General features: G+C 48.7%; 1 protein-coding gene, 7 non-coding genes and 6 pseudogenes across 8 annotated transcripts; all 14 read left to right on the top strand.

Moving 5' to 3' along the window:
* The first annotated feature begins 22,542 nt into the window (after positions 1 to 22,542).
* LOC115161563 (uncharacterized) lies at positions 22,543 to 22,717 on the top strand (annotated as a pseudogene).
* A 658-nt stretch (positions 22,718 to 23,375) lies between these two features.
* LOC115161647 (U5 spliceosomal RNA) lies at positions 23,376 to 23,492 on the top strand. Its single transcript, XR_003869344.1, has one exon. It is a non-coding gene; the product is annotated as a U5 spliceosomal RNA (small nuclear RNA).
* A 3,246-nt stretch (positions 23,493 to 26,738) lies between these two features.
* Positions 26,739 to 29,803, top strand: LOC115161469 (uncharacterized). Its single transcript, XM_029712457.1, has 3 exons — positions 26,739 to 27,883; positions 28,235 to 28,510; positions 29,165 to 29,803. The coding sequence occupies exons 1-3, from the start codon at positions 26,747 to 26,749 to the stop codon at positions 29,753 to 29,755; spliced, it is 2,004 nt and encodes a 667-aa protein (XP_029568317.1). The 5' UTR covers positions 26,739 to 26,746; the 3' UTR covers positions 29,756 to 29,803.
* Positions 29,804 to 30,136: 333 nt separating this feature from the next.
* Positions 30,137 to 30,312, top strand: LOC115161572 (uncharacterized; annotated as a pseudogene).
* A 554-nt stretch (positions 30,313 to 30,866) lies between these two features.
* Positions 30,867 to 30,983, top strand: LOC115161682 (U5 spliceosomal RNA). Its single transcript, XR_003869375.1, has one exon. It is a non-coding gene; the product is annotated as a U5 spliceosomal RNA (small nuclear RNA).
* Positions 30,984 to 33,500: 2,517 nt separating this feature from the next.
* Positions 33,501 to 33,679, top strand: LOC115161589 (uncharacterized; annotated as a pseudogene).
* Positions 33,680 to 34,328: 649 nt separating this feature from the next.
* Positions 34,329 to 34,445, top strand: LOC115161646 (U5 spliceosomal RNA). The gene has a single exon (XR_003869343.1). It is a non-coding gene; the product is annotated as a U5 spliceosomal RNA (small nuclear RNA).
* Positions 34,446 to 41,539: 7,094 nt separating this feature from the next.
* Positions 41,540 to 41,731, top strand: LOC115161605 (U2 spliceosomal RNA). The gene has a single exon (XR_003869309.1). It is a non-coding gene; the product is annotated as a U2 spliceosomal RNA (small nuclear RNA).
* Positions 41,732 to 47,008: 5,277 nt separating this feature from the next.
* On the top strand, positions 47,009 to 47,189 carry LOC115161734 (uncharacterized; annotated as a pseudogene).
* A 488-nt stretch (positions 47,190 to 47,677) lies between these two features.
* On the top strand, positions 47,678 to 47,794 carry LOC115161678 (U5 spliceosomal RNA). Its single transcript, XR_003869372.1, has one exon. It is a non-coding gene; the product is annotated as a U5 spliceosomal RNA (small nuclear RNA).
* Positions 47,795 to 54,812: 7,018 nt separating this feature from the next.
* LOC115161591 (uncharacterized) lies at positions 54,813 to 54,988 on the top strand (annotated as a pseudogene).
* A 450-nt stretch (positions 54,989 to 55,438) lies between these two features.
* LOC115161686 (U5 spliceosomal RNA) lies at positions 55,439 to 55,555 on the top strand. Its single transcript, XR_003869379.1, has one exon. It is a non-coding gene; the product is annotated as a U5 spliceosomal RNA (small nuclear RNA).
* Positions 55,556 to 61,326: 5,771 nt separating this feature from the next.
* On the top strand, positions 61,327 to 61,462 carry LOC115161612 (uncharacterized; annotated as a pseudogene).
* Positions 61,463 to 61,972: 510 nt separating this feature from the next.
* On the top strand, positions 61,973 to 62,089 carry LOC115161645 (U5 spliceosomal RNA). The gene has a single exon (XR_003869342.1). It is a non-coding gene; the product is annotated as a U5 spliceosomal RNA (small nuclear RNA).
* The last annotated feature ends 7,630 nt before the right edge of the window (positions 62,090 to 69,719 follow it).

The raw sequence follows: 69,719 nt of genomic DNA, 5'->3' as shown, positions 1-69,719 counted from the left end.
TATCGATAGTCTAAAAGTTTAGCCACGTGGTATAGTTAACTTTCAATAGAGGAATTGGATGGTCAAACCTTGGTTCTCTCTTCTGAGGTAAGCTGGTCTGATGTAAGAAAATCAGGGTCGGGGTTTTATACGTGAACATAGAACAGACTTGTCACATGACGCCTGGTCCTGTCTGTGTCCCTGGGGGGCGTGCCAATGACTGATTTAAGCTTTAAACAGATACATTCTCTCACATTAACATCAGTACATAGCATCTCAACGTATTCCAAATAGCTTTATCCTTATTAATACATTTTATACAACCATTTAGATGCAAGTCCCATAGCTGAGGCTATTATATAAACAGTATTATGGTAATATGGCTATATTGTTTCTTCTGAGTATCACAAAATTGTACCAAGTGGACCAGTTCGTAGCTGGATTCTTCACCAATCTTTTATACCTTCTCCAGAAAATAAATGTCATTCGGTTCCCCAATTCAGTGAGTTGGAAGAATGTCCTTTGTCTCTCTGAAACCCCTATCTGTCTCAACTGGGCCTGTTAGGCAGGACATTTCCTTTGGAATTTACGACCGCCTTGACAGGGCCTTGGGTCAACTATGCTCCCTGTTCCCAGAGAGAGGGCAACGTCATGACACAGCCCTCTTCTTCAACAGATCAGTCAGAGGTGCTACAACCGTGGAGAAGTTGAAGCAAAACCCCAATAATACCCAACTATACCTAGAAAGCGTTGCAGCTCCTCCGTGGTGGTGGGCGGTGGAAACAGATCGATAGCGACCACTTTAGCCCGCACCTGCGAGAACACGACCCTGCCCGACTACTCTGCCGAGGTAGGTCACTGTTGCCTGGGAAAACTCACATTTGCCTAAGTTCACAGGGAGACAGGTCTCAGTCAAACATTCAAACAGAGTCTGTATCTGCACCAGATAGCGCACCCAAGTGACACTATAAAAACAGCACAGCCTTCAAGGCCAGAGATCACCCTATTCATAAGATGCTGAATCGTAGCAGGAGCGTTGCGTAGGCATAAACTCCTGACCGTATAGGAGAAAAGACCTGAAGGAATAATAAAAGCCAGTAACCCTTCAGCAAATTAAACTTGCTGAAAAACCGGGCAGCCAACCTGGTAAACACAATCTTCCATCCGTGGGAGTGGATAATGAATAATCTAAGAGAACCATCTGGCTTGCTCACCAAGAGACACGGGGAGGCCCAACTGGAGAATGATGGTACACCGGTATCATTAACCAGCATGTACTTAACTTCTTAAGGCTAGACAACTTCCGCTGAAACTGAAGGGCTCACAATTCAAATAAATAATCTTAAATTATGGATATTAAACATTTAGGTACATACAAGTGTCTTATATTGGTTGAAAGCTTACATTTTTGTTAATCTAACTGCACTGTCCTATTTACAGTAGGCTTTATAGCGAAAGCATGCCATGCGATGCGATTGTTTGAGGACGGCGCCCCACATCAACATATTTTTCCACCGCCACAGGTTTCACATAATCACAAATAGCAATTAAATATTCACTTTTTGAAAATCTTCCTCTGATTTGTCATCCAACGGGTCCCAGCTATAACATGTAGTGTCGTTTTGTTAGATAAAATCCTTCTTCATATCCCAACAATTTGATTTAGTTGGCGCCATCGATTTGAGCAATCCACTCGTTCAACATGCAGAGAAAGGATTCCTAAAATCTGCGGCTAAACACGTTTGAATTTAGTCCTCAGGTACCCTAACATGTAACTAAACTCTAATATTTCATACAGAAAGAAGTATGTTCGCTTCCTCTTCAAAGCACGTGTAAACAAGGATTTCCAAACTAGTGTAGTTGTACTAAAACTCATATTTATTACTCGTTATTCAAGTTACAAGCCTGAAGCCTTGAACAAAGACTTGACACCTAGCGGAAGTCATGCTGGAAATGCCCCTATGCTTTCCATTGTCAGAGCATGGGCTCTCAAAAAAATTATATTCAGGTTGGTTTTCCTTTGGATTTTCTCCTACCATATCTATGTGTCAGCAAAACAATACTGAAAATCAGTGATCAAATCAGTTAACTCTGCTTGACAATGATACAGGTGACCCAACAAACTCTCCAAGTTTGCAAGGGACTCTGAATTCAACCTACACTGCAAAATACCACCATCAGGGCCCGGCACCCCCTGTTCATCACACTGCATGTGAAGGTGATTTGACTGACCTCAGATCAACGGATTCCACGAAAAGAACAGGACTAACCACGTCATTTTTAGCACATAGTTCTGCTTTAGTCAACTCAGAAGACAAACGAGCATAATAGGGCTTTAACAAATTGACATAGCAGAGCTGATTCGCCTTTCTGCAATCAGATAGTTCAGATCGGACAATTGGCGAACCACAGTGTATGGGCCGCTGAATTTGGCCTGAAAAGGAGAACCAACAAATGGGCAGCAGAGCCAGAAGCTGGTCCCCTGGACTAAATTGTCGCGGCTCAGCTCAAAACCTTTTCATCCTGACCTGAGTGGAAGCTAGTTTTTCTTTAGCCATTTCACAAGCTACATACAACAGAAACACTAACATATGACAACAAATTTGGGGGAGCCTCAACCACCTTCCAATCCTTCTTTAATACAGCAAGAGGGCCATGCACAGTATGACCAAAAACAAGGTCATTAGGACTGGAACTAGTGCTCTCGTGATACTAATTTAACAGCGAGTAGCAACCAGCGTAACCCCTCTTCCCAGTCACGTTTTAATTCAGTGCAGTACACACGTAACAGTGACTTCAAAGTCTGATAAACACTGAAGGGCCCCTTGACTCTGCACATGATAAGCACTGGCCTGATTATGTTTTAAACACAATTGTCACAAGACTTGTAAAAATATGTGCGAAGTGAAGTTGGAACCCTGATGGCTCTGAATCAACTGAGGTATTCCAAAAATGTAGATGAACGGTGACAAAGCCTTCACAACCGATTTAGTGGTAATGTTGCGAAGTGGATAGGCTGCAGGATCTCATAGCCTGACACCACAGTAAACATGTGGGGGTCCAACAGAATCAATAAGCAAATGCTAAAATGGCTGGCCTGTAACAGTAAAAGGTTGTAGCGGGACGGGTCTTAACATCTGATTAGGCTTCCCAGTCAGCTGACCAACATGACATGTTTTGATGTAAGCGGAAATGTCTTTAAACGAGGCCAATAAAAATGACGTACAATTGGATCACAGGTTTTACTAACCCCTAACTGATCAGAAACATCATGAGTTGTTTTCAAAACTAGATCAAAGCTTAAAAGGAAGAACGATCTGAACAATAGCATCACCCACAAGTTTTGCTGTGAGGTGTCCATTTCCTCATCAACAACTGATCTTGAACGTTGTAACCCTGGGCAACACTCCTTACCTAAACCGGAAGTACTTGATCAAATAAACCTTAAGGTAGGATCAGCGGACTGCTCCATCACAAGATCACTACAGGACATGGATAATCCATTGCCTAACTGTTCGGTTACGTGTTTTGTAAATTCCGTTTTGACCGTAGTGTCAGCAACGCATGCAGAGAATACCTCCAGGATTCGCTGTACGTTTTCATCGATAATCCCTACATGGGATGGGGTATGAGATACCACCAGAGGAGGTACATCACTACAGGCAAAGTTGTTACCAAAATCACATTAACACCATTAATGGGCAGAAAGGGACACACCCCAAGAGAAACTTCACCTTGCACTAGGTCAGATATAAGTTTGACTTTGTGCAAGGGTACAGACAATGTATTCAAACCTATCCCTTGAATCAGGACACTGGTTCCTGTATCTGTTTACAAAGAAAAAGGAAGAACAGACTCCAAAACAAACAATTCAGAGGCACCAGTGTCTCACAGAATCTTTACTGGCACATCACTTCCCAATAGTGAAACATAACCCTCTGTGACAAATGGCGAATAATTAGTACTAAAAATGTTTGGACAATTCTTGAGCTTGCACAACAGGATTAACATGAGGAACAGGCTCAGCTAACGCAACAGGTTTTACATTTGTGATGGCCAATCTGCTGACCTTTTACCAAGAACAGGACATTCATTCTTCCAGTGGCCTTTACCTTGACAATAATTCCAGATTTTACTTACATCATTCTGTCCACATGAACCATGTTCGGATCTAGATGGAAATGCGTCATTACCAGAACCAAAGGAATTTGCTCACCGAAATCCACTTGAACTGTCCTCTGCCCCCAATCTCGCATACGGGATCCTCCAAAACTGCCTTTGTGGGTCAGTACGTACAGTTGAAGTCGGAAGTTTACATACACTTAGGTTGGAGTCATTAACTCGTTTTTCAACCACTCCACAAATGTCTTGTTAACAAACTATCGTTTAGGACATCTACTTTGTGCATGACACAATATATCCAACAATTGTTTACAGACAGATTATTTCACTGTATCACATATCCAGTGGGTCAGAAGTTTACATACACTACGTTGACTGTAGCTTGAAGCGGCTTGGAAAATTCCAGAAAATTATGCCATGGCTTTAGAAGATTCTGATAAGCTAATTGACATCATTTGAGTCAATTGGTGGTGTACCTGTGGATGTATTTCAAGGCCCGCCTTCAATCTCAGTGCCTCTTTGCTTGACATCATGGGAAAATCAAAAGAAATCAGCCAAGAACTCAGAAACAAAATTGTAGACCTCCACAAGTCTGGTTCATCCTTGGGAGCAATTTCCAAATGCCTGAAGGTACCACGTTCATCTGTATAAACACCATGGGACCACGCAACCGAGATGAACGTACTTTGGTGCGAAAAGTGCAAATCAATCCCAGAACAACAGCAAATTACCTTGTGAAGATGCTGTAGGAAACAGGTACAAAATCATATACACTGCTCAAAAAAAGAAAGGGAACACTTAAACAACACATCCTAGATCTGAATGAAATAAATAATCTTATTAAATACTTTTTTCTTTACATAGTTGAATGTGCTGACAACAAAATCACACAAAAATAATCAATGGAAATCCAATTTATCAACCCATGGAGGTCTGGATTTGGAGTCACACTCAAAATTAAAGTGGAAAACCACACTACAGGCTGATCCAACTTTGATGTAATGTCCTTAAAACAAGTCAAAATGAGGCTCAGTAGTGTGTGTGGCCTCCACGTGCCTGTATGACCTCCCTACAACGCCTGGGCATGCTCCTGATGAGGTGGCGGATGGTCTCCTGAGGGATCTCCTGCCAGACCTGGACTAAAGCATCCGCCAACTCCTGGACAGTCTGTGGTGCAACGTGGCGTTGGTGGATGGAGCGAGACATGATGTCCCAGATGTGCTCAATTGGATTCAGATCTGGGGAACGGGCGGGCCAGTCCATAGCATCAATGCCTTCCTCTTGCAGGAACTGCTGACACACTCCAGCCACATGAGGTCTAGCATTGTCTTGCATTAGGAGGAACCCAGGGCCAACCGCACCAGCATATGGTCTCACAAGGGGTCTGAGGATCTCATCTCGGTACCTAATGGCAATCAGGCTACCTCTGGCGAGCACGTGGAGGGCTGTGCGGCCCCCCAAAGAAATGCCACGCCAAACCGGTCATGCTGGAGGATGTTGCAGGCAGCAGAATGTTCTCCAGACTCTGTCACGTCTGTCACGTGTGCTCAGTGTGAACCTGCTTTCATCTGAAGCGCACACGGCGCCAGTGGCAAATTTGCCAATCTTGGTGTTCTCTGGCAAATGCCAAACGTCCTGCACGGTGTTGGGCTGTAAGCACAATCCCCACCTGTGGACCTCGGGCCCTCATACCACCCTCATGGAGTCTGTTTCTGACTGTTTGAGCAGACACATGCTTATTTGTGGCCTGCTGAAGGTCATTTTGCAGGGCTCTGGCAGTGCTCCTCCTGCTCCTCCTTGCACAAAAGCGGAGGTAGCGGTCCTGCTGCTGGGTTGTTGCCCTCCTACGGCCTCCTCCACGTCTCCTGATGTACTGGCCTGTCTCCTGGTAGCGCCTCCATGCTCTGGACACTACGCTGACAGACACAGCAAACCTTCTTGCCACAGCTCGCATTGATGTGCCATCCTGGATGAGCTGCACTACCTGAGCCACTTGTGTGGGTTGTAGACTCCGTCTCATGCTACCACTAGAGTGAAAGCACCGCCAGCATTCAAAAGTGACCAAAACATCAGCCAGGAAGCATAGGAACTGAGAAGTGGTCACCACCTGCAGAACCACTCCTTTATTGGGGGCGTCTTGCTAATTGCCTATAATTTCCACCTGTTGTCTATTCCATTTGCACAACAGCATGTGAAATTTATTGTCAATCAGTGTTGCTTCCTAAGTGGACAGTTTGATTTCACAGAAGTGTGATTGACTTGGAGTTACATTGTTGTTTAAGTGTTCCCTTTATTTTTTTGAGCAGTGTATTTAGGGATGGAGATTTCAGGGTTTTTGGTGGTTTTCCTAAGCCAGGATTCAGACACAGCTAGGACATCCAGGTTGGCAGAGTGTGCTAAAGCAGTGAATAAAACAAACTTAGGGAGTAGGCTTCTAATGTTAACATGCATGAAACCAAGGCTTTTACGGTTACAGAAGTCAACAAATGAGAGCACCTGGGGAGTGGGAGTGGAGCTAGGCACTGCAGGACCTGGATTAACCTCCACATCACTAGAGGAACAGAGGAGAAGTAGGATAAGGGTATGGCTAAAGGCTATACGAACTGGCCGTCTAGCACGTTCGGAACAGAGAGTAAAAGGAGCAGGTTTCTAGGAACAATAGCATAGATTCAAGGCATAGTGTACAGACAAAGGTAAGGTAGGATGTGAGTGCATTGGAGGTAAACCTAGGCATTGAGTAATGATGAGAGAGATATAGTCTCTAGAGACTTTTAAACCAGATGATGTCATTGCATATGTAGGAGGTGGAACAACATGGTTGGTTAAGGCATATTGATCAGGACTAGGGGCTCTACAGTGAAATAAGACAGTTATCACTAACCAGGACAGTAATGGACGAGGCATATTGATAATAGAGAGAGGCATGCATAGCCAAGTGAACATATGGGTCCAGTGAGTGGTTGGGCTGGCTGGGGACACGGAGATTCAGACAGTCAGCAGGCCGGTGCTAACAAGCTAGCAGTTAGTTGACCAGGGCTAGCAAGTTAGCAGAAGGGCCTTTGGGGGATGTCGCGATGGAGGTAAGACTGTTTTTGCCTCTTCGTGCGGATTAGTAGGGTTCCAAGTAGCTGCTGGTCTTCAGCGGACATTGCGCCTGAGGGGCCTGTTGGAATCCTCGGGCAGATTATGCCGGTATTCCAGTCGTAGTGGATCGGCGGGGTTCCGTGCCCAGTACCGGCAGTAGAAGAGGTCTGGATATTGTAGCTTCAGTGGTAGCCCAGGAGCCCAAGCCGGGCTAGCTTCAGGCTAATTGGTGCTTGCTCCGGGATGGAAACGCTAGCCAGGAGTATTCCCCCGGGATTGCAGTTAGCTAGTTGCGAAGGTCCAGATGAAAATGTTGAGAGTTTGCGGTAGGAATCCGTGGATATAGAGAGAAAAAAAATAGGTCCGTTATGCTCTGGTTTGAGTTACGTTGTACGAACTGGCGAGAGCTTTCCGAGCTAAAGTTTATCTGATGACCGCTAGCAGTGGTTTGCTGACTAATAGCAGGTAGGTGGATAAATTAGCTGGCTAGCTTCAGTTGAGGGATTCCAGATCCGAAGTAAATAGAAATACTTTAGAAAAAAACAGATCCACGCAACATTGGGTGAGGAGGGTTGCAGGAGAGTATTTAGAAGTTGAGGTTTAAGAAAATATTTTAAAAAGATATATACAAGGCACACAAAAAGACAAAGACGTCTGCCTGCTACGCCATCTTGGAATTAATCTGGTCTTCCTGCTGTCAGAGTGCTTTTGAAAATGTGAAACTGCTTCTTAGCTCTGACCCTGTGTTGGCAGCCCCATGATTGGAACTGCCTTCAGCCTTTATGTGGATGCCAGTAACTTAGGGGCAGGTGTAGTGTTGCTTCAAGCAGATGGGGGTGTTGAACATCCTGTTAGCTGTTAAACTTTCGGGAGAAATAACAAACAGTTTAATTATTCAGTGGGGGAGAAGGAGGCCCTTGCTTTAATCTGGGCGTTGCAGCATATGTGTGGTCACTATTGTGCTTTACACTGACCACAACCCACTTACTTTCCTGCACACCATGCTTTGCCCAAATCGCAGGATTATGCGCTGGTGTTTGTTCCTGCAGGCGTTCCATTTGGATGTACGACATGTAAAAAGTGTGGATAATGTGGTGGCTGATGCGCTTTCCCGTGCACCGATTTAGTCGATCTTCGGACGCCTTCGATATTTGTTTTCATTTTTGGTTGGTGGTCTGTACAGGGTTTATTTTGTCCTTCCTGTTGCTCTGGCTTCTACTCTCCTGTCACTTGGTCTCCATTTCTTTCTCTTAAATTGCTTCCAGGTACCGTGGTTTCTGAGGTTGGATGGGGTCAGGTGATTTGGTTGGGTTGGTACCATGGGCATCCGGTGGGCCTCTTACCTTTATGGTTTTTATAGTATTTTGTATCTGAACCTTTATTATTATGGTTTTTGACCAGGTGTATTGGTGTGGTTGTGGGTTTTGTTTTCAGGTCTTTGTTAGTTCCTGATTTTCATTGGATGGGGTGTTACACCCCCTCGGTTTCCCTGCCTCCTCCTCTGTTTGTGTTTATATTTGCACATTGGGGACAGGAGGAGCTGATTGGGTCGTTATTAAGGTGACAAGTTGCACCTGGGTTTGGGATCAACTAGGTGATAAAAGGTCCTGATTCCCAGTCCTGCATCTCTCTCTCCACAAGCACCATTTTATTTTATGATCTGGTTGTTTTTGATTAGGTGCACCTTTAACACTTACACACATTTTACCTTCATCCATGTATTTACATTACATGCCTACTTTCACAAGTTAGTTTTCTTGTTCAAATCTAGGCTAAGCACTATGCTTCCCTCAGTCATATGTTGAACAACATCCCTTATTGTACAAGTAATATCCCTCCCAGGAACACTGTACGTCTGAATCAGATATGATACTCCCATCACTTTATTAACACAGTTAGCGAAAACCCTTGCCAAAATCTTATCAGTATTCCGTAAACTTAAAGGCCTAAAATTTTCCAGCTTCTCCCTACTCCATTTGTTTTATAATATTTAACAATCTTGTGGACAATGATTCTGGAACTACCTGTGCCCGTCCCATGTACACATACACGTCCAAGAATACAGGTGCTAAAATATCCACAAATCGATGATAAAACTCTCTTTTCAGCCCATCTGATCCCGGACTTTTATTCCTATTACTGGCCAAGACAGCCTCCCGTATCTCCATCAACGTCATATCTATGTCAACATTTTTCGTTCAGCATCAGAGAATTTAGCATCAATAAAACCTAAAACCTCACTACAGCCATGATCGCCATCATTGCCCCCATACATACACTCTTTTCAAAGTTATGTACAGCAGCCTGAGGTTCCATAAAGCCTGCCACATCATAACCCTCCACCGTGTCAACTTTTTCCAGCTCAATGTCAAGCCGTTAATTCAAAGCTATACGCTCCCTCTTTTAGAGATACCAAATCTTGTGAACATATTGCACCACATTTACAGCCGCTAAACAATAATCAATGCGGCTATGCCTGAGACCGTTTTAAAACAACCTGCCTCCTTGAGAAAGCTCTCACCTGGATGTATACCCTGACATACATCACTCAATGATCCTTCATTACCCCCAGCAAGACTAGCCTAGACAGATCAGAGCACAACAATGTACTCCTTGACGTGTCCAGTTTAGTCAAACGAACGTTAAAATCCCCCAACCAATATACAGTTACCCACACAATGTTGCTCAAGTGACTGAAAAATCACGGCTCGGTCAATCTCAGGTGCATAAACATTCAAAAGCCTACCCTCACCCGTGTGCACTTCCCTAATATGCTGCACACTATCCCGCTTAATTAAAATAGCAACCCAACACGTCCTCTCCCTACCATTATTAAAATAAAGCAAATCCATCCACCGCTTTCTTACTCCATCCATCATACTGTCAGTCGAGTGTCTCTTGAAGGTATAAAATAACAGCCTAAAGTAGGCTTACTGTCTGGTCTAACTTTTCCATATGTCTTAGTCTCATTAATATTGACATAACGCTCACCATGAGTAGGAGTATGATGTTTGTTTCCATCATACGGACTGCATCTGAAGCTGCTGTTTTGGCAAATGAGTACAGTTGAAGTTGGAAGTTTACATACAACTTAGGCAAATATATGTAAACCCAGTTTTTCACTTTCTGACATTTAATCCTAATCCTAGCCTGTCTTTGGTCAGTTAGGATCACCACTTTATTTTAAGAATGTGAAATGTCAGAAAAAATAGATTCATTTCAGCTTTTATTTCTTTCATCACATTCCCAGTGGGTCAGAAGTGTACATACACTCAATTAGTATTTGGTAGCATTGCCTTTAAATTGTTTAACTTGGGTAGCCTTTCACAAGCTGCCCACAAAGTTGGGTACATTTTGGCCCATTTCTCCTGACAGAGCTGGTGCAACTGAGTCAGGTTTGTAGGCCTCCTTGCTCGCACATGCTTTTTCAGTTCTGCCCACAAATTTTATATAGGATTATGGGGAGGGCTTTGTGATGGCCACTCCAATACCTTGACTTTGTTGTCCTTAAGCCATTTTGCCACAACTTTGGAACTATACTTGGGGTCATTGTCCATTTGGAAGACCCATTTCTGACCAAGCTTTAACTTCCTGACTGATGTCTTCAGCTGTTGCTTCAATATATCCAAGTAATTTTCCTCTTCATGACGCCATCTATTTTGTGAAGTGCACCAATTCCTAAAGCAGCAAAGCACCCCCACAACATGATGCTGCCACCCCCGTGCTTCACAGTTGGGATGGTGTTCTTTGGGCTTGCAAGCCTCCCCCTTTTTTCCTCCAAAGATAACGATCGTCATTATGGCCAAACTGTTCTATTTTTGTTTCTTCAGACCAGAGGACAATTCTCAAAAAATTACAATCTTTGTCCCCATGTGCAGTTGCAAACCATAGTCTAGCTTTTTTATGGCTGTTTTGGAGTGGTGGCTTCTTCCTTGCTGAGCGGCCTTTCAGGTTAGGTTGATATAGGACTCGTTTTACTGTGGATATAGATGATTTTGTACCTGTTTCCTACAGAATCTGGGATTGATTTGCACTTTTCGCACCAAAGCACGTTCATCTCGGCTGCGTGGTCCCATGGTGTTTTTACAGATGAACGTGGTACCTTCAGGCATTTGGAAATTGCTCGCAAGGATGAACCAGACTTGTGGAGGTCTACAATTTTGTTTCTGAGTTCTTGGCTGATTTCTTTTAATTTTCCCATGATGTCAAGCAAATATTGTAAGTAGGCCTTGAAATACATCCACAGGTACACCACCAATTGACTCAAACGATGTCAATTAGCATATCAGAATCTTCTAAAGTCATAATTTTCTGGAATTTTCCAAGCCGCTTAAAGCTACAGTCAACGTAGTGTATGTAAACTTCTGACCCACTGGAATTGTGGTACAGTGAATTATAAGTGAAATAATCTGTCTGTAAACCGGTTAGTCGAGGTAATTGAGGTAATAACTTGCAGACTTGTTTACGCTGCTGTGCGTTTTTGTTGCCGTTTTTACTTTGCTACCTGACGGTTTTTACTTTTTCCCTCACTCAACTTTTTTTTCATTCAACTTTCCTACCCCGGAGGTTTTATCTGGACATGGTTCGTCAGGACTTCAAACAGACGAAGCTAAGTAACATGATGCCTTCTAATTGCAGTCGTTGTACTCATAATATACAGGAGAACGATCGCCTTACGGCAAGGATAGCTGTGCTGCAAGTCCAGCTTCAGACGCAATCGTTAGGCAAGGGTCATTTCAGTGTAGGAAAGGATGAAACAGCGTCTGTGCCACCAGCAAGTACAGATAGTAACGTTAGTATAAACCCCCTCGCACGGTCCCCGCAGCCGGACATCTTTCTCATGGCGTCTGGAGGGAAACGCTGTAGGAATGCTCAACCGGTGTCGCTTATTCAGCCGACAGAAACTTTCAACCGGTTCTCCCCGTTAAGCGAGTCGGAGTCGGAGGCCGAGACTTCTCTGGTCTCTGCTCCTCCCGTTGTGGGGTCTGAGACGCCGAAGCCTCTCACCATTAGCTCTGACAAATTGAAAACCCTAGTCATTGGCGACTCCATTACCCGCAGTATTAGACTTAAAACTAATCATCCAGCGATCATACACTGTTTACCAGGGGGCAGGGCTACCGACGTTAAGGCTAATCTAAAGACGGTGCTGGCTAAAGCTAAAACTGGCGAGTGTAGAGAGTATAGAGATATTGTTATCCACGTCGGCACCAACGATGTTAGGATGAAACAGTCAGAGGTCACCAAGCGCAACATAGCTTCAGCATGTAAATCAGCTAGAAAGATGTGTCGGCATCGATTAATTGTCTCTGGCCCCCTCCCAGTTAGGGGGAGTGATGAGCTCTACAGCAGAGTCTCACAACTCAATCGCTGGATGAAAACTGTTTTCTGCCCCTCCCAAAAGATAGAATTTGTAGATAACTGGCCCTCTTTCTGGGATTCACCCACAAACAGGACCAAGCCTGGCCTGCTGAGGAGTGACGGACTCCATCCTAGCTGGAGGGGTGCTCTCATCTTATCTACGAACATAGACAGGGCTCTAACTCCTCTAGCTCCACAATGAAATAGGTTGCAGGCCAGGCAACAGGCTGTTAGCCAGCCTGCCAGCTTAGTGGAGTCTGCCACTAGCACAGTTAGCGTAGTCAGCTCAGCTTTCCCCATTGAGACCGTGTCTGTGCCTCGATCTAGGTTGGGCAAAATTAAAAATGGCGGTGTTCGCTTCAGTAATCTTACTAGTATAAAGACCTCCTCCATTCCTGCCATTATTGAAAGAGATTGTGATACTTCACATCTCAAAATTGGGTTACTTAATGTTAGATCCCTCACTTCCAAGGCAGTTATAGTCAATGAACTAATCACTGATCATAATCTTGATGTGATTGGCCTGACTGAAACATGGCTTAAGCCTGATGAATTTACTGTGTTAAATGAGGCCTCACCCCCTGGTTACACTAGTGACCATACCCCGTGCATCCGGCAAAGGCGGAGGTGTTGCTAACATTTACGATAGCAAATTTCAATTTACAAAAAAAAAAACAATGACGTTTTCTTCTTTTGAGCTTCTAGTCATGAAATCTATGCAGCCTACTCAATCACTTTTTATAGCTACTGTTTACAGGCCTCTTGGGCCATATGCAGTGTTCCTTACCGAGTTCCCTGAATTCCTATCGGATCTTGTAGTCATAGCAGATAATATTCTAATTTTTGGTGACTTTAACATTCACATGGAAAAGTCCACAGACCCACTCCAAAAGGCTTTCGGAGCCATCATCGACTCAGTGGGTTTTGTCCAACATGTCTCTGGACCTACTCACTGCCACAGTCATACTCTGGACCTAGTTTTGTCCCATGGAATAAATGTTGTGGATCTTAATGTTTTTCCTCATAATCCTGGATTATCGGACCACCATTTTATTGCGTTTACAATTGCAATAAATAATCTGCTCAGACCCCAACCAAGGAAGATTAAAAGTCGTGCTATAAATTCTCAGACAACCCAAAGATTCCTTGATGCCCTTCCAGACTCCCTCTGCCTACCCAAGGACGTCAGAGGACAAGAATCAGTTAACCTGTTTGGGCTAGGGGGCAGTATTGAGAATTTTGGAAAAAATATGTTCCCATTTTTAACTGCCTCCTACACCAACTCAGAAGCTAGAATATGCATATTATTGTTCAGGTTTGGATAGAAAACACTCTGAATTTTCTAAAACTGTTTGAATGGTGTCTGTGAGTATAACAGAACTCCTATGGCAGGCAAAACCCTGACAAGGTTTCAAGCAGGAAGTACCCTGTCTGACAAGGAGTCGTGCGTCTTACATCTTTTTATTGAAAAGTAAGGATCTTAGCTGTAACGTGACAATTCCCAGGGCTCCGATAGGCTCTCAGAGCCCGGGAAATAACTGAAGGTTTACGAGGGAGTCTCAGGCTGAAACACATTATCACCTTTTGTAAGTGTCGACTCAGAGGACCTTTGAATGAGGCGCGTGCACGAGTCGCTCCTGAGGAGAAATTTTATTCGGCTGTTTAGGCTCAATGCATACTCCCGGTCGGAATATTATCACTTATCTACGAGATAAATGGCATAAAAATTGGTTTTAAACAGCGGTTGACATGCTTCGAAGTACGGTAATGGAATATTTAGACATTTTTGACACGCCAATGCGCCATGCGCGGGACCGTGAAGAAGCATTCTGATAGTGTCTAGAACTCACGAACAAAATGTCGCTGTTTGGATATAACGATGGATTATTTGGGACCAAACCAACATTTGTTATTGAAGTAGAAGTCCTGGCAGTGTATTCTGATGAAGAACAAGCAAGGTAAGAACATTTTTCTTATAGGAAATGTGATTTTGGTGGATGCTGACCTGGGTGGGTATCTAAATAGCTAGCCCTGTAATGCCGGGCTATGTACTTAGATTATTGCAAAATGTGCTTCATCCGAAAAGCTATTTTAAAATCGGACATATCGAGTGCATAGAGGAGCAATGTATCTATAACTCTTAAAATAATTGTTATGCTTTTTGTGAACGTTTATCTTGAGTGATTTAGCAAACTGTTAGTAAATTCCCCGGAAGTTTGCGGGGGTTATGCTTTTTCTGAACGTCACATGCTAATGTAAAAAGCTGGTTTTTGATATAAATATGAACTTTATTGAACAGACATGCATGTATTGTATAACACAATGTCCTAGGTGTGTCATCTGATGAAGATCATCAAAGGTTAGTGCTGCATTTAGCTGTGGTTTGGGTTTATGTGACATGATATGCTAGCTTGAAAAATGGGTGTCTGATTTTTTCTGGCTGGGCACTCTGCTGACATAATCTAATGTTTTGCTTTCGTTGTAAAGCCTTTTTGAAATCGGACAGTGGGGTTAGATTAACGAGATTCTTGTCTTTAAATAGCTGTAAAATAGTCATATGTTTGAGAAATTGAAGTAATAGTATTTCTAACGATTCAAAAATCGCGCCACTGGATTTCAGTGGCTGTTACGTAGGTGGGACGATTTCGTCCCACATACCCTAGAGAGGTTAACCACCTAACCGAGGAACTCAATTTAACCTTGCGCAATACCCTAGATGCAGTTGCACCCCTAAAAATTTAAAACATCTGTCATAAGAAACTAGCTCCCTGGTATACAGAAAATACACGAGCTCTGAAGCAAGCTTCCAGAAAATTGGAACGGAAATGGCGCCACACTAAACTGGAAGTCTTCCGACTAGCTTGGAAAGACAGTACCGTGCAGTATCGAAGAGCCCTCACTGCTGCACGATCATCCTATTTTTCCAACTTAATTGAGGAAAATAAGAACAATCCGAAATTTCTTTTTGACACTGTCGCAAAGCTAACTAAAAAGCAGCATTCGCAAATGGAGGATGGCTTTCACTTCAGCAGTAATAAATTTATGAACTTCTTTGAGGAAAAGATCATGATCATTAGAAAGCAAATTACGGACTCCTCTTTAAATCTGGGTATTCCTCCAGGGCTCCATTGTCCTGAGTCTGCACAACTCTGCCAGGACCTAGGATCAAGGGAGATAAAGTGTTTTAGTACTATATCTCTCGACATAATGATGAAAATAATCATGGCCTCCAAACCCTCAAGCTGCATACTGGACCCTATTCCAACTAAACTACTGAAAGAGCTGCTTCCTGTGCTTGGCCCTCCTATGTTGAACATAATAAACGGCTCTCTATCCACCGGATGTGTACCAAGCTCACTAAAAGTGGCAGTAATAAAGCCTCTCTTGAAAAAGCCGAATCTTGACCCAGAAATTATAAAAAACTATCGGCCTATATCGAATCTTCCATTCCTCTCAAAAATTTTAGAAAAAGTTGTTGCGCAGCAACTCACTGCCTTCCTGAAGACAAACAATGTATACGAAACGCTTCAGTCTGGTTTTAGACCCCATCATAGCACTGAGACTGCACTTGTGAAGGTGGTAAATGACCTTTTAATGACGTCAGACCGAGGCTCTGCATCTGTCCTCATGCTCCTAGATCTTAGTGCCGCTTTTGATACCATCGATCACCACATTCTTTTGGAGAGATTGGAAACCCAAATTGGTCTACATGGACAAGTTCTGGCCTGGTTTAGATCTTATCTGTCGGAAAGATATCAGTTTGTCTCTGTGAATGGTTCGTCCTCTGACAAATCAATTGTAAATTTCGGTGTTCCTCAAGGTTCCGTTCTAGGACCACTATTGTTTTCACTATATAATTTACCTCTTGGGGATGTCATTCGAAAACATAATGTTAAATTTCACTGCTATGCGGACGACACACAGCTGTACATTTCAATGAAACATGGTGAAGCCCCAAAATTGCCCTCGCTAGAAGCCTGTGTTTCAGACATAAGGAAGTGGATGGCTGCAAATTTTCTACTTTTAAACTCGGACAAAACAGAGATGCTTGTCCTAGGTCCCAAGAAACAAAGAGATCTTCTGTTGAATCTGACAATTAATCTGGATGGTTGTACAGTCGTCTCAAATAAAACTGTGAAGGACCTCGGCGTTACTCTGGACCCTGATCTCTCTTTTGAAGAACATATCAAGACTGCTTCAAGGACAGCTTTTTTCCATCTACGTAACATTGCAAAAATCAGAAACTTTCTGTCCAAAAATGACGCAGAAAAATTAATCCATGCTTTTGTTACTTCTAGGCTCGACTACTGCAATGCTCTACTTTCCGGCTACCCGGATAAAGCACTAAACAAACTTCAGTTAGTGCTAAATACGGCTGCTAGAATCCTGACTAGAACCAAAAAATGTGATCATATTACTCCAGTGCTAGCCTCCCTACACTGGCTTCCTGTTAAGGCAAGGGCTGATTTAAAGGTTTTACTGCTAACCTACAAAGCATTACATGGGCTTGCTCCTACCTATCTTTCCGATTTGGTCCTGCCGTACATACCTACACGTACGCTACGGTCACAAGACGCAGGCCTCCTAATTGTCCCTAGAATTTCTAAGCAAACGGCTGGAGGTAGGGCTTTCTCCTATAGAGCTCCATTTTTATGGAATGGTCTGCCTACCCATGTGAGAGACGCAGACTCAGTCTCAACCTTTAAGTCTTTACTGAAGACTTATCTCTTCAGTAGGTCCTATGATTAAGTATAGTCTGGCCCAGGAGTGTGAAGGTGAACGGAAAGGCTGGAGCAACGAACCGCCCTTGCTGTCTCTGCCTTGTCGGTTCCCCTCTTCCCACTGGGATTCTCTGCCTCTAACCCTTTTACAGGGGCTGAGTCACTGACTTACTGGTGTTCTTCCATGCCGTCCATGGGAGGGGTGCGTCACTTGAGTAGGTTGAGCCACTGACGTGGTCTTCCTGTCTGGGTTGGCGCCCCCCCCTTGGGTTGTGCCGTGGCGGAGATCTTTGTGGGCTATACTCGGCCTTGTCTTCGGACGGTAAGTTGGTGGTTGTAGATATCCCTCTAGTGGTGTGGGGGCTGTGCTTTGGCAAAGTGGGTGGGGTTATATCCTGCCTGTTTGGCCCTGTCCGGGGGTATCATCGGATGGGGCCACAGTGTCTTCTGATCCCTCCTGTCTCAGCCTCCAGTATTTATGCTGCAGTAGTTTGTGCCGGGGGGCTAGGGTCAGTCTGTTACATCTGGAGTATTCTCTTGTCTTATCCGGTGTCCTGTGTGAATGTAAATATGCTCTCTCTAATTCTCTCTTTCTCTCTTTCTCTCGGAGGACCTGAGCCCTAGGACCATGCCTCAGGACTACCTGGCATGATGACTCCTTGCTGTCCCCAGTCCACCTGGCCATGCTGCTGCTCCAGTTTCAACTGTTCTGTCTGTGGCTACGGAACCCTGACCTGTTCACCGGACGTGCTTGTTGCACCCTCGACAATTACTATGATTATTATTATTTGACCATGCTGGTCATTTACGAACATTTTAACATCTTGACCATGTTCCGTTATAATATCCACCCCTCATAGCCTGGTTCCTCTCTAGGTTTCTTCCTAGGTTTTTGGCCTTTCTCAGGAGTTTTTCCTAGGGAGTTTTTCCCAGCCACCGTGCTTCTTTCACATGCATTGCTTGCTGTTTGGGGTTTTAGGCTGGGTTTCTGTACAGCACTTTGAGATTTCAGCTGATGTATGAAGGGCTATATAAATAAATTTGATTTGATTTGATTTAAACTATTGTTGGAAAAATTACTTGTGTCATGCAGAAAGTAGATGTCCTAACCGACTTGCCAAAACTGTAGTTTGTTAACAAGACATTTGTGGAGTGGTTGAAAAATGAGGCTTAATGACTCTGACCTAAGTGTATGTAAACTTCCGAATTCAACTGTACGTACGGACCCACAAAGGCAGTTTTGGAGGATCCCGTATGCGAGATTGGGGGCAGAGGAACAAGTAAGGGAATACCCCCTTGATTTGGACAAAATAACATGGCAACATATTGGCATAGCACGAATCATACACACGATTGCAAAAACCACCCAAAGCGGCCCATCTCCGGGCCAATCATATGGCAATTTTCCGATGGCAATTGCCAATTGTAACACCCCAAATTTCCTTTAGATGGCGAGCGTGCTCCACCTTGGATTTTCATACAGCAAATGATACCCAATTCTTACCCAAGTCTCAGATTTTGATAAAACGATTTAAAAAAAAAAACTTAGCACCTTGTAAAAAAGTGGTTTCTGGACCGTTTTTCGTATTTTTTTCGATTGTTATGTCAATTACACATGTATAAGAGCTGTATGAACATGCTTCTGACGTTTTTTATTGACGTCGTTTTTTGGGTTCTTTTTGCTTGTGCATAAGGCATATGTTTTGTGCATTTGGAATATGATTTCATAGGAAGTCAAAAGTGACATATTTTTTTCTTTTTTTGCCAAATGCCATTAGAAATGTGCAAATGAAATGTCCAATTCTTTTTTTGTCAATTATACATGTATGAAAGTATTGAATGTGCCAAATCAGGATGTTTGTCCGTTTGCCATGTACGATCATAGGAAGTCGGTTTCCAAACCCAAAAGTCAGTGAACCATGGTCCAAATGGCATTTATACTGCCCAAATGATATATAGCCCTATGTTAAGCCATGGATCAACGCAGATGGTCTACTTGTCATGTATGATGAGGGAGAAGTGGGACTCTGTTGCTTTTAACATTTTTAACGAATTTGACATGCTCAGAATGCATAATTGACTGGCCCGATGATCTCGGGATGGCCGTGCAGTGACTGTGGTTCCTCTCCATCACTCGTTGTGTTGATTTCATCATGTCAACTTTGGTGATATTTTTTGCTGTTGAATCATATTGCAAATGCGCGTTACATTTGCAATATTGCGCGTTACGTTTGCAATATGATTCAATGGGCATTTAGCATCACGAATTTAGGCATGCTCAAAAATACTGCAGAAATGCATTATTGACTGGCTCGATGAACTCGGGATGGCCGGGCAGTGACTGTGGTTCCTCTCCATTGCTCGTCACCCAGCAGTCAGCGTCCATCAGTCAATTAGATGTCATTTTGACACCAAACTGATAGCATCTGACACCAAATCCACTTTTTCCAACTCGTATAGAAGCCAACTATCACATATGTCAGAGAAGGCCCATAATTCACAGTGCTTTCAATTTTAACCATAAAAAAACATAAAATACATAGTTACGTTATAGCTGCGGGTCCAGCTCTGACATTATGTGTAGGCCTATGTGAGGCGACCCCGAATCCCAAGTTTTGGCTCAATAGGTCATTCGGTGCCCGAGCAATGGCCTTAATTGGTGCTGAAAATCCACTTTTTCAGGGCGTTACTACGGGGTCCCTGAATGAGCTATCGGACAGAGACATTGGGGTCCGTCTCTATGGGCTGAGGCGGTTTCAATGCACCTAGTCTTGCGACTCTGGGACATGTCGCCATGTCCGTGATATTCAAAATGAATTGAAAATATTGCAAATGTACGAGGCGGTTTCTCGGTCAGAGAACCTTCTAGAGCCCCATAAATCACCGTGCACTATCGACTTGAGCTCTAGAACAGGTTTCTAAAATTTCGGAGCTCTAGGTCTGACGGTTCTTGAATCGTTTGAACGAAAGTAACTATTGAAGGCGGTATAAGCCTCTAAGCCCCACAATATGTACCTATGGCCAAATTGTGTGTGTGTGTTTTTGTTTTTTTGCAAAAAGAATAGACACACGTTGTCTTTGGGGTAGGCATAAACAGAATCCTGAATAAGAAGTCTCTACCTTAAGAATTGACTGAGTAACAGATGGTTGAGTTGCGTGATTTTCACTATGTGCAGGTTATATGACAATAGCTCTTGGGTGGTTTTAACCACTTCCGGTTGTCACAGGAAGTTCTTACTCAACACACGTTGTCTTTGGGGTAGACATAAACAGAATCCTGAATAAGAAGTCTCTACCTTAAGAATTGGTTGAGTTGCGTGATTTTCACTATATGCAGGTTGACCATATGACAATAGCTCTAGGCTGTTTTAACCACTTCCCGTTGTCACAGGAAGTTCTTACTCAACACACGTTGTCTTCGGGGTAGACATAAACAGAATCCTGAATAAGAAGTCTCTACCTTAATGGTAGCAGCGCTTGATCAGGCGAAAGCCTTTGATGGCGTGAATAGATCCTTTCTTTTCAGGGTGTTAGGAAGATTAGGATTTGGGGAAAAGTTTATAGGATGGATCCGTACTTTATATGTCGGAGCGGGGTGGCAGGTTAGCGTTAACGGTGACGTTTTTGACCTCTCGTCTGGGGTCAGGCAGGGATGCCCGCTCTCGGCTCTTCTCTTCGTTCTGTACATGGAGCCTCTGGGGGCTGCCATTAGGGCAGACACAGGGGTGGAGGGCTTGCTGATCCCTGGAAGTGGCGGTCTCCGTGTCAAGTTGACACAGTACGCCGACGACACATCCTTGCTGCTTTGCAAGGACTCGTGCCTGACAAGGTCCCTTGCCATTATTGGGGACTTCACCCGAGCGTCGGGGGCGGTTCTTAACCACGCGAAGTCTTCTGTTAAGTTTTTCGGAAGATGGAGTGGTAGGACGGATGTGCCCGGAGGGTTATCTCTCTGTAACAGGGCCCTGAGGATACTCGGGGTCCATTTTGAGACCTCCAGCTCAGCGACGCTGAACTGGAACAGGGGCATCGCAGTGGTACAGAAGAAGCTAGCGATGTGGAGGGCTAGGTCGTTGTCCTTTTTAGGCAAGGTCCTGGTTCTCAAGGTGGATGTATTGCCATCTCTATTGTACTTGGCGTACATCTATCCATTGCCGGCTTGTCTAAGGAGGCATCTAGTGAGGCTGGTGTTTCAGTTCATGTGGGGTGGCAGGTACGAGTGGGTCGCCAGGGCACGCATGATCTGTCCCATCGGGGAGGGAGGTAGGGGGGGTACCACATCTCCCCCTCAAGCTAGACGCCATTTTTGTTTCTTTTCTGTTGACGGAGCTTGCTCAGCCAGTACTACACCCGTCCGGTTACCTCCTGCGGGTGTTCTTCTCGTATCAGGCGAGAAGCGTAATGGTGTGGTCTAACACGGGTCCTCGGGCAGAACAGCTGCCGTGGCACTTTGGCCATGCGGCCAAGTGGCTGCGTGCGCACCCCGAGGTTGAAGTTGCCCGAGTAGGTTTAGATCACAGGCACCTGTACGAGGAGGTCAGAGGGCAGTAAGTCCAGCACCTGTAGTGGGCATCCCGGCAGTGGTCTGGGAAGGAGTGCAGGCGCAGGGTCTGGACAACAGGCTCAAGGACCTGAATTGGTTGAGCCTCCACAAGTGTTTGCCGGTACGCTCCACCATGTACCGGCATAGCTTGGCGCGATCCCCCACCTGCCCAAGACCTTCTTGTGGCGGGGAGGAGACTTTGCGCCATGTCTTTTGGGACTGTGCCATTGCCGGAGTAGTATGGGCGAAGGCACGGGTGTTGTTAGGAAGGTTAAGAGGAGATTTTGTGTTGACTTGGGCTAGGCTAGAGAGAGGTGTAGGGAGAGCGAGGGGGACGGATAGGGATAGGTTTCTGCTCTGGCTTCTCATGAGCCTCTTTAAGCGGGGGCTGTAGGAAGCCAGGCAGAACATGGTCAAGACAGGGAGAGATTGGGGGGTGGAAGGGATAGTGAGGAGGGTGGAAGGAGATTTGAGAGGGAGGATGAAGAGGGAGGAGAGGAAGTGGGGGCAGCACGCTGCCCGGGAGAGGTGGAAGGGGGGATTAGGGCTGGGGTTATTTTTGATTAGGGACGGGGAGATAGGGAAAGTTAGTGTGTAGGATGACGGGGAGGGACGATGCTCCCCTGAGTTTTGTTTTGGGGTATTTGTTTTGTTTTATAAATTAAATACCATTATTTGAGTTTGAAAGAAATATATGATTTTGTAAAGAATGAATGGTATTGAACGTAATAAATTATTTTTTCAAAAAAAAAAATCTGTTCTTATCAGTTTAATATCTGATACGTCCCCCATCGGGGGACTACATATTAAATGGATTTTTCGAACAGGGAGTCGGAAATGGGGCTTGCTCCGTCCGCTCCACGCATCGACCCGGTATTGCAGTACCTCCGGGAACGGTGCAACACTTTTCTCTCATTGTCAAGGAAAAAGAAATACACAAAGCTATGTAAAACAGCTAGCAGAAGAAGAGAAGGAATGAAAAAAGAAGAATCATCCAAACTGAAACAAGGGCGAAGCCCCCTTCATGGGGTCCCCCGTTTTCCCGCCATTTTACTTAAAAAAAAATTGGCCAGGATTGTGTGTGTGTGTGTGTGTCTCTGTGTGTGTGTGTGTGTGTGTGTGTGTGTGTGTCTCTGTGTGTGTGTGTCTCTGTGTGTGTCTCTGTGTGTGTGTGTTGTCTCTGTGTGTGTGTCTCTGTGTGTGAGTGTGTGTCTCTGTGTGTGTGTGTGTGTGTGTCTCTGTGTGTGTGTGTCTCTGTGTGTGTGTGTCTCTGTGTGTGTGTGTGTCTGTTTTTGACCCCCCCCAAAAATACAATCACTTCACCAGGATTGTCTGTCTCTGTTTTTGACCCCCCCAAAAAATACAATCACTTCACCAGGATTGTCTGTCTGTCTCTGTTTTTGACCCCCCCAAAAAAATACAATCACTTCACCAGGATTGTCTGTCTGTGTGTGAATTTTTACCCACAGCCCTCAAACTTGGAAGAGTGGGTTCGGGAACCACCCGCGGGAACCCGGCCTAGAGTGCACAGTGTGTGTCTCGGGCCCCGACCTCTGACTTCCATACGACTCTGGTTTCTCTTCATTACGCACAAGCCTTTCGCCTTTTACTAAAGACTTCCGTGGAGAGGAACACTTACGAGTTCAACATATTTTTGGAAGGGCTTTGCTTCTGGCAGAGCCCGGTATCTTGTTTCAAGAGAAATTGACAGAGATGACGGCGAGACTTTTTGCTCAGGCGTTTGACTTGAAGCCGGCTGACCGACCGACCGACCGACCGACCGACCGGCGTATTTTTCCACTCAAAGTAGTCGCTCGGGCAATTGAGTTCAAGCCCGACGACGACTGACGTGTTTTCCGGGCTTTGAACAAATAGTCGCACTAGGCTTAAAGAGCTAGTGACTTAAAGACGCATTAGCGACTTGTTAAAAAAAACACCCGCCTGTCACCAGGGAAGCGTCGGGTGGGGAGGAGACAACTTTTGCCAAACCGCTGAGGTCTGCCGAGACCCCCAGGGGCCCGGCGGGTGCAGGGGTCAATTTGTGGGTTATCGCTTCTCGGCCTTTTGGCTCAGATCAAGCTTGGTACTGAGGTGCCCCAGAGCCCGCTGAGTCAAAAGGTCGAAGCGAGAGGAGAGCAGAGTCGAGAGCGTCATTCTCCTTGCGGAGATGGCGCAAAATTCTGCAAGTAGGTCGGTCCCTGGGATCGGACTGGCGAATACCATCCGTTTTGAATGGAAAGAGAAGGGTGTTGATCCTTTTGGAAGAGAGACGTTTGGAAGGACAATCCTGATTGGAATGCTAAAGCTGACGGTACGGGACGTGTTTTGCCTCCAAGGCAACTCGTTGGAGGGAGCGTTTGACGTGGCTTTTTACACGGAAGGCAAGCATGATGAGATCCTTAAAAAGGTGAGAGCGGTGGGAGATACGAGGCCGATGTGCCATTATGAGGTGAAGAGTTTGGCAAGAAACAATTTCCGGGTAATAACGGTGAACATTTATAACCCGTACGTGAAGGATGAGGAGGTGAGGGCCTTCTTGGGGCGGTACATGGAAAATGTATCCTCGGCAAGGCACTTCAAGGATTCGCTTGGTTTTTGGAACGGGAGGAGAGGTTTTCAGGCCCTCCTCAGGGAGGATCCTAAAGGACTGGGTGGGTACCTTCATCCCCCAGCTATGTTCTCCCTGGGGGCTGACAGGGGGACATTGTATTATGCACGTCAGCCCCCGTTCTGCAGGCGCTGTATGGCCTATGGACACATCCTGGCCTCGTGCAGCACTAGAAAGTGCAGATTTTGCGGATCTGGGGAGCACGAGGCTAAGGATTGTGACGAGCCCAAGGCTTGCCACGGGTGTGGCTCAACAGCGCACCTGTGGCGGGAATGCCCGGCTCGTCAACGGTCATACGCGTCTGCGGCAGGAGGGGGAGCAGGAGCGGGGGATGGAGGAAGAAGAGACAGGGGAGGTGAAAAAGGAAAAGACCCAAGCACAGGCCCAGAGAAGACGGCCACACGGAAGGAGGAGGAGAAAGAGGTGGCAGCAGGCGGCGAGGGAGGAAGAGAAGGCACGGGAGCAGAAGAAAAAGAAGGACAGGAAGGAAAAGAAGAAGCAGGAAGCAAGGAGCAGGAGAGAGCAGCAGTGGAGGGAGAGGAGGTGGGGGGTGAGCCGGGGGTAGGGCTTGGGGGGAGGGAGGAGGGGGGAGAGGGGGTGAGGATGTGGGGGGACAGTATGTCGAGCGCCCTAGTGGAAGAGATGAGGGGAATGGTGGAGGAGCTAGCGGGGAAGGGGGGTGGTGTCTCCCCGTTACCTCCAACACCAAAAAAGAAAGGGAAGAGGAGGGGGAGCTCGGCAGACAGGGAGGGGGTGGCCAAGCGAGTTATGGGGGAGGGGGAAATATCTTTGCCCTCGCTGGTTTCCTCAGAACCTCAGCAAATGGTGGAGGTTGAATCCCTGGGCGTAACTCAGGGCTGGTCATCTGGGGGGGATCTCAACTCCTGTTTGGTGAGATTGGGTCCCCTACCCTAAGCCCAGTCGTTTTCAGGGAGGGAGGGTGTTGGTGGGGAACCAAGGATGCAGGGCACTCAAAGGCCTAACACCATGCCTGCATCCTGGGTTGGAGAGATGGAGGAGGACGGGGGGACGTTGGGAGAGGAGAGGACGTTCCCGCCGGATGAGACGGAGCAGGGGAGCATCAGGTGAGCCTCCTGTTTTTTTGTCATTGTGGGTTTATTTGTGCTGAAGTAAGGGTTTTTGTTTTATTTTATAAATGATACATTCTATTAAGTTTTTTAGTTTAAATGTAAGGGGTTTGAGGGACTTTGTTAAGAGGAGGGTGGTTTTTAGTTTTTTGGAAGGGGTGGGTTTTGATGTTTGTTTTTTACAGGAGGTTCACCTGAGGGATGGAGGGGATGTCATTAGATTTAGTAGAGAGTGGGATAAGGGGGAGTCAGTTTGGGGTATAGGTGGGGTTCATTCAACGGGGGTGGGTATTTTGTTTGGGAATAGGGAGGTGAAGGTAGAGGACACTTTTGTTGTTATGCAGGGGAGTGTCTTGGGGGTGGATGTCACTTTTAGGGATAGTAGGTATAGGTTAGTGGTGGTGTATGGGCCACAGGTGGCGGCAGACAGGAGGGAGATGGTGGACTGTCTGGCACCCCTGTGTGTCACAAATAGGCACTTGGTGATAGGTGGGGATTTTAACATAGATTTAGGGTTAGTGGGAGATAGCAGTGCAGGCGCCATCACCGGGCTAATGGCTTGCCATGGTCTGGTTGATGGAGGCCTGCACACTACTCCGACAATGGCGGGTCCCACATGGCGCAACTCCCGGGGGGTTGCGCGGAGGCTCGACTATATTTTCCTATCCAGGTCTTTGGGTCAGTTGTCTGGGCGGCTGTTGCCTGTGTTCTTTTCAGACCACGACGGGGTGCTCCTGCAGGTGGGGTCGCCAGTCTGCCTCTTCGGTAGGGGGTACTGGAAATTAGATCGGGATGTGCTGGAGGAGCAAGCTTTCGTTGACGCCTTTTTTGGTTTCTTTCGGGGGCTTGAAGGCCTCCGGTCCATGTGCGAGGGGGTTTTGGAGTGGTGGGATTTAGTTAAGGTGAGGATTAGGGCTTTTATAATAGGATATTGTAAAAGGACAAAAAGGGAGGAAAGGAGGGAGGTGGATCGTATCCAAAGGTTGATTGAACTCGAATACGAGGCAGGCAACCTCGGCGGGTCGATTGACTGGGAGAGATCCACAGCCCTGAAGGCGCAGCTTAGGGAGCTGCAGGAGCGGAAGGCTCGAGCTTTCCTGGAGCGTGCGCATTATGGCTTTCTAGAACATAATGAGACTTGTTCTGCTATGTTCTTTAAGTCGGTTAGGGCAGACAGAGTAGGAAGATAATGCACGGGGTGAGGAAAGAAGATGGTAGCATAGTTAGAAAACCGGAGGAAATGGTCAGGGTAACAACTGATCATTTCCGAGGTTTATTTAAAGAGAGGGTAATAGATGTAGAGCAGGGAAATGTGTTTTTAGAACACTTGTCCCGGCGATTGCCGGAGGACATTAGAGATGTGATGGAGGCTCAGATCTCCCTCGAGGAGGTTGAGAGTGCTCTCAGGAGGATGGGAAAAGGGAAGGTGCCTGGGATGGATGGGCTGCCGGCCGAGTTTTACCTCAAGTTTTGGGGTATACTTGGACCAGTGGTCCTCGAAGTCTTGAAGGCCATCCTTGAGACGGGGGTCCCGGGGGGATCAATGGCTGTTGGTGTGCTGTCACTTCTTTACAAGAAGGGGGAAGTAACAGACCTTGGCAACTGGCGGCCGTTGACCATGCTGTGTGTAGACTATAAGCTCTTAGCAAAGGTCTTAGCGGACAGGTTGCGCACAGCCCTTCCCTACGTCGTCCATGAGGATCAGACGTGCAGGGTAGAGGGCCGCTCTATTAGGTGGAACCTGCAGTTGATCAGGGACTCCATCGCTTGGGTAGAAGACAGAGGGCTGCCTTTAATGGTAGCAGCGCTTGATCAGGCGAAAGCCTTTGATCGCGTGAATAGATCCTTTCTATTCAGGGTGTTAGGTAGATTAGGATTTGGGGAAAAGTTTATAGCATGGATCCGTACATTATATGTCGGAGCGGGGTGCCGGGTTAGCGTTAACAGTCACTTAGGTGATGTTTTTGACCTCTCGTCTGGGGTCAGGCAGGGATGTCCGCTCTCGGCTCTCCTCTTCGTTCTGTACATGGAGCCTCTGGGGGCTGCTATTAGGGCAGACACAGGGGTGGAGGGCTTGCTGATTCCTGGAAGTGGCGGTCTCCGTGTCAAGTTGACACAGTACGCCGACGACACATCCTTGCTGCTTTGCAAGGACTCGTGCCTGACAAGGTCCCTTGCCATCATCGGGGACTTCACCCGAGCGTCCGGGGCGGTTCTCAACCACGCGAAGTCTTCCGTTAAGTTTTTCGGAAGATGGAGTGGTAGGACAGATGTGCCCGGAGGGTTATCTCTCTGTAACGGGGCCCTGAGGATTCTCGGGGTCCGTTTTGAGACCTCTGGCTCAGCGACGCTGAACTGGAACATGGGCATCGCAGTGGTACAGAGGAAGCTAGCGATGTGGAGGGTTAAGTCTTTGTCTTTTTTAGGCAAGGTCCTGGTTCTCAAGGTGGATGTATTGCCATCTCTTTTGTATTTGGCGTACATCTACCCATTGCCGGCTTGTCTGAGGAGGCCTCTAGTGAGGCTAGTGTTTCAGTTCATGTGGGGTGGCAGGTACGAGTGGGTCGCCAGGGCACGCATGATCTGTCCCATTGGGGAGGGAGGTAGGGGGGTACCACATCTCCCCCTCAAGCTGGACGCAAATTTTGTTTCTTTTCTGTTGACGGAGCTTGCTCAGCCAGTACTACACCCGTCCGGTTACCTCCTGCGGGTGTTCTTTTCGTATCAGGCGAGAAGCGTAATGGTGTGGTCTAACACGGGTCCTCGGGCGGAACAGCTGCCGTGGCACTTTGGCCATGCGGCCAAGTGGCTGCGTGCGCACCCCGAGGTTAAAGTCGCCCGAGTAGGTTTAGATCACAGGCACCTGTACGAGGAGGTCAGACGGGCAGTAAGTCCAGCACCTGTGGTTGGCATCCCGGCAGTGGTCTGGGAAGGAGTGCAGGCGCGGGGTCTGGACAACAGGCTCAAGGACCTGAATTGGTTGAGCCTCCATAAGTGTTTGCCGGTACGCTCCACCATGTACCGGCATAGCTTGGCGCGATCCCCCACCTGCCCAAGACTTTCTTGTGGCAGGGAGGAGACTGTGCGCCATGTCTTTTGGGACTGTGCCATTGCCGGAGTAGTATGGGCGAAGGCACGGGTGTTGTTAGGAAGGGTTAGAGGGGATTTTGTTTTGACGTGGGCTAGGTTAGAGAGAGGTGTAGGGAGAGCGAGGGGGACGGATAGGGATAGGTTTCTGCTCTGGCTTCTCATGAGCCTCTTTAAGCGGGGGCTGTGGGAAGCCAGGCAGAACATGGTTAAGACAGGGAGAGATTGTGGGGTGGAAGGCATAGTGAGGAGGGTGGAAGGAGATCTGAGGGGGAGGATGAAGAGGGAGGAGAGGAAGTGGAGGCAGCATGCTGCCCGGGAGAGATGGAAGGGGGGATTAGGGCTGGGGTTATTTTAGATTAGGGAAGGGAAGATAGGGAAAGTTAGTGTTTAGGATGACGGGGAGGGATGATGCTCCCCTGAGTTTTGTTTTGGTTTTTGTGTTGTTTTATGAATTAAAATGCCATTATTTATTTTTGTATGAAAGGTATGATTTGTAATGAATGAATGGCATAGAAGGTAATAAATTATTTTTTCAAAAAAAAAAATCTGTTCTTATCAGTAACATCGCTCTCTTCTCTCTCTTGTGCAGGACCGGGAACCAGTGTGTCCAGTGCGCGGGCTTGCTATAGGCGAGCCCACAACGGTTTGGCGTAATGTGGCCCATCCTGCTCTCCTGAATCAGCACCGGGACCTGTCCTGGATGGACGCCCACGAGATCCTCCCGGTCAGGGCCGTTATGCACTCCCGGGGCATGGCGAGGACATCCGCGTGCCCCCGACCAGGCTGTGGCCAAGAAGAGTCGGTGAGGCACTTGCTCTGGGAGTGCAGAGCCGCTAGGGACCTGTGGAAGGAAGTAGGCCCCCTGATCTCCTCGTGTCTGCCAGCATGGGAGGACCTAACGCCCCAGCTCGTGCTGTATGGGGTGGGCCGAAGGCCCATTCCATCAAAGGCCTTCACCAAGCTCTGGCCCACCCTCACGTCTCTGAAGGCAGCACTGTGGTCCTCCCACAACCTGCTGGTAGCGAAACAGGTCGACACCACCCCCCAGGCAGTGGCCATGGTAGCCACAGAGGCCCTGGGGTGGTACAGAAGGAAGGGGGCCTCGACCCCAGGCGAAGGGTCCCCCACAACACCCAAGGTCCCTGCGGCCACGGCCTGACAGCGCTGCGGCGCCTAGGGCGATGCACCTAGGGGAGGCATCTCCTCTGGGCCCCGAAGGACGGGACGATGATTGATTCGGGAGAGCAGGAGGAGGCAAGTTTGATAAGGACTCACCCCGCTCCTGTACAAAGGACCGAAGACAACCTTTTAGCAAGTTTTAAAAATGTTTTACCTTGTTAAATCATTTGTACACATTTTAAATGGCTTTTACAGATTTGATGTTTTCCACAATGAAAAGTACTTTTAATCATGATTGTTTTTAACAACATGTACTTTTTTACAAATTTAAATGCTGTGTTTTATGCGTTCATGCCGTTTTTATGTGTATAAAATGATGTACAAACATATGTGAGCTGTCCTTAAAGTAATTGTGATAATAAAAACTTTTCCAAAAGAAAAAAATCTGTTCTTATCAGTTTAATATCTGATATGTCCCCCATCGGGGGACTACATATTAAATGGATTTTTCGAACAGGGAGTCGGAAATGGGGCTTGCTCCGTCCGCTCCACGCATCGACCCGGTATTGCAGTACCTCCGGGAACGGTGCAACACTTTTCTCTCATTGTCAAGGAAAAAGAAATACACAAAGCTATGTAAAACAGCTAGCAGAAGAAGAGAAGGAATGAAAAAAGAAGAATCATTCAAACTGAAACAAGGGCGAAGCCCCCTTCATGGGGCCCCCCGTTTTCCCGCCATTTTACTTAAAAAAAAAAAACATTGGCCAGGATTGTGTGTGTGTGTGTGTGTGTGTGTGTGTGTGTGTCTCTCTCTGTGTGTGTGTGTGTGTGTGTGTGTGTGTCTCTGTGTGTGTGTGTCTCTGTGTGTGTGTGTGTGTGTGTGTGTGTGTGTGTGTCTGTCTGTCTGTCTGTCTCTGTTTTTGACCCCCCCAAAAAATACAATCACTTCACCAGGATTGTCTGTCTGTCTGTCTGTCTGTCTGTCTCTGTTTTTGACCCCCCCAAAAAATACAATCACTTCACCAGGATTGTCTGTCTGTCTGTCTGTCTTTGTGTGAATTTTTACCCACAGCCCTCAAACTTGGAAGAGTGGGTTCGGGAACCACCCGCGGGCACCCGGCCTAGAGTGCACAGTGTGTGTCTCGGGCCCCGACCTCTGGTTTCTCTTCATTACGCACAAGCCTTTCGCCTTTTACTAAAGACTTCCGTGGAGAGGAACACTTACGAGTTCAACATATTTTTGGAAGGGCTTTGCTTCTGGCAGAGCCCGGTATCTTGTTTCAAGAGAAATTGACAGAGATGACGCCGAGACTTTTTGCTCAGGCGTTTGACTTGAAGCCGGCTGACCGACCGACCGACCAACCGACCGGCGTATTTATCCACTCAAAGTAGTCGCTCGGGCAATTGAGTTCAAGCCCGACGACGACTGACGTGTTTTCCGGGCTTTGAACAAATAGTCGCACTAGGCTTAAAGAGCTAGTGACTTAAAGACGCATTAGCGACTTGTTAAAAAAAACACCCGCCTGTCACCAGGGAAGCGTCGGGTGGGGAGGAGACAACTTTTGCCAAACCGCTGAGGTCTGCCGAGACCCCCGGGGGCCCGGCGGGTGCAGGGGTCAATTTGTGGGTTATCGCTTCTCGGCCTTTTGGCTCAGATCAAGCTTGGTACCGAGGTGCCCCAGAGCCCGCTGAGCCAAAAGGTCGAAGGAAGGCAGGAGGGAGGAAAGTTTGTTTTTTTGTTTTTTTTGGATTCACGGTTGGTTTATTTTGCCGCTTTTTTTCAGTTTGTCTTTTTGGAAGAAAGCAGAGGCGAGTGCGCCAAGCTCCTTGCGGAGATGGCGCAAGGTTCTACATGGAGGCCAGTCCCTAGGATGGGGCTGGCGAATACGGTGCGGTTTGCCTGGAGGAACAAGGCAATGGAGCCAATTGGCGGAGATGAGTTTGGGAGGACCATTTTGATTGAGATCCTTGGACTGACGGTGGAGGATGTGTTCTGCCTCCAAGACAACCCTTTGGAGGGGGCATACGATGTGGCGCTACACACTGAAGGGAAGCATGATGACGTTCTCAGAAGGGCGAGAGAAGTGCAAGCAGAGAGGCCGATGTCTCATTACTTGGTGACCAGCTTGGCAAAGAGTAATTTCAGGGTTGTGAATGTGAACATTTACAACCCATACGTGAAGGACGAGGAGGTGAGGGCCTTTCTGGGGAGATACATGGATAGTGTCTCCTCAGGAAGGCACCTCAAGGATTCCATGGGTTTTTGGACCGGGAGGAGGGGTTTCCAGGCCCTCCTAAGAGACGACCCAAAAGGATTGGGTGGATACCTCCATCCTCCGGCGATGTTCTCCCTGGGGGCTGACAGGGGGACGTTGCATTATGCCCGTCAGCCTCCGTACTGCAGGCGTTGTATGGCCTACGGTCATATCCTCGCCTCGTGCAGTATGCAGAAGTGCAGGTATTGTGGGTCTGCAGAGCACGGGGCGAGGGACTGTGACGCGCCGAAGGCATGTCACGGGTGTGGCATGTTGACGCACCTGTGGCGTGGATGCCCGGCGCGTCAGCGGTCATACGCGTCTGCAGCTGGGGGGGGAGCGAGAGCCGGGGATGGGGGTAGGAGGGACCAAGGACTGAGTACTGGAACAGAGGGAGCGGACACACGGGTGGAAGAGGAGGAGAAAACGGAAGCGGGAGGAGAAAAAGAAGACAACAGCATAGTGGAAACGGAAGGGCAGGAGACTGAAGGAGAGAAGGAGGAGGAAGGAGACAGGAGAGTGGAGGGGCCAGAGAAGACGGCGGTGGAGAGGAAGGAGACGGAGAAGGCAACAGAGAGGAAGGAGACTGGGAAGAAGGCGGTGGAGAAGAGAGAGACAGAAAGGAAGGAGACAGGGAAGAAGGTGGTAGAGACAGAAAGGAAGGAGACAGGGAAGAAGGGGGTGGAGAAGAAAGAGACAGAAAGGAAGGAGACAGGGAAGAAGGTGGTGGAGAAGAAAGCGACAGAAAGGGAGGAGACAGAGAAGGCAGAGGTGGCGGGACCAGTAGGAGAAGGATTGAAGGAGTGGGGGGACAGTAAAGAGGTGAGCTCACGGGTGGAGGAGCTGAGGAGCTGAGGAAGATGGTGGGGGGCTGACGGACACTGTGAAGGAAGCGAGGGGTGAGCTGGCGGACAATATGAACGAAGCGAGGGGGGGCTGACGGACGCAGACAGAGATGTTCCCTCCACCGATAAAGAGACCTAAGAAGTGGGAGCGTAAGGACAGCAGGAGGAGGAAGGATGGTAGGGGGGGGGCAGGGCAGGGCAGGGGGGAGAGGAAGCGGGGCCCTCGTGGGCTCCCTCTCCTTCGTGCTCTTTTACACCCCTGGCTGAGCTGGACTTTCCAGGCATTGCCCAGAGTTGGGGGATGGAGGAAGGGGTTAGGGTTTAACTTTTTGTTTGAGGGCATGGGGTGCTCGGGCCAGAGACAGGAGGAGGGTGGGGTGGTGGACTTGAGTGGGGGGCACAAGGCACAGAGTGTGGGTGTGCAGGGAATTGGTGTTGTTTCTAGGGGAGAAGGGATGGTGGCCGACGGAGGAGCGTCAGGAGTGGAGGAGGCGTCCCCGTCGGTCGGGAGTATAGGGTGAGTTTTGTTGGGTATTTAATGTGGGTATGTGTTTTGGTTTGGAAGTGGGAAGGGGAGGGAAGACGAGTCTTTGTTTTGGGGTTTTAGTGTTGAAGTTAAAAAAATGCCTAGTTATGATTTTTGATTGATATATGGTTTTGTAATGAAAGGCATGGAACGTAATAAATATATTTTGTAAAAAAAAAAAAAAATATGTTCTTATCAGTTTAATATCTGATATGTCCCCCATCGGGGGACTACATATTAAATGGATTTTTCGAACAGGGAGTCGGAAATGGGGCTTGCTCCGTCCGCTCCACGCATCGACCCGGTATTGCAGTACCTCCGGGAACGGTGCAACACTTTTCTCTCATTGTCAAGGAAAAAGAAATACACAAAGCTATGTAAAACAGCTAGCAGAAGAAGAGAAGGAATGAAAAAAGAAGAATCATCCAAACTGAAACAAGGGCGAAGCCCCCTTCATGGGGTCCCCCGTTTTCCCGCCATTTTACTTAAAAAAAAACATTGGCCAGGATTGTGTGTGTGTGTGTGTGTGTGTGTCTCTCTGTGTGTGTGTGTGTCTCTGTGTGTGTGTGTCTCTGTGTGTGTGTGTGTGTGTGTGTGTGTGTGTGTGTGTGTGTCTGTCTGTCTGTCTGTCTCTGTTTTTGACCCCCCCAAAAAATACAATCACTTCACCAGGATTGTCTGTCTGTCTGTCTGTCTGTCTGTCTGTCTGTCTGTCTGTCTCTCTCTGTTTTTGACCCCCCAAAAAATACAATCACTTCACCAGGATTGTCTGTCTGTCTGTCTGTCTGTCTGTCTGTCTCTGTTTTTGACCCCCCCAAAAAATACAATCACTTCACCAGGATTGTCTGTCTGTCTGTCTGTCTGTCTGTCTGTGTGAATTTTTACCCACAGCCCTCAAACTTGGAAGAGTGGGTTCGGGAACCACCCGCGGGCACCCGGCCTAGAGTGCACAGTGTGTGTCTCGGGCCCCGACCTCTGACTTCCATACGACTCTGGTTTCTCTTCATTACGCACAAGCCTTTCGCCTTTTACTAAAGACTTCCGTGGAGAGGAACACTTACGAGTTCAACATATTTTTGGAAGGGCTTTGCTTCTGGCAGAGCCCGGTATCTTGTTTCAAGAGAAATTGACAGAGATGACGCCGAGACTTTTTGCTCAGGCGTTTGACTTGAAGCCGGCTGACCGACCGACCGACCGGCGTATTTTTCCACTCAAAGTAGTCGCTCGGGCAATTGAGTTCAAGCCCGACGACGACTGACGTGTTTTCCGGGCTTTGAACAAATAGTCGCACTAGGCTTAAAGAGCTAGTGACTTAACCTCTTTGGTATAGGGGGCAGTATTGAGAATTTTGGAAAAAATATGTTCCCATTTTTAACTGCCTCCTACACCAACTCAGAAGCTAGAATATGCATATTATTGTTCAGGTTTGGATAGAAAACACTCTGAATTTTCTAAAACTGTTTGAATGGTGTCTGTGAGTATAACAGAACTCCTATGGCAGGCAAAAACCTGACAAGGCTTCAAGCAGGAAGTACCCTGTCTGACAAGGAGTCGTGCGTCTTACCTCTTTTTATTGAAAAGTAAGGATCTTAGCTGTAACGTGACAATTCCCAGGGCTCCAATAGGCTCTCAGAGCCCGCGAAATAACTGAAGGTTTACGAGGGAACCTCAGGTTGAAATATATTATCGCCTTTTGTAAGTGGATGCTCGGAGGACCTTTCAATGATGCGCGTGCATGAGTCGCTTCTGAGGAGAAATTTTATTCGGCTGTTTAGGCTCAATGCATACTCCCGGTCGGAATATTAACACTTCTCTATGACATAAATGGCATAAAAATTGGTTTTAAACAGCGGTTGACATGCTTCGAAGTACGGTAATGGAATATTTAGACATTTTTGACACGCCAATGCGCCATGCGCGACACCGCGAAGAAGCATTCTAGAACTCACGAACAAAACGTCGCTGTTGGAACATAACGATGGATTATTTGGGACCAAACCAACATTTGTTATTGAAGTAGAAGTCCTGGCAGTGTATTCTGATGAAGAACAAGCAAGGTAAGAACATTTTTCTTATAGGAAATGTGATTTTGGTGGAGGCTGAACTGGGTGGGTATCTAAATAGCTAGCCCTGTAATGCCGGGCTATGTACTTAGATTATTGCAAAATGTGCTTCATCCGAAAAGCTATTTTAAAATCGGACATATCGAGTGCATAGAGGGGTAATGTATCTATAATTCTTAAAATAATTGTTATGCTTTTTGTGAACGTTTATCGTGAGTAATTTAGTAAAATCACCGGAAGTGTTCGGTGGGAATGCTAGTTCTGAACGTCACATGCTAATGTAAAAAGCTGGTTTTTGATATAAATATGAACTTGATTGAACAGACATGCATGTATTGTATAACACAATGTCCTAGGTGTGTCATCTGATGAAGATCATCAAAGGTTAGTGCTGCATTTAGATATGGTTTGGGTTTATGTGACATGATATGCTAGCTTGAAAAATGGCTGTGTGATTATTTCTGGCTGGGTACTCTGCTGACATAATCTAATGTTTTGCTTTTGTTGTAAAGCCTTTTTGAAATCGGACAGTGGGGTTAGATTAACGAGATTCTTGTCTTTAAATAGCTGTGAAATAGTCATATGTTTGAGAAATTGAAGTTATAGCATTTCTAACGATTCAAAAATCGCGCCACTGGATTGAAGTGGCTGTTACGTAGGTGGGACGAAATCGTCCCAGAGAGGTTAAAGACGCATTAGCGACTTGTTAAAAAAAACACCCGCCTGTCACAAGGGAAGCGTAGGATGAGGAGGAGACAACTTTTGCCAAACCGCTGAGGTCTGCCGAGACCCCCGGGGGCCCGGCGGGTGCAGGGGTCAATTTGTGGGTTATCGCTTCTCGGCCTTTTGGCTCAGATCAAGCTTGGTACCGAGGTGCCCCAGAGCTCGCTGAGTCAAAAGGTCGGAGATAGGAGGGCGGTAATTTTTTTTAGTTTTTTGAAGGATTTGGATTTCCACTATTGCCTTTTCCTTAATCAGCAGCTTCTTTTTTGTTGGAAGAGAGCTTTATACCCGACAAGATGGCGGAAAGTATTCCTAAAAGATCGGTTCCAGGGATTGGGCTTGCAAACACGGTGAGGTTTGCATGGAGCAACAAGGACATGGAGCCAATTGGGAGAGAAAGTTTTGGGAGATCTGTTTTAATGGGGACCCTGAAGCTAATGGTGAAAGACGTGTTATGCCTTCAGGCTAACCCTATTGAAAAAGCCTATGACGTAACTTTCTACACGGAGGCAATTCATGATGATATCATGAAGAAGGCGAAGGCTGTGGGAGGTGTGAGGCCCATGAGTAATTATGAGGTCTCAAGTTTGGCCAAGAACAATTTCAGAGTCGTGACGGTGAATATATACAACCCGCATGTAAAGGACGAGGAGGTAAGGGCATTTCTGGGGAGGTTCATGGACAACGTTTCATCAGCAAGGCTCCTCAGGGACTCCCTGGGGTTCTGGAACGGAAGGAGAGGGTTCCAGGCACTCCTCAGGGAGGACCCAAAGGGACTGGGTGGATTCCTCCATCCTCCTGCGATGTTCTCCCTGGGGGCTGACAGGGGGACGTTGTACTATGCACGTCAGCCCCCGTTCTGCAGGCGCTGTATGGCCTACGGCCACATCCTCGCCTCGTGCAGCACAAGAAAGTGCAGATTTTGTGGATCTGGAGAGCACGAGGCGAAGGATTGTGACGAGCCGAAGGCATGCCACGGGTGCGGTTCGTCAGTGCACCTGTGGCGGGAATGCCCGGCTCGTAAGGGGTCATACGCGTCTGCAGCTGGAGGGGGAGCAGGAGCGGGGGATGGGGGAGGAAGAGGAAGGGGAGAAGAACAGGGGAAAGAAGGGAACACAGGCCCTGAGAAGACGGCCAAACGAAAGGAGGAGGAGGAAGAGGTGGCAGCAGGAGGCGAAGGAAACAGAGAAGGAACGGAAGAAGGACCGGAAGGAGAAGGAGGAAAAGAGGTGGGAGGAAGAAAAGAAGTGGGGGAGCGAGAGAGAGCGACAGTGGAGGGGGTGCCGGTGGCAGGGACTGTGGAGGGGGTGAGGGAGTGGGGGGCCAGTGTGTCGAGTGCCCTCATTGAGGAGATGAGGGAAATGGTGCAAGAGATAGCGGGGAGGGGGGGTGATGTCTCTCCGTTACATACAACATCAAAGAAGAAAGGGAAGAGGAGGGGGGGCTCGGCAGGCAGTGAGAGGGAGGGGGGTGTGGGGGGGGAGGGGGTGACCAAGAGAGTGATGGGGGAGGGAAGAAAGTCCTTGCCCTCGCTGGCTTCCTCAGGCCCTCAACTTTTGCTGGAGGATGACTCCCAGGGCGGGGCTTGGGTCTGGGTGTCTGAGGGGGGATCTCAACTCCTGTTTGGGGAGGTGGGGTCCCCTTCTCTCAGCCCAGAAGACTACAGGGAGAGAATGGAGGGTGTTAGTGGGGAACCCGGGATGCAGGGCACTCCAAGGCCTAACACCATGCCTGCATCCTGGGTTGGAGAGATGGAGGAGGACGGGGGGACATCGGGAGAGAAGGCGTCTCTGCCGGATGGGCTGAAGCAGGGGAGCATCGGGTGAGTCTCCTGTTTTTGTTATTTTTGTTATTATGTTTTTGTTGAAATTAGGGTTTGGATTTAATTTATAAATAAACTTTCTGTTAATATTTTTAGTTTAAATGTAAGGGGTTTGAGGGATTTTGTTAAGAGGAGGGCGGTTTTTAGTTTTTTGGAAGGGGTGGGTTTTGATGTTTGTTTTTTACAGGAGGTTCACCTGAGGGATGGAGGGGATGTCATCAGGTTTAGTAGGGAGTGGGATAAGGGGGAGTCAGTTTGGGGTATAGGTGGGGTTCACTCTACGGGGGTGGGGATTTTGTTTGGGAATAGGGAGGTTAGAGTAGAGAGCACGTTTGTTGTAATGCAGGGGAGGGTGTTGGGGGTGGATGTCACTTTTAGGGATAGTAGGTATCGGTTAGTGGTGGTGTATGGGCCACAGGTGGCGGCATACAGGAGGGAGATGGTGGACTGTCTGGCGCCCCTGTGTGTCACAAATAGGCATTTGGTGATAGGTGGGGATTTCAATATAGATTTAGGGTTAGGGGGTGATAGTAGTGCAGGCGCCATCACCGGGCTAATGGCTTGCCATGGTCTGGTTGATGGAGGCCTGCACTCTACTCCGACAATGGCTGGTCCCACATGGCGCAACTATATTTTCCTATCTAGGTCTTTGGGTCAGTTGTCTGGGCGGCTGTTGCCTGTGTTCTTCTCAGATCACGACGGGGTGCTCCTGCAGGTGGGGTCGCCAGTTTGCCTCTTCGGTAAGGGGTACTGGAAATTAGATCGGGATGTGCTGGAGGAGCAAGCTTTCGTCGACGCCTTTTTTGGTTTCTTTCGGGGGCTTGAAGGCCTCCGGTCCATGTGCGAGGGGGTGTTAGAGTGGTGGGATTTAGTTAAGGTAAGGATTAGGGCCTTTATAATAGGATATTGTAAGAGGACCAAAAGGGAGGAAAGGAGGGAGGTGGATCGTATCCAAAGGTTGATTGAACTCGAGTACGAGGCAGGCAACCTCGGCGGGTCGATTGACTGGGAGAGATCCACAGCCCTCAAGGCACAGCTCAGGGAGCTGCTGGAGCGGAAAGCTCGAGTTTTCCTGGATCGTGCGCATAATGGCTTTTTAGAACATAATGAGACTTGTTCCGCTATGTTCTTTAAGTCGGTTAGGGCCAGACAGAGTAGGAAGATAATGCACGGGGTGAGGAAAGAAGATGGTAGTATAGTGAGAAAACCGGAGGAAATGGTCATGGTGACAACTGATCATTTCAGAGGTTTATTTAAGGAAAGGGAAATAGATGTAGAGCAGGGAAATTTGTTTTTAGAACACTTGTCCCGGCGATTGCCGGAGGACATTAGAGATGTGATGGAGGCTCAGATCTCCCTCGCGGAGGTTGAGAGTGCTCTCAGGAGGATGGGAAAAGGGAAGGTGCCTGGGATGGATGGGCTGCCGGCCGAGTTTTACCTCAAGTTTTGGGGTATACTTGGACCAGTGGTCCTCGAAGTCTTGAAGGCCATCCTTGAGACGGGGGTCCCGGGGGGATCAATGGCTGTTGGTGTGCTGTCACTTCTTTACAAGAAGGGGGAAGTAACAGACCTCGGCAACTGGCGGCCATTGACCATGCTGTGTGTTGACTATAAGCTCTTAGCACAAGTCTTAGCCGACCGGTTGCGCACAGCCCTTCCCTACGTCGTCCATGAGGATCAGACGTGTGGGGTAGAGGGCCGCTCTATTAGGTGGAACCTGCAGTTGATCAGGGACTCCATCGCTTGGGTAGAAGATAGGGGGCTGCCTTTAATGGTAGCAGCGCTAGATCAGGCGAAAGCCTTTGATCGCGTGAATAGATCCTTTCTATTCAGGGTGTTAGGTAGATTAGGATTTGGGGAGAAGTTTATAGGATGGATCCGTACATTATATGTCGGAGCGGGGTGCCGAGTTAGCGTAAACAGTCACTTAGGTGACGTTTTTGACCTCTCGTCTGGGGTCAGGCAGGGATGCCCGCTCTCGGCTCTCCTCTTCGTTCTGTACATGGAGCCTCTGGGGGCTGCCATTAGGGCAGACACAGGGGTGGAGGGCTTGCTGATCCCTGGAAGTGGCGGTCTCCGTGTCAAGTTGACACAGTACGCCGACGACACATCCTTGCTGCTTTGCAAGGACTCGTGCCTGACAAGGTCCCTTGCCATTATTGGGGACTTCACCCGAGCGTCGGGGGCGGTTCTTAACCACGCGAAGTCTTCCGTTAAGTTTTTCGGAAGATGGAGTGGTAGGACGGATGTGCCCGGAGGGTTCTCTCTGTAACGGGGCCCTGAGGATACTCGGGGTCCATTTTGAGACCTCCGGCTCAGCGACGCTGAACTCGAACATGGGCATCGCAGTGGTACAGAAGAAGTTAGCGATGTGGAGGGCTAGGTCGTTGTCCTTTTTAGGCAAGGTCCTGGTTCTCAAGGTGGATGTATTGCCATCTCTATTGTACTTGGCATACATCTATCCATTGCCGGCTTGTCTGAGGAGGCATCTAGTGAGACTGGTGTTTCAGTTCATGTGGGGTGGCAGGTACGAGTGGGTCGCCAGGGCACGCATGATCTGTCCCATCGGGGAGGGAGGTAGGGGGGTACCACATCTCCCCCTCAAGCTGGACGCCATTTTTGTTTCTTTTCTGTTGACGGAGCTTGCTCAGCCAGTACTACACCCGTCCAGTTACCTCCTGCGGGTGTTCTTCTCGTATCAGGCGAGAAGCGTAATGGTGTGGTCTAACACGGGTCCTCGGGCGGAACAGCTGCCGTGGCACTTTGGCCATGCGGCCAAGTGGCTGCGTGCGCACCCCGAGGTTGAAGTCGCCCGAGTAGGTTTAGATCACAGGCACCTGTACGAGGAGGTCAGACGGGCAGTAAGTCCAGCACCTGTAGTGGGCATCCCGGCAGTGGTCTGGAAAGGAGTGCAGGCGCGGGGTCTGGACAACAGGCTCAAGGACCTGAATTGGTTGAGCCTCCACAAGTGTTTGCCGGTACGCTCCACCATGTACCGGCATAGCTTGGCGCGATCCCCCACCTGCCCAAGACCTTCTTGTGGCGGGGAGGAGACTGTGCGCCATGTCTTTTGGGACTGTGCCATTGCCGGAGTAGTATGGGCGAAGGCACGGGTGTTGTTAGGAAGGGTAAGAGGAGATTTTGTGTTGACTTGGGCTAGGCTAGAGAGAGGTGTAGGGAGAGCGAGGGGGACGGATAGGGATAGGTTTCTGCTCTGGCTTCTCATGAGCCTCTTTAAGCGGGGGCTGTGGGAAGCCAGGCAGAACATGGTCAAGACAGGGAGAGATTGGGGGGTGGAAGGGATAGTGAGGAGGGTGGAAGGAGATTTGAGAGGGAGGATGAAGAGGGAGGAGAGGAAGTGGGGGCAGCACGCTGCCCGGGAGAGATGGAAGGGGGGATTAGGGCTGGGGTTATTTTAGATCAGGGACGGGGAGATAGGGAAAGTTAGTGTGTAGGATGACGGGGAGGGACGATGCTCCCCTGAGTTTTTGTTTTGGGGTATTTGTTTTGTTTTATAAATTAAATACCATTATTTGAGTTTGAAAGAAATATATGATTTTGTAAAGAATGAATGGTATTGAACGTAATAAATTATTTTTTCCAAAAAAAAAAAAATAAAAAAAAAAAAAATCTGTTCTTATCAGTTTAATATCTGATATGTCCCCCATCGGGGTCTACATATTAAATGGATTTTTCGAACAGGGAGTCAGAAATGGGGCTTGCTCCGTCCGCTCCACGCATCGACCCGGTATTGCAGTACCTCAGGGAACGGTGCAACACTTTTCTCTCATTGTCAAGAAAAAAGAAATACACAAAGCTATGTAAAACAGCTAGCAGAAGAAGAGAAGGAATGAAAAAAGAAGAATCATCCAAACTGAAACAAGGGCGAAGCCCCCTTCATGGGGTCCCCCGTTTTCCCGCCTGTCACCAGGGAAGCGTCGGGTGGGGAGGAGACAACTTTTGCCAAACCGCTGAGGTCTGCCGAGACCCCCGGGGGCCCGGCGGTTGCAGGGGTCAATTTGTGGGTTATCGCTTCTCGGCCTTCTGGCTAAGATCAAGCTCGGTACTGCGGTGCCTCAGAGCTCGCTTAGCTGGAAGCCGAAGGTCGGAGAGCGGTAAAAGTTTTGGTAAGTAAAACATTTTTTTTCCTTTACAATAATAATTTTTTGACTTTGGATTTGTTGAGGAGAAGCCTTTTGTGTTCGAGGGAGCGTGCCATTTTCCAGGTGGAAATGCCACCGATTTCAAACACAAAGATGCCTGGGATTGGATTGGCAAACACGGTACGTTTTGCCTGGAGGAATAAGGAGTTGGAGCCGTTCGGGAGGGAAACCTTCGGCAGAACAATTTTAATCGGGATCCTGAAAATGGAGGTCAAGGATGTTTTGTGCCTCCAGGGGAATCCGATGGAGGTGGCTTTTTACGTGACTTTTCACAAAGAAGAGAAGCATGATGAGGTAATGAAGAGGACGAGAGAGATGGGGAAAGATAGGCCTATGTGCCATTATGAAGTGACCAGCCTGGGGAAAAATAGCTTCAGGCTGGTCACAGTAAATATGTACAATCCTCATGTAAAGGATGAAGATGTAAGAGCCTTTTTGGGGAGGTACATGAACAATGTCTCCTCGGCGAGGCTCATCAGGGACTCCCTGGGCTTCTGGAACGGGAGGTGAGGGTTCCAGGCCTTGCTCAGGGAGGACCCAAAGGGTTTGGACGGCTACCTCCATCCTCCGTCAATGTTCTCCCTGGGGGCTGACAGGGGGACGTTATACTATGCCCGTCAGCCTCCATTCTGCAGGCGCTGTATGACCTATGGTCATATCTTGGCCTCGTGTAGCACAAAGAAGTGCAGATTCTGTGGATCAGGTGGGCACGAGGCCAAGGACTGTGACGAGCCGAAGGCTTGCCACGGGTGTGGCTCATCAGCGCACCTGTGGCGTGATTGCCCGGCTCGTCGGCGGTCATGCGCGTCTGCGGCAGGAGGGGGAGCAGGAGCGGGGGATGGGGGAAGAAGAGGAGGGGAAGAAGAACAAGGGAAGGACGGGAACAAAGGCCCAGATGAGACGGCCAAACAGAAGGAGGAGAAGAAAGAGGTGGCAGCAGGAGACATGGGGGACAAAGAAGGGAAGGAAGCAGAAGGACCGGAAGGAGAAGAAGGAAAAAAGGTGGAAGAAAGAAAAGAAGTGGAGGAGCAAGAGAGTGCAACCGTGGAGGGGGGGGTGCCGGGGGCAAGGACTGTGGACGGGGAGGAGGGGGGAGAGGGGGTTAGGGAGTGGGGGGACAGCGTGTCGAGTGCCCTCGTTGAGGAGATGCGGGGAATGGTGGAGGAGATAGCGGGGAGGGGGGGTGGTGTCTCCGAGGCCAAACACCATACCTGCATCCTGGGTTGGAGAGATGGAGGACGGGGGGACGTCAGGAGAGAAGACGTCCCCGCCGGATGAGATGGAGCAGGGGAGCATCGGGTGAGTCTCCTGTTTTTTGTTACAGTGTGTTTTTCATTTGTTAAAGTAAGGGTTGTGATTTAATTTATAAATGATACTTTCTGTTAATTTTTTTAGTTTAAATGTAAGGGGTATGAGGGACTTTGTTAAGAGGAGGGTGGTCTTTAATTTTTTAGAGGGGGTGGGTTTTGATGTTTGTTTTTTACAGGAGGTTCACCTGAGGGATGGAGGGGATGTCGTCAGATTTAGTAGGGAGTGGGATAAGGGGGAGTCAGTGTGGGGTATAGGTGGGGTTCATTCAACGGGGGTGGGGATTTTGTTTGGAAATAGGGAGGTGAAGGTGGAGGGATCTTTTGTCGTGATGCAAGGGAGGGTTATGGGGGTGGATGTCACTTTAAGGGATAGTAGGTATAGGTTAGTGGTGGTGTATGGGCCACAGGTGGCGGCAGACAGGAGGGAGATGGTGGACTGTCTGTCGCCCCTGTGTGTTACAAATAGGCACTTAGTGATAGGGGGGGACTTTAATATAGATTTAGGGGTAGGGGGGGATAGTAGTGCAGGCTCCATCACCGGGCTAATGGCTTGCCATGGTCTGGTTGATGGAGGCCTGCACACTACTCCGACAATGGCTGGTCCCACATGGCGCAACTCCAGGGGGGTTGCGCGGAGGCTCGACTACATTTTTCTTTCCAGGTCTTTGGGTCGGTTGTCTGGGCGGCTGTTGCCTGTGTCCTTTTCAGACCACGACGGGGTGCTCCTGCAGGTGGGGTCGCCATTCTGCCTCTTCGGTAGGGGGTACTGGAAATTAGATCGGGATGTGCTGGAGGAGCAAGCTTTCGTCGACGCCTTTTTTGGTTTCTTTCGGAGGCTTGAAGGCCTCCGGTCCATGTGCGAGGGGGTGTTAGAGTGGTGGGATTTAGTTAAGGTAAGGAGTAGGGCTTTTATAATAGGATATTGCAGGAGGAAAAAAAGGAAGGAAAGGAGGGAGGTGGATCGTATCCAAAGGTTGATTGAACTCGAGTACGAGGCAGGCAACCTCGGCGGGTTGATGGACTGGGAGAGATCCACAGCCCTGAAGGCGCAGCTCAGGGAGCTGCAGGAGCGGAAGGCTCGAGCTTTCCTGGAGCGTACCCATAATGGCTTTTTAGAACACAATGAGACTTGTTCAGCTATGTTATTTAAGTCAGTTAGGGACAGGCAGAGTAGGAAGGTAATGCATGGGGTTAGGGAAGAAAATGGCAGTATAGTTAGAAAGCCGGAGGAGATGGTCAGGGTGACAACTGATCATTTCCGAGGTTTATTTAAGGAGAGGGAAATAGATGTAGAGCAGGGAAATGTGTTTTTAGAACACTCGTCCCGGCGATTGCCGGAGGACATTAGAGATGTGATGGAGGCTCAGATCTCCCTCGAGGAGGTTGAGAGTGCTCTCAGGAGGATGGGAAAAGGGAAGGTGCCTGGGATGGATGGGCTGCCGGCCGAGTTTTACCTCAAGTTTCGGGGTATACTTGGACCAGTGGTCCTCGAAGTCTTGAAGGCCATCCTTGAGACGGGGGTCCCGGGGGATCAATGGCTGTCGGTGTGCTGTCACTTCTGTATAAGAAGGGGGAGGCAACTGGCGGCCGTTGACTATGCTGTGTGTAGACTATAAGCTCTTAGCAAAGGTCTTAGCAGATCGGTTGCGCACAGCCCTTCCCTACGTCGTCCACGAGGATCAGACCTGTGGGGTAGAGGGACGCTCTATTAGGTGGAACCTAAAGTTGATCAGGGACTCCATCGCTTGGGTAGAAGATAGGGGGCTGCCTTTAATGGTAGCAGCGCTAGATCAGGCGAAAGCCTTTGATCATGTGAATAGATCCTTTCTATTCAGGGTGATAGGTAGATTAGGATTTGGGGAAAAGTTTATAGGATGGAACCGTACTTTATATGTCGGGGCGGGGTGCCGGGTTAGCGTTAACAGTCACTTAGGTGACGTTTTTGACCTCTCGTCTGGGGTCAGGCAGGGATGCCCGCTCTCGGCTCTCCTCTTCGTTCTGTACATGGAGCCTCTGGGGGCTGCCATTAGGGCAGACACAGGGGTGGAGGGCTTGCTGATCCCTGGAAGTGGCGGTCTCCGTGTCAAGTTGACACAGTACGCCGACGACACCTCCTTGCTGCTTTGCAAGGACTCGTGCCTGACAAGGTCCCTTGCCATTATTGGGGACTTCACCCGAGCGTCGGGAGCGGTTCTTAACCACGCGAAGTCTTCCGTTAAGTTTTTTGGAAGCTGGAGTGGTATGACGGATGTGCCCGGAGGGTTCTCTCTCTGTAACAGGGCCCTGAGGATTCTCGGGGTCCATTTTGAGACCTCCGGCTCAGCGACGCTGAACTGGAACATGCGCATTGCAGTGGTACAGAGGAAGCTAGCGATGTGGAGGGCTAGGTCTTTGTCGTTTTTAGGCAAGGTCCTGGTTCTAAAGGTGGATGTATTGCCATCTCTATTGTACTTGGCGTACATCTTCATTGCCGGCTTGTCTGAGGAGGCCTCTTGTGAGGCTGGTGTTTCAGTTCATGTGGGGTGGCAGGTACGAGTGGGTCGCCAGGGCACGCATGATCTGTCCCATCGGGGAGGGAGGTAGGGGGGTACCACATCTCCCCCTCAAGCTAGACGCAATTTTTGTTTCTTTTCTGTTGGCGGAGCTTGCTCAGCCAGTACTACACCCGTCCGGTTACCTCCTGCGGGTGTTCTTCTCGTATCAGGCGAGAAGCGTAATGGTGTGGTCTAACACGGGTCCTCGGGCGGAACAGCTGCCGTGGCACTTTGGCCAAGTGGCTGCGTGCGCACCCCGAGGTTGAAGTCGCCCGAGTAGGTTTAGACCACAGGCACCTGTACGAGGAGGTCAGACGGGCAGTAAGTCCAGCACCTGTAGTGGGCATCCCGGCGGTGGTCTGGGAAGGAGTGCAGGCGCGGGGTCTAGACAACAGGCTCAAGGACCTGAATTGGTTGAGCCTCCACAAGTGTTTGCCGGTACGCTCCACCATGTACCGGCATAGCTTGGCGCGATCCCCCACCTGCCCAAGACTTTCTTGTGGCAGGGAGGAGACTGTGCGCCATGTCTTTTGGGACTGTGCCATTGCCGGAGTAGTATGGGCAAAGGCACGGGTGTTGTTAGAAAGGGTAAGAGGGGATTTTGTTTTGACGTGGGCAAGGTTAGAGAGAGGAGTAGGGAGAGCGAGGGGGACGGATAGGGACAGGTTTCTGCTCTGGCTTCTCATGAGCCTCTTTAAGCGGGGGCTGTGGGAAGCCAGGCAGAACATGGTCAAGACAGGGAGAGATTGGGGGGTGGAAGGAATAGTGAGGAGGGTGGAAGGAGATTTGAGGGGGAGGATGAAGAGGGAGGAGAGGAAGTGGGGGCAGCACGCTGGCCGGGAGAGGTGGAAGGGGGGATTAGGGCTGGGGTTATTTTAGAATATGGACGGGGAGATAGGGAAAGGTAGTGTGTAGGATGACGGGGAGGGATGATGCTCCCCTGAGTTTTTGTTTTGGGTTTTCGTTTGTTTTTAGAACTAAAAATACCATGATTAATTTAGTTTGAATGAAAATTTTGATTTGTATGGTATGAATGGTACTGATTGTAATAAATTATTTTTTCTATAAAAATAAAAAAAATCTGTTCTTATCAGTTTAATATCTGATACGTCCCCCATCGGGGGACTACATATTAAATGGATTTTTCGAACAGGGAGTCGGAAATGGGGCTTGCTCCGTCCGCTCCACGCATCGACCCGGTATTGCAGTACCTCCGGGAACGGTGCAACACTTTTCTCTCATTGTCAAGGAAAAATAAATACACAAAGCTATGTAAAACAGCTAGCAGAAGAAGAGAAGGAATGAAAAAAGAAGAATCATCCAAACTGAAACAAGGGCGAAGCCCCCTTCATGGGGCCCCCCGTTTTCCCGCCATTGGCCAGGATTGTGTGTGTGTGTGTGTGTGTGTGTGTCTGTGTGTGTGTGTGTCTCTCTGTGTGTGTGTGTGTGTGTGTGTGTCTGTGTGTGTGTGTGTGTCTGTCTGTCTGTTTTTGACCCCCCCAAAAAATACAATCACTTCACCAGGATTGTCTGTCTGTCTCTGTTTTTGACCCCCCCAAAAAATACAATCACTTCACCAGGATTGTCTGTCTGTCTGTCTGTCTGTCTGTCTGTCTGACTTTTTACCAACAGCCCTCAAACTTGGAAGAGTGGGTTCGGGGACCACCCGCTGGCACCCGGCCTAGAGTGCACAGTGTGTGTCTCGGGCCCCGACCTCCATACGACTCTGGTTTCTCTTCATTACGCACAAGCCTTTCGCCTTTTACTAAAGACTTCCGTGGAGAGGAACAGTTACGAGTTCAACGTATTTTTGGAAGGGCTTTGCTTCTGGCAGAGCCCGGTATCTTGTTTCAAGAGAAATTGACAGAGATGACGCCGAGACTTTTTGCTCAGGCGTTTGACTTGAAGCCGGCTGACCGACCGACCGACCGGCGTATTTTTCCACTCAAAGTAGTCGCTCGGGCAATTGAGTTCAAGCCCGACGACGACTGACGTGTTTTCCGGGCTTTGAACAAATAGTCGCACTAGGCTTAAAGAGCTAGTGACTTAAAGACGCATTAGCGACTTGTTAAAAAAAACACCCGCCTATCACCAGGGAAGCGTCGGGTGGGGAGGAGACAACTTTTGCCACACTGCTGAGGTCTGCCGAGACCCCCGGGGGCCCGGCGGGTGCAGGGGTCAATTTGTGGGTTATCGCTTCTCGGCTTTTTGGCTCCGATCAAGTGTAGTTACCTTGTCAATGCTGCACTTGATCAGAGAAGCGATCGCAGGCCGGAGGGCGCCCGGGAAAATTGTGCTATTTATTTTTGTTAAATCATTATTTGTTGTCATTATTGTTGGTTTTTGTCTCACCCTTGTTTATTATTTGTCCTGGGTTAGGTGGTGGTCTTGGTGGTGGACTACAGGTACACCAGCACCTGTAAGGTGAGTTTAAAGGCCCTCTGGTCCTTTTTCTTTAGTTATTTAATTTATTTTGTGTTTTTCCCCTGCTTGTCCTGTTTTGCATCTTTCCTCCCCCGTGTATCCTATAGTCCCCTCCTTAGCTCCTCCCATTGTCTTCAGTTGTGTGTTGTCTGCTAGCTGGGGTGGCTTTCTGGCTTGTCGGCCTGCTAGCTTTTGCTTAGCCTGGCCTGCTAGCCTCCTGGCCCCTTAGGCGTGGCAGGCATTGTTTGACTGTCTTTTCTTTGTTCCCATCCACCTTGCACCCTTAGTTTATCCCCCAAATTGTCTGTTGTTCAGTTTCCTGTTGTTTGTGTTGCCAACTGAGGGACCTTTTGGCTGGCTAGCCTGCTAGCTGGTTAGCCTAGCCTGGCCTGCTGGTGAGGCCTGCTAGCTTTCTTGTCCCTCAAGTTTGGGGAGGTGTTTGTTAGTCAGTGTGTCCTTTTTCCCCCTTGTTCCCCTTTTACCTTAAATTATTTTGTTTTGTTAGTCTTATCCACTAGTTCGTCGCCCTTTTGGTTTGTGTCTTTGGTTGTTTGTTTTTGTTGTGAGGCCTCTTGGCTGGTGGGCCTGCTAGCTGGCTAGCCTGGCCTGCTGGTGAGGCCTGCTAGCCTTTTTGTTCCTCATGCTTGGTAGGTGTTGTTAGTCAGTTTGTCCTTTTGTTGTTGTCATCCCTTCACTTCCCTTTTACCTTAATTAATTCGTTTTGTTCGTTTTACCCCCGAGTTTGTCTTCCCTCTTGGTTTGTGTGCCTTGTTTGTTTTTGTTTTGAGGCCTCTTGGCTGGTGGGCCTGCCAGCTGGTAGGCTTAGCCTGGCCTGCTGGTGAGGCCTGCTAGCATTCTAGCCTTTAGTTTGTGTTTGTGTGGTTTATTTTTGTCTCTCCCTTTTGTGCCCTCCCCCTTGTGGAAAATATAAAACAAAAAATTCCCCTCCTAGTGTCCCTTCCCATTGTTAATAAGATTAGTTTGGTGCTGTGCTAGACAGTTTGTTGTGTGTTCCGTGGTGCTGGTAGGCCCTGTTAGCTTAGCCTACCTGAGCCTGCTAGCTCCCTCGGTTTTCCTTCACCCCTTCCCTTTTTCCCAACCCCTACTCCCAACACCCTCTCCCTTCCCCCGCCCCCCCTTCCTTCCTTTCCCCTCCCCTTTTTCCCCTTCCCTTCCCCCCTTTTCACTGGTGTTGGGCTGTAAAGGGAGTGGGCCTCCATCATGTCAGCAGCACAGGTTGGCATGAGGAGGCACCATGCAGTGCGCCTCCTTTTAAAGGAGAAGGGAGGAAAAATAATGGAGTTATCCCGATTGGATTTCTCCAGAAAATTCCTCCAGAAAGAGCTCGGTTTCCATCCCGCGCAGGTAAACTGCATCTTAGCCCTTCCCTATGGGAAGGGCTTCAATGTCAGCTTTGCCAACGCCAGCTTCCAGCGGGAGTTCTGGGGGCAACTCCAGAACTCCCTGAACACCCAGGGGTCCCTCACAGCAATGTTTGAGGTGACCAAGCTGACGGACAATAGCATTAAAACCGTTATTGTCCGAATGTATAATGAAACCATACAGCCGGAGGACGTTGCAGTATGGCTGGGCAGGTACTGCAACGTGAAGGGGCCCTTGCTCCAGGTAAAGGATCCCGATGGGATCTGGACGGGGGCCTGGAGGGTCACTGTCCAGCAGAGGGAGGACCCTGGGGGCTATGGTGGGTTGAAAGCCATCCCATCCACCATAGTCCTCGGAGAGAATAGGGGCCATGTTCACTACCAGGACCAGCCTAAGCTGTCCCGTAAGTGTGGTGAACATGGCCATCTCGCAGAGGCCTGTAAAAAGGTCGTCTGCATGAAGTGCCGGGAGGTGGGCCACCGCTACGAGGAGTGCACGAATGGAAGGTCGTGCAACCTCTGTGGCGAGCGGTCCCACCTCATCCGCGGCTGCCCCTTCTCCTGGGCCAATAAGGTCAGGGCTGAGAGGAGGGAGACGGCGGCCGCGGACCGGGCTTCTGAGCGCCAAGGGGAGGGAACGGCAGTTGCCGAGGAGGTGGTGGTGGAGCAGGTGGTGGTTGAGGAGGTAGTGGTGGAGCCGGTGGTAGTGGAGGGCGCGGAAGGTGCAGTGGTGGAAAAAGTGGGAGGAGAGGACAAAACCCCCTCCCCCCCAATCCCCCTGCCCCAGATTAATGTGACCCCTGAAGGAGAAAGGGCCGAGAAAGACGGCCCAGGAGAGGTCTTGAGCGAGAACTCCCCAAGTGGGTCAGACAGTATGGAGACTGTGTCAGAGAAATCTGTGGAGACAGCGTCAGGAGATACGGGAGAGGGAGTGGAGATTCTGGAAGAACACCTCCCCCCACGAAAAAGAAACGCTGAGGAGCTCTCCGACCCCGAACAAGGCGAGGAAAAAAAGGGCAAATTGGAATGGGAGAGCCCTCAGGGGGAGGAAGAACCCAGAACCTTCCCTCCCAACTCCCCCAACACAATCTCCTTTTTAAGTCCTGTTTTAACCTCCTCTCCCTGCCATCCCCCGTTACCCCGGAGGGAGAGAGAGGAAGTACCAGAAAAGTAACCCCTTTTTAACTGTTTAAATGCCTCTTCTTTTAGCACTGTTTTTACTCACCCCTTTTATGGCTTTTAACATCACCACTATAAATGTAAGAAGTATAAAAACAGAAATAAGAGCACAGTCGGTTTTATCCTTTTTAGAAGGGTTTAACTCAGATGTGTTTTTATTACAGGAGTGTGGTCTACCCTTTTTATCCTCTTATAGGAAATGGGAGGACAAGTGGCAGCACGGGCCCTCCATTTGGAGTGGCTCAAATTTTAATAAAAACGATGGTGTTGCCATTTTAATCAAGACCCCAAAGGTGGTGTTGAGGGGGAGCACGGTGGTGGTAGGTGGGCGTGCTCTTTTAGCCAATTGTACTTTTATGGGGAGGGATTTTAACATGCTAAATGTGTATGGTTTTAATGACAAACATGACCGGTGCGCACTTTTAGAAGACTTGCAGTCCCACATGCTAGGGAGGGATCCTCTAGTGGTGGGTGGGGATTTTAATTGTGTTTTAAGTAGAGCGGACAGGAGAGGGGCGGGAGAGGATTTTAAGGTAGATAGGTCAAGTGTTTTATTGCAAGGGCTGTGCAGGGATTTTAAACTGACTTTTTTAAAACCCTGCATCCAAGAGAGGAGGGCTTCACCTGGACCAGTGGTGACGGCACCAGAGCCTCTCGCATTGACTATCTGTTTACCCGGGACTGTCCCCCAACTGATGCTAGAATAACCCCTGCTTTTTTCTCAGATCACGTAATGCTGACGTGCACCCTTTCACTAACTTCGGGTGTGACTATGGGAAGAGGGCCCTGGAAATTTAACTGTTCCCTTTTAGAAGACGATAGAGTAGTTAGCCAGTACAGGGAGCAGTTCAGCCAGTGGCAGACGCTACAGGACTTTTGACACACGAGCACAATGGTGGGAAATGGTGAAGGGTAGGACGAGGACCTTCTTTAGAGAGATAGGAAAGAAGAAAAGTAAAGAAAAAATAGACGCATGGTGGGACTGCAAAAGCGACTGGAAAGGTATTTTCACTTTGGCCAACAGGGCTTTGATTTTAACCATGAAATTAAAGAAGTAAAAAAGGAAATGGCACTTTTAGCTGAACAGAAAAGTAAGGGGGTTATTTTAAGAAGTAAGGAGAGGGAATTAGAAGAGGGGGAGAAGTGTACAAGGTACTTTTTTAAGAAAATAGTAAGGGTAGGACAATGACAGGTTTAAAAAATAAAGATGGGGTTTTAAAAACAGACACAGAGGGAATGAAAGAAGTAGTCGAGGATTTTTATGGGGAACTGTTTGGGGTAAAAGATGTATGTGAGGAAACCATGGAGGACGTTTTAACATACATTGACAAGTTTTTACCCAACACAGACGACCTGACAAAAGACTTGACGAGGACAGAAATTGACCAAGGACTGAAGCATTTTAAGAGGGGTAAGTCACCGGGGGAGGACGGCCTCCCCTTGGAGTTTTACCTGACCTTTTGGGATGTTTTAGCCGACGAACTTCTGACTGTTTTTACTGACTTTGAACACCTCGACAGACTACCTGACAGTTTTAGAGTGGGGATCGTGACTCTTTTATATAAGAAAAACGACAGGACGGACCTGAAGAACTGGAGACCGATAACCCTTTTAAATTTTGATTGTAAACTTTTTACCAAGGTTTTAACACTCAGAATGTCTTCTGTCTTAGGGGAGGTGATCCACCCGGATCAAACCTGTGCCATTCCCGGAAGGAAGATTACGGACAGCCTGATACTGATCCGAGATGCCATCTGTTATGCGAGAGATAGAAACATGCGGCTTGTAGTCCTAAATTTAGATTTTGAAAAAGCCTTTGATCGGGTCTCGCACCAGTACCTCTAAGGTACTGCAAAAAATGGGTTTCCCGGACAGGTTCTTAGCTTTGGTGGGACTGCTGTACGGGGACATCACCAGCAAAATCCTTGTAAATGGGCATCTGTCAAAAGCAGTGGGAGTACACTGCGGCGTCCGTCAGGGCTGTCCGTTATCTCTTCTGTTTGTGGCCTGTATTGAACCACTGGCACAGGTCTTGAGAAGGGACCAACGGATCAGTGGGGTGGGTATCCCGGGGAGTGGGGGGATGACCGCCAGTGCGTATTTTACATGGACGACGTCAACATTTTATGCACTGACCTTTTATCCGTGGACAGGACCCTGGACAGGACTGACTGGTACGGACGAGCCTCTGGGGAGAGACTGAACAGAGACAAGACAGAGGCCCAATTTTTCGGACCGTGGGCAGACCCAGACTTGACCAGACTACCATTGACAGTAAAAACGACGGACATAAGGGTACTTGGGTAAAGTTTGACCAGGAGGGAGGAGGGAGAGGTAATTGGAGTGGGATCCTGGGGACAGTAAGACAGAGACTGGGATTTTGGGGACTACGACAGCTGACTTTTGAGGGCAAGCTTTTAATCATTAAAGCATTGATTTTACCTGTGCTTTTATTAATCAGTTCTGTTTTTATCCCCCCTAGGAGAACTCTTTTAGCTCTGGAACGGATGCTGTTTTACTTCTTGTGGGGGAGCAAGTGGGAGAGGCTGAGGAGGGAGGTGGTCAAGAGGCCCAGGTCCAAAGGGGGGAAAGGCTTGCCTGACCTCTACTTGTTCCTGGGCAGCCGCTACACAGCATTACACCTCACTCTTGCCACCTCCCCGGCCACAAATAAGACTCAGGCCCTCGCACGGTTCTGGCTGGGATCTTACCTCAGGACCCTGAGGCTGATCCCAGTCGACCTGCGAGCCCCAGTCTCTTTCCTGCTTCCCACACACTACGCCCAGCTCCAGAAGTTTTTAAGACATTTTAAATTGGAAAAAGAAGCAGTCACAGTTTTAACTAAACATCGCTCTCTTCTCTCTCTTGTGCAGGACCGGGAACCAGTGTGTCCAGTACGCGGGCTTGCTATAGGCGAGCCCACAACGGTTTGGCGTAATGTGGCCCATCCTGCTCTCCTGAATCAGCACTGGGACTTGTCCTGGATGGTCGCCCACGAGATCCTCCCGGTCAGGGCCGTGATGCACTCCCGGGGCATGGCGAGGACATCAGCGTGCCCCCGACAAGGCTGTGGCCAAGAAGAGTCGGTGAGGCATTTGCTCTGGGAGTGCAGAGCCGCCAGGGACCTGTGGAAGGAAGTAGGCCCCCTGATCTCCTCGTGTCTGCCAGCAGGGGAGGACCTAACGCCCCAGCTCGTGCTGTATGGGGTGGGCCGAAGGCCTATTCCATCAAAGGCCTTCACCAAGCTCTGGCCCACCCTCACGTGTCTGAAGGCAGCGCTGTGGTCCTCCCGCAACCTGCTGGAAGCAAAACAGGTCGACACCACCCCCCAGGCAGTGGCCATGGTAGCCACAGAGGCCCTGGGGTGGTACAGAAGGAAGGGGGCCTCGACTCCAGGTGAAGGGTCCCCCACAACACCCAAGGTCCCTGCGGCCACGGACTGACAGCGCTGCGGCGCCTAGGGCGATGCACCTAGGGGAGGCATCTCCTCTGGGCCCCGAAGGACGGGACGATGACTGATTCGGAAGAGCAGGAGGAGGCAAGTTTGATAAGGACTCACCCCAGTCCTGTACGAAAGACCGAAGACAGCTTTTAACAAGTGACTTTTTAACATGTTTTTCATGTCTTAAAAATGTTTTTGCCTTTTTAGACCACTTGTACACATTTTAAATGGCTTTTACAGATTTGATGTTTTTTTACAATGAAAAGTATTTTCGCTTATGGTTGTTTTTATTGGTTTCAACAACATGTTCTTTTTAACAAATTTAAATGTAACAATCAAATGCTGTGTTTTATGCCTTCATGCCGTTTCCATGTGTATAAGTGATGTAAAAATATAAATATGAGCTGTTTTTAAAGGAATTGTGACAATAAAACTTTTCCAAAAGAAAAAAATCTGTTCTTATCAGTTTAATATCTGATACGTCCCCCATCGGGGGACTACATATTAAATGGATTTTTCGAACAGGGAGTTGGAAATGGGGCTTGCTCCGTCCGCTCCACGCATCGAACCGGTATTGCAGTACCTCCGGGAACGGTGCAACACTTTTCTCCCATTGTCAAGGAAAAATAAATACACAAAGCTATGTAAAACAGCTAGCAGAAGAAGAGAAGGAATGAAAAAAGAAGAATCATCCAAACTGAAACAAGGGCGAAGCCCCCTTCATGGGGTCCCCCGTTTTCCCGCCATTTTACTTTTAAAAAAAAACATTGGCCAGGATTGTGTGTGTCTCTGTGTGTGTGTGTGTGTGTCTGTTTTTGACCCCCCCAAAAAATACAATCACTTCACCAGGATTGTCTGTCTGTCTGTCTGTCTGTCTGTCTCTGTTTTTGACCCCCCCCAAAAATACAATCACTTCACCAGGATTGTCTGTCTGTCTGTCTGTGAATTTTTACCCACAGCCCTCAAACTTGGAAGAGTGGGTTCGGGAACCACCCGCGGGCACCCGGCCTAGAGTGCACAGTGTGTGTCTCGGGCCCCGACCTCTGACTTCCATACGACTCTGGTCTCTCTTCATTACACACAAGCCTTTCGCCTTTTACTAAAGACTTCCGTGGAGAGGAACACTTACGAGTTCAACGTATTTTTGGAAGGGCTTTGCTTCTGGCAGAGCCCGGTATCTTGTTTCAAGAGAAATTGACAGAGATGACGCCGAGACTTTTTGCTCAGGCGTTTGACTTGAAGCCGGCTGACCGACCAACCGACCGACCGGCGTATTTTTCCACTCAAAGTAGTCGCTCGGGCAATTGAGTTCAAGCCCGACGACGACTGGCGTGTTTTCCGGGCTTTGAACAAATAGTTGCACTAGGCTTAAAGAGCTAGTGACTTAAAGACGCATTAGCGACTTGTTAAAAAAAACACCCGCCTATCACCAGGGAAGCGTCGGGTGGGGAGGAGACAACTTTTGCCAAACCGCTGAGGTCTGCCGAGACCCCCGGGGGCTTTGTGGGTGCAGGGGTCAATTTGTGGGTTATCGCTTCTCGGCCTTCTGGCTAAGACCAAGCTTGGTACTGGGGTGCCCCAAAGCTCGCTTAGCTGGAAGCCGAAGGCCGGAGGGCGGTAAAAAGTTTTGTTATTTTGTTTGTTTTTGGATCTCGGCCGTTTTTTGGTTGTTGGCCTTGTCTTATTATTATTATTTTTTTCTCTCCCTTTTTTGGAAGAGAGAGAGTGGAGAGGGGTCGAGTGCGTCATCTTCATTGCGGAGATGGCGCAAAATTCAACCAATAGGCCGGTCCCAGGCGTCGGGCTGGCAAATACCATTAGATTCTCATGGAAAGAGAAAGAGATGGAGCCTTTTGGACGTGAGACATTCGGAAGGACCATCTTGATTGGAGTGCTGAAGCTGACGGTCAAGGATGTCTTTTGCCTACAAGGCAATTCTTTGGAGGGAGTTTTTGACGTCGCTTTCTACACGGAAAGTAAGCATGACGAAATCCTTAAGAAGGTGAAAGCAGTGGGAGATACAAGGCCGATGTGCCATTACGAGATCAAGAGTTTGGCGAAAAACAATTTTCGAATTGTAACGGTGAACATGTACAACCCCTATGTTAAGGATGAGGGGGTTTGGGCCTTTCTGGGGAGATATATGGATAATGTCTCCTCAGTAAGGCACCTCAAGGATTCGTTGGGGTTTTGGAACAGAAGGAGGGGTTTTCAGGCCCTCCTCAGAGAAGACCCTAAGGGGCTGGGTGGGTACCTTCATCCCCCAGCTATGTTCTCCCTGGGGGCTGACAGGGGGACATTGTATTATGCACGTCAGCCCCCGTTTTGCAGACGTTGTATGGCCTATGGGCACATCCTGGCCTCGTGCAGCACTAGAAAGTGCAGATTCTGTGGATCGGGGGCGCACGAGGCCAAGGATTGTGACGAGCCTAAGGCTTGCCACGGGTGTGGCTCTACAGCGCACCTGTGGCGTGATTGCCGGGCTCGTCAGCAGTCATACGCGTCTGCAGCTGGGGGGGGAACAGGAGTGGGGGATGGGGGTAGAAGAGGAAGGGGAGAAGAAAAAGAAGGAAAGGACGGGAACACAGCCCCAGAGGAGATGGACAAACGGAAGGAGGAGGAGAAAGAGGTGACGGCAGGAGGCGAGGGGGACAGAGAAAGAAAGGAAGAAGAAGGACCGGAAGGAGAAGGAGGAAAAGAGGTGGAAGGAAGCAAAGGAATGGAGGAACAAGAGAGAACAACAGTGGAGGAGGTGCCGGTGGCAGGGACTGCTGAGGCGGAGGAGGGGGGAGAGGGGGTGAGGGAGTGGGGGGACAGCATGATGTCGAGCTCCCTCGTGGAAGAGATGAGGGTAATGGTGGAGGGGCTAGCGGGGAGGGAGGGTGGTGTCTCCCCGCTGCCTACAACACCGAAGAAGAAAGGGAAGAGGAGGAAGGACTCGGCAGGCTTTGAGAGGGAGGAGGGGGAGGGGGGAGGGGGTGGCCAAACGAGGAATGGGGGAGGGAAGAACGCCCTTGTCGTCGCTGGCTTCCTCAGCCCCTCAACTTTTGGTGGAGGGCGACTCCCAAGGGGTGGTTCAGGGCTGGTCGTCTGAGGGGGGATCTCAACTCCTGTTTGGGGAGTTGGGGTCCCCTACTCTCAGCCCAGCGGCCTTCAGCGAGGAAGGAATGGTGGGTGTTGGTGGGGAACCCGGGATGCAGGGCACTCCAAGGCCTAACACCATGCCTGCATCCTGGGTTGGAGAGATGAAGGAGGACGGGGGGACGTCAGGAGAGAAGACGTCCCCGCCGGATGAGCTGAAGCAGGGGAGCATCGGGTGAGTCTACTGTTTTTTGTTATTTTGGTTTAAGTTGGTTGAATTGAGGGGTTGTTTTAATTTATAATTAAACTTTCTGTTAATTTTTTTAGTTTAAATGTAAGGGGTTTGAGGGACTTTGTTAAGAGGAGGGCGGTTTTTAGTTTTTTGGAAGGGGTGGGTTTTGATGTTTGTTTTTTACAGGAGGTTCACCTGAGGGATGGAGGGGACATTAGGTTAGCTTAGGTTTAGTAGGGAGTGGGATAAGGGGGTTTCAGTTTGGGGTATAGGTGGGGTTCATTCAACGGGGGTGGGAATTTTGTTTGGGAATAGGGAAGTGAAGGTAGAGGAAACGTTTGTTGTTATGCAGGGGAGGTTTTTGGGGGTAGATATCACGGTAAGGGATTATACATTTAGATTAGTGGTGGTGTACGGGCCACAGGTGGCGGCAGACAGGAGGGAGATGGTGGACTGTCTGGCGCCCCTGTGTGTCACAAATAGGCACTTGGTGATAGGTGGGGATTTTAACATAGATTTAGGGTTAGTAGGGGATAGTAGTGCAGGCGCCATCACCGGGCTAATGGCTTGCCATGGTCTGGTTGATGGAGGCCTGCACACTACTCCGACAATGGCGGGTCCCACATGGCGCAACTCCCGGGGGGTTGCGTGGAGGCTCGACTATATTTTCCTATCCAGGTCTTTGGGTCAGTTGTCTGGGCGGCTGTTGCCTGTGTTCTTTTCAGATCACGACGGGGTGCTCCTGCAGGTGGGGCCGCCAGTCTGCCTCTTCGGTAGGGGGTACTGTAAATTAGATCGGGATGTGCTGGAGGAGCAAGCTTTCGTTAACGCCTTTTTTGGTTTCTTTCGGAGGCTTGAAGGCCTCCGGTCCATGTGCGAGGGGGTGTTAGAGTGGTGGGATTTAGTTAAGGTAAGGATTAGGGCCTTTATAATAGGATATTGTAAGAGGACTAAAAGGGAGGAAAGGAGGGAGGTGGATCGTATCCAAAGGTTGATTGAACTCGAGTACGAGGCAGGCAACCTCGGCGGGTCGATTGACTTGGAGAGATCCACAGCCCTGAAGGCACAGCTCAGGGAGCTGCAGGAGCGGAAGACTCGAGCTTTCCTGGAGCGTGCGCATAATGGCTTTTTAGAACATAATGAGACTTATTCCGCTATGTTCTTTAAGTCGGTTAGGGCCAGACAGAGTAGGAAGATAATGAACGGGGTGAGGACAGAAGATGGTAGTATAGTGAGAAAACCGGAGGAAATGGTCAGGGTGACAACTGATCATTTCCGAGGTTTATTTAAGGAAAGGGAAATAGATGTAGAGCAGGGTAATGTGTTTTTAGAACACTTGTCCCGGCGATTGCCGGAGGACATTAGAGATGTGAAGGAGGCTCAGATCTCCCTCGAAGAGGTTGAGAGCGCTCTCAGGAGGATGGGAAAAGGGAAGGTGCCTGGGATGGATGGGCTGCCGGCCGAGTTTTACCTCAAGGTTTGGGGTATACTTGGACCAGTGGTCCTCGAAGTCTTGAAGGCCATCCTTGAGACGGGGGTCCCGGGGGGATCAATGGCTGTCGGTGTGCTGTCACTTCTTTATAAGAAGGGGGAAGCAACCGACCTCGGCAACTGGCGGCCGTTGACCATGCTGTGCGTAGATTACAAGATACTTGCAAAGGTTTTAGCAGACCGGTTGCGCACAGCCCTTCCCTACGTCGTCCATGAGGATCAGACGTGCGGGGTAGAGGGTCCCTCGATCAGATGGAACCTACAGTTGATCAGGGACTCCATCGCTTGGGTAGAAGATAGGGGGCTGCCTTTAATGGTAGCAGCGCTAGATCAGGCGAAAGCCTTTGATCGCGTGAATAGATCCTTTCTATTCAGGGTGTTAGGTAGATTAGGATTTGGGGAGAAGTTTATAGGATGGATCCGTACATTATATGTCGAAGCGGGGTGCCGAGTTAGCGTAAACAGTCACTTAGGTGACGTTTTTGACCTCTCGTCTGGGGTCAGGCAGGGATGCCCGCTCTCGGCTCTCCTCTTCGTTCTGTACATGGAGCCTCTGGGGGCTGCCATTAGGGGAGACACAGGGGTGAAGGGCTTGCTGATCCCTGGAAGTGGCGGTCTCCGTGTCAAGTTGACACAGTACGCCGACGACACATCCTTGCTGCTTTGCAAGGACTCGTGCCTGACAAGGTCCCTTGCCATTAATGTGGACTTCACCCGAGCGTCGGGGGCGGTTCTTAACCACGCGAAGTCTTCCGTTAAGTTTTTCGGAAGATGGAGTGGTAGGACGGATGTGCCCGGAGGGTTCTCTCTCTGTAATGGGGCCCTGAGGATACTCGGGGTCCATTTTGAGACCTCCGGCTCAGCGACGCTGAACTGGAACATGGGCATCGCAGTGGTACAGAAGAAGCTAGCGATGTGGAGGGCTAGGTCGTTGTCCTTTTTAGGCAAGGTCCTGGTTCTCAAGGTGGATGTATTGCCATCTCTATTGTATTTGGCGAACATCTACCCATTGCCGGCTTGTCTGAGGAGGCATCTAGTGAGGCTGGTGTTTCAGTTCATGTGGGGTGGCAGGTACGAGTGGGTCGCCAGGGCACGCATGATCTGTCCCATCGGGGAGGGAGGTAGGGGGGTACCACATCTCCCCCTCAAGCTGTACGCCATTTTTGTTTCTTTTTTGTTGACGGAGCTTGCTCAGCCAGTACTACACCCGTCCGGTTACCTCCTGCGGGTGTTCTTCTCGTATCAGGCGAGAAGCGTAATGGTGTGGTCTAACACGGGTCCTCGGGCGGAACAGCTGCCGTGGCACTTTGGCCATGCGGCCAAGTGGCTGCGTGCGCACCCCGAGGTTGAAGTCGCCCGAGTAGGTTTAGATCACAGGCACCTGTACGAGGAGGTCAGACGGGCAGTAAGTCCAGCACCTGTAGTGGGCATCCCGGCAGTGGTCTGGGAGGGAGTGCAGGCGCGGGGTCTGGACAACAGGCTCAAGGACCTGAATTGGTTGAGCCTCCACAAGTGTTTGCCGGTACGCTCCACCATGTATGTACCGGCATAGCTTGGCGCGATCCCCCACCTGCCCAAGACCTTCTTGTGGCAGGGAGGAGACTGTGCGCCATGTCTTTTGGGACTGTGCCATTGCCGGAGTAGTATGGGCAAAGGCACGGGTGTTGTTAGGAAGGGTTAGAGGGGATTCTGTATTGACTTGGGCTAGGTTAGAGAGAGGTGTAGGGAGAGCGAGGGGGACGGATAGGGATAGGTTTCTGCTCTGGCTTCTCATGAGCCTCTTTAAGCGGGGGCTGTGGGAAGACAGGCAGAACATGGTTAAGACAGGGAGAGATTGGGGGGTGGAAGGGATAGTGAGGAGGGTGGAAGGAGATTTGAGAGGGAGGATGAAGAGGGAGGAGAGGAAGTGGGGGCAGCATGCTGCCCGGGAGAGATGGAAGGGAGGATTAGGGCTGGGGTTATTGTAGATTAGGGACGGGGAGATAGGGAAAGTTAGTGTGTAGGATGACGGGGAGGGATGATGCTCCCCTGAGTTTTTTGTTTTGGGGTATTTGTTTTGTTTTATAATTTAAATAGCCTTATTTGAGTTTGAAAGAAATATATGATTTTGTAAAGAATGAATGGTATTGAACGTAATAAATTCTTTTTTCTAATAAAAATCTGTTCTTATCAGTTTAATATCTGATACGTCCCCCATCGGGGGACTACATATTAAATGGATCCGCTCCACGCATCGACCCGGTATTGCAGTACCTCCGGGAACGGTGCAACACTTTTCTCTCATTGTCAAGGAAAAAGAAATACACAAAGCTATGTAAAACAGCTAGCAGAAGAAGAGAAGGAATGAAAAAAGAAGAATCATCCAAACTGAAACAAGGGCGAAGCCCCCTTCATGGGGTCCGCCATTTTACTAAAAAAAAAAAAAAAACATTGGCCAGGATTGTGTGTGTCTCTGTGTGTGTGTGTCTCTGTGTGTATGTGTGTGTGTGTGTGTGTGTGTGTGTGTATGTGTCTCTGTGTGTGTGTGTCTGTCTGTCTGTTTTTGACCCCCCCAAAAAATACAATCACTTCACCAGGATTGTCTGTCTGTCTGTCTGTCTGTCTGTCTGTCTCTCTGTGTTTTTGACCCCCCAAAAAATACAATCACTTCACCAGGATTGTCTGTCTGTCTGTGAATTTTTACCCACAGCCCTCAAACTTGGAAGAGTGGGTTCGGGAACCACCCGCGGGCACCCGGCCTAGAGTGCACAGTGTGTGTCTCGGGCCCCGACCTCTGACTTCCATACGACTCTGGTTTCTCTTCATTACGCACAAGCCTTTCGCCTTTTACTAAAGACTTCCGTGGAGAGGAACACTTACGAGTTCAACATATTTTTGGAAGGGCTTTGCTTCTGGCAGAGCCCGGTATCTTGTTTCAAGAGAAATTGACAGAGATGACGCCGAGACTTTTTGCTCAGGCGTTTGACTTGAAGCCGGCTGACCGACCGACCGACCGACCGACCGACCGACCGGCGTATTTTTCCACTCAAAGTAGTCGCTCGGGCAATTGAGTTCAAGCCCGACGACGACTGACGTGTTTTCCGGGCTTTGAACAAATAGTCGCACTAGGCTTAAAGAGCTAGTGACTTAAAAACGCATTAGCGACTTGTTAAAAAAAACACCCGCCTGTCACCAGGGAAGCGTCGGGTGGGGAGGAGACAACTTTTGCCAAACCGCTGAGGTCTGCCGAGACCCCCGGGGGCCCGGCGGGTGCAGGGGTCAATTTGTGGGTTATCGCTTCTCGGCCTTTTGGCTCAGATCTAGCTTGGCACCGTGGTGTCTCAAAGCCCGCTGAGTCAAAGGTCGAAGGCCGGAGGGTGTAAGAGAGAATCCAGTTATATTTGTTGCGGTGAGAACGTGGATTTACGGCCATTTTTCCGTGAGGATATGGCCACTAATAGCAGAGCAGGGTCGGTCCCCAGGACTGGACTGAAGAATACGATCCGATTTGCTTGAAAGAAGGAAGAGGAAACGAGAATGCCAAGGGATTCGTTTGGAAGAGCCGTGCTGATGGGGGCCCTGAAGCTAAGAGTGTCTGAAGTGATGTGTCTGCAGGGAAACGCAATGGAGGAGGCCTACGACGTTACATTACACACAGAAGGTATGTGTGATGTCGTAATGGATAGAGTTAAGGTGGCGGCTGAGGAGAGACCATTGTCCTTTTTTAACATAACATGCCTGGCAAAGACAAACTATAGGACTATCAATGTACACATGTACAATCCGCATGTTGCGGACATAGCAATAGGGGCTTTCCTGAGTAGGTTTTGTGACGTGACGTCTGGGGCGAGGTACGTGAAGGACTCGTTGGGGTTCTGGAATGGCCGCCGCCAGTTTCAGGTTCTGCTGAGGCCAGATAAAGGAGGTTTTGACGGATTCCTCCATCCCCCGGCGGTTTTTTCACTGGGCTCAGACAGGGGGATGCTTTTCTACACACGTCAACCCCCTTTTTGTAAGAAGTGTAGGGAGTATGGACACGTCACGGCTGCCTGCAGTACGGGGAAATGCCGTTTTTGCAAATCAGGGGAGCATGAGGCAAAGGACTGTAGGGAGCCGAAGGAGTGCCATGGGTGTGGTAGTAGGCTGCACCTGTTCCGAGACTGCCCGTCCCGTCGGCAGTCATATGCCGAGGCGGCGGCGGGGAGGAAGGAAGGAGAAGATTCTGCGGGGGAGCGACTGGAGAAAAAGGACCCTGGGTCTAGGGAGAAAGACTCAGAGAGGAAGGAGCAGGAGAGACCGTCCTCACCAACGCCCACTCCATGTGCCAAGGAGGGAAAAAGGTGGCATCAGGGCCGTCAGTGGAAGAGGTGAGGGGTCCGCTATCAAGCAGCCGGAGATGGAGGAGGCGGGTGGCGGAATGGAGGAGATGGGCTCATCACTTGATGGGGTGGAGGGGCTTGGGGCCCTGGTAGAAATGGTTGAAAACCTTCCAGTGTTGGGGTCAAGGGCAGGGGAGTGGGCCTCAGACTCCGGTGTGCTGCTCAGGCAGGATGGGAAGGAACCGTCAGTAGGGAGGGTGATCCCGGAACTGGAGCAGGAACCCTACGTCGGCAAGAAGAAGAGGACGAAGCGGAAGAATGAGGTGCAGAAAGAGGTGGGAGGCTTAGGGGAAGTGGCAGGCAAGCGTGCGATGGGGGTTAAAGACAGTGCCGCTGAAGTGGCCCCCCTGTCCTCACAAGACTCATCCCTCCCTTTACCACTAGAGGAAATGTACATGACAACCTCTACTATATCTCTGCATCCTGGGGATGGAGGGTCGCTAGGCTGTTCAGAGAAGCCGGAAACCTCCATCCCCAACCCTTTCCCGGCGTCATGGGCAGATGACTTGGGGGTCTTAGAGGAAGGGGGAAACAGAATGTCCCAAGCTGTGTGCGAGCAGGTGGACTCATCTGAGGAGGACCTGTATCCTTCGGACGGGGGGGGCATTTTTATTTCCCTGTCGGAGGAGATGGAGCAGGGGAGCATCGGGTGAGCCTCCTGTTATGTTTTTGTTGTTAGTAGGTTGTTGTTAATATTTTCATTATGGATAAAATTACTTTTGTTAGTTTAAATGTAAATACATGGATGAAGGTAAAATGTGTGTAAGTGTTAAAGGTGCACCTAATCAAAAATAATCAACCAGATCATAAAATAAAATGGTGCTTGTGGAGAGAGAGATGCAGGACTGGGAATCAGGACCTTTTATCACCTAGTTGATCCAAAACCCAGGTGCAACTTGTCACCTTAATAACGACCCAATCAGCTCCTCCTGTCCCCAATCTGCAAATATAAACACAAACAGAGGAGGAGGCAGGGAAACCGAGGGGGTGTAACACCCCATCCAATGAAAATCAGGAACTACCAAAGACCTGAAAACAAAACCCACAACCACACCAATACACCTGGTCAAAAACCATAATAATAAAGGTTCAGATACAAAATACTATAAAAACCATAAAGGTAAGAGGCCCACCGAATGCCCATGGAATCAACCCAACCAAATCACCTGACCCCATCCAACCTCAGAAACCACGGTACCTGGAAGCAATTTAAGAGAAAGAAATGGAGACCAAGTGACAGGAGAGTAGAAGCCAGAGCAACAGGAAGGACAAAATAAACCCTGTACAGACCACCAACCAAAAATGAAAACAAACAACGAAGGCGTCCGAAGATCGACTAAATCGGTGCACGGGAAAGCGCATCAGCCACCACATTATCCACACTTTTTACATGTCGTACATCCAAATGGAACGCCTGCAGGAACAAACACCAGCGCATAATCCTGCGATTTGGGCAAAGCATGGTGTGCAGGAAAGTAAGTGAGTTGTGGTCAGTGTAAAGCACAATAGTGACCACACATATGCTGCAATGCCCAGATTAAAGCAAGGGCCTCCTTCTCCCCCACTGAATAATTAAACTGTTTGTTATTTCTCCCGAAAGTTTAACCTGTCTGGGGTATGTGGGACGATTTCGTCCCACCTACGTAACAGCTACTGAAATTCCAGTGGCGCGATTTTTGAATCGTTAGAAATACTATTACTTCAATTTCTCAAACATATGACTATTTTACAGCTATTTAAAGACAAGAATCTCGTTAATCTAACCCCACTGTCCGATTTCAAAAAGGCTTTACAACGAAAGCAAAACATTAGATTATGTCAGCAGAGTGCCCAGCCAGAAAAAATCAGACAGCCATTTTTCAAGCTAGCATATCATGTCACATAAACCCAAACCACAGCTAAATGCAGCACTAACCTTTGATGATCTTCATCAGATGACACACCTAGGACATTGTGTTATACAATACATGCATGTCTGTTCAATCAAGTTCATATTTATATCAAAAAACAGCTTTTTGCATTAGCATGTGACGTTCAGAAAACGCATAACCCCCGGCAAACTTCCGTTGAATTTACTAACAGTTTGCTAAATTACTCACGATAAACGTTCACAAAAAGCATAACAATTATTTTAAGAATTATAGATACATTACTCCTCTATGCACTCGATATGTCCGATTTTAAAATAGCTTTTCGGATGAAGCACATTTTGCAATAATCTAAGTACATAGCCCGGCATTACAGGGCTAGCTATTTAGATACCCACCCAGGTCAGCATCCACCAAAATCACATTTCCTATAAGAAAAATGTTCTTACCTTGCTTGTTCTTCATCAGAATACACTGCCAGGACTTCTACTTCAATAACAAATGTTGGTTTGGTCCCAAATAATCCATCGTTATATCCAAACAGCGACGTTTTGTTCGTGAGTTCTACAATGCTTCTTCCCGGTTTTGCGCATGGAGCATTGGCGTGTCAAAAATGTCTACATATTCCATTACCGTACTTCGAAGCATGTCAACCGCTGTTTAAAACCAATTTTTATGCCATTTATGTCGTAGAGAAGTGATAATATTCCGACCGGGAGTATGCATTGAGCCTAAACAGCCGAATAAAATTTCTCCTCAGAAGCGACTCATGCACGCGCATCATTCAAAGGTCCTCGGAGCAGCCACTTACAAAAGGCGATAATCTGTTTCAACCTGAGGCTCCCTCGTAAACCTTCAGTTATTTCGCGGGCTCTGAGAGCCTATTGGAGCCCTGGGAATTGTCACGTTACAGCTAAGATCCTTACTTTTCAATAAAAAGAGGTAAGACGCACGACTCCTTGTCAGACAGGGTACTTCCTGCTTGAAGCCTTGTCAGGTTTTTGCCTGCCATAGGAGTTCTGTTATACTCACAGACACCATTCAAACAGTTTTAGAAAATTCAGAGTGTTTTCTATCCAAACCTGAACAATAATATGCATATTCTAGCTTCTGAGTTGGTGTAGGAGGCAGTTAAAAATGGGAACATATTTTTCCAAAATTCTCAATACTGCCCCCTAGCCCAGACAGGTTAACAGCTAACAGGATGTTCAACACCCCCATCTGCTTGAAGCAACACTACACCTGCCCCTAAGTTACTGGCATCCACATAAAGGCTGAAGGCAGTTCCAATCATGGGGCTGCCAACACAGGGTCAGAGCTAAGAAGCAGTTTCACATTTTTAAAAGCACTCTGACAGCAGGAAGACCAGATTAATTCCAAGATGGCGTAGCAGGCAGACGTCTTTGTCTTTTTGTGTGCCTTGTATATATCTTTTAAAAATATTTTCTTAAACCTCAACTTCTAAATACTCTCCTGCAACCCTCCTCACCCAATGTTGCGTGGATCTGTTTTTTTCTAAAGTATTTCTATTTACTTCGGATCTGGAATCTTTCAACTGAAGCTAGCCAGCTAATTTATCCACCTACCTGCTATCAGTCAGCAAACCACTGCTAGCGGTCATCAGATAAACTTTAGCTCGGAAAGCTCTCGCCAGTTCGTACAACGTGACTCAAACCAGAGCATAACGGACCTATTTTTTTCTCTCTATATCCACGGATTCCTACCGCAAACTCTCAACATTTTCATCTGGACCTTCGCAACTAGCTAACTGCAATCCCGGGGGAATACTCCTGGCTAGCGTTTCCATCCCGGAGCAAGCACCAATTTGCCTGAAGCTAGCCCGGCTTGGGCTCCTGGGCTACCACTGAAGCTACAATATCCGGACCTCTTCTACTGCCGGTACGGGGCACGGAACCCCGCCGATCCACTACGACTGGAATACCGGCATAATCTGCCCGAGGATTCCAAGAGGCCCCTCAGGCGCAATGTCCGCTGAAGACCAGCAGCTACTTGGAACCCTACTAATCCGCACGAAGAGGCAAAAACAGTCTTACCTCCATTGCGACATCCCCCAAAGGCCCTTCTGCTAACTTGCTAGCCCTGGTCAACTAACTGCTAGCTTGTTAGCACCGGCCTGCTGACTGTCTGAATCTCCGTGTCCCCAGCCAGCCCAACCACTCACTGGACCCATATGTTCACTTGGCTATGCATGCCTCTCTCTAATATCAATATGCCTCGTCCATTACTGTCCTGGTTAGTGATAACTGTCTTATTTCACTGTAGAGCCCCTAGTCCTGATCAATATGCCTTAACCAACCATGTTGTTCCACCTCCTACATATGCAATGACATCATCTGGTTTAAAAGTCTCTAGAGACTATATCTCTCTCATCATTACTCAATGCCTAGGTTTACCTCCAATGCACTCACATCCTACCTTACCTTTGTCTGTACACTATGCCTTGAATCTATGCTATTGTTCCTAGAAACCTGCTCCTTTTACTCTCTGTTCCGAACGTGCTAGACGGCCAGTTCGTATAGCCTTTAGCCGTACCCTTATCCTACTTCTCCTCTGTTCCTCTAGTGATGTGGAGGTTAATCCAGGTCCTGCAGTGCCTAGCTCCACTCCCACTCCCCAGGTGCTCTCATTTGTTGACTTCTGTAACCGTAAAAGCCTTGGTTTCATGCATGTTAACATTAGAAGCCTACTCCCTAAGTTTGTTTTATTCACTGCTTTAGCACACTCTGCCAACCTGGATGTCCTAGCTGTGTCTGAATCCTGGCTTAGGAAAACCACCAAAAACCCTGAAATCTCCATCCCTAAATACACTGCTCAAAAAAATAAAGGGAACACTTAAACAACAATGTAACTCCAAGTCAATCACACTTCTGTGAAATCAAACTGTCCACTTAGGAAGCAACACTGATTGACAATAAATTTCACATGCTGTTGTGCAAATGGAATAGACAACAGGTGGAAATTATAGGCAATTAGCAAGACGCCCCCAATAAAGTAGTGGTTCTGCAGGTGGTGACCACTTCTCAGTTCCTATGCTTCCTGGCTGATGTTTTGGTCACTTTTGAATGCTGGCGGTGCTTTCACTCTAGTGGTAGCATGAGACGGAGTCTACAACCCACACAAGTGGCTCAGGTAGTGCAGCTCATCCAGGATGGCACATCAATGCGAGCTGTGGAAAGAAGGTTTGCTGTGTCTGTCAGCGTAGTGTCCAGAGCATGGAGGCGCTACCAGGAGACAGGCCAGTACATCAGGAGACGTGGAGGAGGCCGTAGGAGGGCAACAACCCAGCAGCAGGACCGCTACCTCCGCTTTTGTGCAAGGAGGAGCAGGAGGAGCACTGCCAGAGCCCTGCAAAATAACCTCCAGCAGGCCACAAATAAGCATGTGTCTGCTCAAACAGTCAGAAACAGACTCCATGAGGGTGGTATGAGGGCCCGAGGTCCACAGGTGGGGATTGTGCTTACAGCCCAACACCGTGCAGGACGTTTGGCATTTGCCAGAGAACACCAAGATTGGCAAATTTGCCACTGGCGCCGTGTGCGCTTCAGATGAAAGCAGGTTCACACTGAGCACATGTGACAGACGTGACAGAGTCTGGAGACGCCGTGGAGAACGTTCTGCTGCCTGCAACATCCTCCAGCATGACCGGTTTGGCGTGGCATTTCTTTGGGGGGCCGCACAGCCCTCCACGTGCTCGCCAGAGGTAGCCTGATTGCCATTAGGTACCGAGATGAGATCCTCAGACCCCTTGTGAGACCATATGCTGGTGCGGTTGGCCCTGGGTTCCTCCTAATGCAAGACAATGCTAGACCTCATGTGGCTGGAGTGTGTCAGCAGTTCCTGCAAGAGGAAGGCATTGATGCTATGGACTGGCCCGCCCGTTCCCCAGACCTGAATCCAATTGAGCACATCTGGGACATCATGTCTCGCTCCATCCACCAACGCCACGTTGCACCACAGACTGTCCAGGAGTTGGCGGATGCTTTAGTCCAGGTCTGGGAGGAGATCCCTCAGGAGACCATCCGCCACCTCATCAGGAGCATGCCCAGGCATTGTAGGGAGGTCATACAGGCACGTGGAGGCCACACACACACTACTGAGCCTCATTTTGACATGTTTTAAGGACATTACATCAAAGTTGGATCAGCCTGTAGTGTGGTTTCCCACTTTAAGTTTGAGTGTGACTTCAAATACAGACCTTCATGGGTTGATAAATTGGATTTCCATTGATTATTTTTGTGTGATTTTGTTGTCAGCACATTCAACTATGTAAAGAAAAAAGTATTTC

The sequence above is a fragment of the Salmo trutta genome, chromosome 24 (genome assembly GCF_901001165.1).
Source record: "Salmo trutta chromosome 24, fSalTru1.1, whole genome shotgun sequence".
Lineage (NCBI taxonomy): Eukaryota > Metazoa > Chordata > Actinopteri > Salmoniformes > Salmonidae > Salmo > Salmo trutta.
The sequence above is the reverse complement of the archived record's forward strand: the minus strand, read 5'-3'. Positions and strand labels throughout refer to the sequence as shown.

What these genes read in the sequence shown, in the direction of transcription:
- LOC115161469 (XM_029712457.1), top strand. Translation starts at nt 26,747, where the DNA reads ATGGTCAGGGTAACAACTGATCATTTCCGAGGTTTATTTAAAGAGAGG. An exon ending in GGAACATGGGCATCGCAGTG is followed by an intron (nt 27,884 to 28,234) that starts GTACAGAGGAAG and finishes TTTTCGTATCAG; the next exon opens with GCGAGAAGCGTAATGGTGTG. An exon ending in GCCTCCATAAGTGTTTGCCG is followed by an intron (nt 28,511 to 29,164) that starts GTACGCTCCACC and finishes CAGTAACATCGC; the next exon opens with TCTCTTCTCTCTCTTGTGCA.